The sequence below is a fragment of the Mustela erminea genome, chromosome X, assembly GCF_009829155.1.
Source record: "Mustela erminea isolate mMusErm1 chromosome X, mMusErm1.Pri, whole genome shotgun sequence".
NCBI lineage: Eukaryota > Metazoa > Chordata > Mammalia > Carnivora > Mustelidae > Mustela > Mustela erminea.
Window position 1 is genome coordinate 121,557,383 of NC_045635.1, and position 72,089 is coordinate 121,629,471.

Consider the following 72,089-nt stretch of genomic DNA (forward strand, 5'->3'; position numbering starts at 1 on the left):
AGAGCAGCAGGCAGAGAGAGAAGGAGAAGCAGGCTCCAGCAGGGTGCCCAATGTGGGGCTGGAACCCAGGACCCTGGGATCATGGTCTGAGTGAAGGCAGACGCTTCACCGACTGAGCCACCGAGACACTCTTAGTCTAGGGTTCAAGCATAATCTTTTTTTTTTTAAGATTTTATTTATTTATTTGACAGAGAAAGACACGGCAAGAGAGGGAACACAAGCAGGGAGAGCGAGAGAGGGAGAAGCAGGCTTCCCATGGAGCAGGGAGCCTGACACAGGGCTCAAGCCCAGGATGCTGAGATTATGACCTGAGCTGTTTAACGACTGAGCCACCAGGCACCCTAAACAAAATCTTTATCCTCAGACACATGTGGTTTATATCTCAGCTCTCCCATTTGTTATCTGAGTGACTAGTCAGGTTTCTTAATCTCTCTAAGCCTGGTTTCTTCATATATAAAAGGGAGATAATAATCCAACCTAATGGAGTTGTAAAATTTAAAACAGATCATTCATTTATAAGCTGCTTGACCTTGCGCAAGTGCCTTCATCTCTCTGAAGATTAGTGGGCTGATCTAGAGAATGTTGATAGCAGTATTTGTATTAATAATATATTGTTATAATGATCATATCTATGTTCCTTCAGGTGGTAAAAATGCTTAAATATGATACTTATACAATTCAACAAATACTTCCTGAACTTCACCATTGGTTCATATAAAGCATTTAGCAAAGGACTTCTCGCCCATGGTCAATGCTCAGTAAATGTTAGCTATGTGACCTTGATTATTCCTGGGATACATTGCAGCTCTGCTCCCTTCCACATATTGGCATATGGTTAAAATGCCAGAGAATCCCCTTTTACTAGCAGGCATCCTGGAGCTCACCTATATTAACAACACACTTTGGGGTTTATTATGCTTCTGGGAAGTTGTTTACAAAAGGGAAGGACTTATTTTTAGGAGCTATTTCCTGGTAGGCAGCTAATAGAAGATTGAGGAAATGCTATTTTCCCTTTCTATAATCTATTATGGATTTATACAAGTTGTTGAGTGTCCAGAAATGTGTTGTTTGCACCAAATCGGTGCCAGGGAGAAGTTGATACTTTCCTAGTGACTTGAACATTAATATACATGTCTAGCACCAGCCTCTCTTACCTTTCCAATGTTTGTTCCTATCTTTAATAAACCCTTAGATTAAAAGACAGCAGCTCTTAAGCTAAGCCTTTGAGGTACCTGAGTGGCTTAGTCAATTAAGCATCCGACTCTTGATTTCAGCTCAGTCATGATCTCAGGGTGATGAGATCTAGGCTTGCGAAGGCTCAGTGCTGAACGTGGAGCCTGCTTAAGATTCTCTCTCTCCCTCTCCCTTTGCCCCTTTCCCCCGTTCATGCTCACCCAGTCACTCTCAATAAATAAACCTTCTTCATATGGTCACCTTCCTTTAAACTACAAAGAAATTTAGAGAGAAAGGAGATGGAATGCTCTTTTTTCAATGTATGTTTAAAACGCCAAACTGAATAAAAAAGAGTTGGACCTTTCCTCAAGCCATGGCTGTCAGAATAATGCATTTTGTCACACGCCATGGAAATACTGCTGCTCTGGTTTGGTGTCTTCGGTGTGCTCTTTTGCCATTCCTACTTTTATTTTTAGAATTCTAGCAATGCAATTCCCACTGCTATTCATCAGGGTCTATGAGTATTTGCTTTCATTGAACGAAGTTTGGGGATCGGAGAGTCAGCTCGTTCCCTCTGCTACTGATTGGCCACCTATGCTGCTTGTCTCTTGTCCTAGAGAATGCAAACAAATGTAAATGTGAGCTGCAGAAAAAGAAAATTAGATAAAGGACATCTTTTAACCAGAAAAATCATTCTATGATTCATAAATAAGTAATTTCTGGATGAACTGTTCTTTAGGGTTATTCATAGCACAATTTCAGGGCAATATGCCTGTGTGCCTGTTGGTTGGCCTATGTATCTACCTATCTATCGATCAATCATCATCAACTACCTGTCTATTCATTTTCACTTAAGTGGTCTAAACAAGACATAGGCAGAGAAGAGTTCAAGACTTTGTGAAAATGAGAATTCCAGAATAAGAAGGAAAACTTAGTAAAATGCTTATATGGAAATAAATTCAGAGACAGGAAACCCTCCCCAAGTAAATGTGGCCTCTATGGATTTATGACCCCATGTATTCCCTCCTTTCTCCATAGCCATTATGTTTTGGGTGGCAATCTTTTTGCACAAATGGTAAACTTTTATCACAGATCAATTCTATGCAATAAACATGTAGTGAATACCTACTGTGTTAAGTATTGGAAAACTGAAGGTGAAAAATGCAGTTTCTCATTCTCATGGTCGAAGTGTACAGATTAATATGTTTTAAGAAAAGGGGTGAGATGGTCATAGGTTTAAAAGGATTACTAAAATAACAGTATGGAGAAAGGATTTGAGGGTGAAATAATGGAGGTAGGTTATCTATTAGGCTTCTGTGTTTTTTCCCTTAGAACAGCATTTCTTGATCTATTTTTGTCTTATGATCACTGATAATAATATACAGACTCTCAACACAAATTATTTTGTTTATCTCCCACACACAGAGTAAAAGACTTGAATAAATATTAATGCAGGATCTAAAAGCCTGAGGCCACATCCTAGGATGATACGAGCCCTCCTATAATTGCCTTCTTGAGAAAAGTCAAAGTTGCCAAAAGAATGTACTGTTTGTGGGGCGCCTGGGTGGCTCAGTGGGTTTAAGCCTCTGCCTTCAGCTCAGGTCATGATCCCAGGGTCCTAGGATGGAGCCCCACATCGGGCTCTCTGCTCTGCAGGGAGCCTGCTTTCTCCTCTCTCTCTGCCTGTCTCTCTGCCTCCTTGTCATCTCTGTCTGTCAAATAAATAAATAAAATCTTAAAAAAAAAAAAAGAATGTACTGTTTGTGCGAGCCAACACCTGAAGATAGAGCCTGTTTCCCAGCCTCAGTGGAAGGGGAGGAACCTAACTTTGATAAGCACCAGTTAACAAATCCAGATACATTTCACAAAGACCAACCCTAGTTTCCTGCTCTCTGTTATTTCCCACTTCCTTAGCTCAAGCCTCAACCGTATCTACTCTCCTCCCCTTAAGAACCCTATCATCTCTGTAAAAAAGTGAAGTTGGGGTCTGTTCATGCTGAACTTTCTAAACTACTCCTGGCACATACATTATTCATTTATCTTCTCTCAGCTACCTTTATACAGATTCCATAAAATTTAAAACTTAATATACAAAACAAAAAAAAAAAAAAACCCTTAATACACCGACAGAAAAATGAGACAAGGGCCAGTGGTTGAAGATTTTGTAAAAGATGGTGGCAAGCATGAACGTGATCACAATATCAGGAAAGTTCATCTTCACAATGTAAAATTTCAATTTATTTAATTCCATATTCTTATAATAAAAGAGACATAATACAAAACTAAAGTCCTACTTTGCCAATTCATGTCTGGATTGTTGGCAACAGCCCTCCTCACATACAATTAGAACGCACCAAAAAGACAAACTACGCAACTTCTGTCTAGGAAAGCAGATGTGAGAATTCCGGCAAGGGGAAGATAACCCCTATCGCTCAGTAACTGTACGATTGTGGCAATGTGCTATATAGTAAAATCAAGCCCATCCCTTGAAGTAAGATTCCAGTTTCTATCAATAGAAGTTCATTATACACACACACACACACACACACACACACGTATATAACTCCTCAAGTTCTACTTTTGCTGTCATCCACACATTTTGACACGTAGTGTATTTACTATCAGTCCCATTTAAGATCATATCCTGTATGAGGCCAAATCCTTAAAATTTACTTTTCTTTTGTGTCATGCTCAAACTTTATGAACATTCCATTTGTATTAAAAATTGCATATATTCTTGTACACCTAAAATTAATACAATATTATATGACAAGTTTATTTCAATAAAAAATGTTTAATCTCCTTTGCATATAAATCAATGCACATTACTGATGACAACTAATGTATATCTGATACTGTCTAAACACTTTACATATAACTCATTCATTCCTCACTAAAACCCTGTGGGGACTACATTATCATTTCCATTTTAAAAAGAAAAAAAAAAAAAAACCCGAGACAAAGAAATGTTAAACAATTTTCCAAAAGTCACATAGCTAGCAGAGTAGATGGTACGTGATCCCAGGCTTTCTGTCTTCAGAATCCACGCTTTTAGCTACTACTTTATATCACCTCTTACCTCTTATTTTAATATTCCAGTCCATTAGGGTCTTTTTGTATCCTTGTCCATCAATTCACAATAGAAGTGTGTTAAATGTTTGAAATGTCTATTCTCTGTGGTTCTATCATTTACAGCTTTATAGTTCTGTTGTCATGATCTTTACATCTTCTTGATCCGTTTTTCCTGTTAGCATTAAATAATAACCCATTTGTCTTTTATGATGTTTTCACTTCAAATTCTATTTTATCTGACATGAAGTTGTTATATCTTTCCTTTAGCGTATACGTGTCTCATATATAATTCGCCATCCCTTTATTTTCATTGTATGTACACTTCAGTTTTATGTGTTTCATATATGGGGTGACCATATAATTTACTGTTGCAAATGCCTCACCTGTGGAGTAGGGTGGAGGCAGGATGAGGAGAGAAAGTTCAGGAGAGGACCAGCTTGCCTGCTCATATTATTGGTCCCCATCTCAGTCAGGTTGCAGCACCGCTCGGGTGGTACCCCTCTGCCTCTAGCTAGCACTGCCCTGGTGTTAAGCTAGCTGCAGCTTTCTCTCCTTACAGGAGCAGTGGGGCCTGGAAGGTAATATTTCCATAACAATGTCATAGTGTGGGAATGGGCTATGGAGTAAAGCACCAAGAAGCTCTTCCCCAACTTTGCATCCATCTATGACCTCTTGGTACATTTACTTTCTAAGTGATTTCATCTTTTCTCATGATATTAAATCCATCTATAGTCTCATGAATCCCAACTACATGGTTCCAGGCCAGACCCAACATCTCCCAGAGCTCCAGAAGGAAATATCCAACTACATACTTACCACGTCCACTTGGATACCTAATCGGCATCTTAAATTGCCATGTCCATAATGTCCTTGAATACTCACCATCATCATCACCCTTAATGGTATTTCCATTCTACCAACTGCTCAGGCAAAAACTTTGGGTTTACCTTTGACTCAGTGTCATTCACACAACCAATCTAATCCATTAGCACTTCAAAAGATTTCTAGAAACAAGTTCATTCTCAACACATCCCCAAAACAACACTTAGTCTAAATATTATCTCTTGACCCGATTATTCCAACAGCCTTCAACCCGGTCTCCCTGCTTTTGTTCTTTTGATCCAGGACAATCTGATCATTAAACATTAGCCAGGGATATGTGATTAGAACATAAGTCAGACTATACAAAATCTCTGTCCAAAACTGAGATGGCTTCTTATTTTTTTCTGAATAAAATTCAAAATCCATACTCTACCACACAAGCCCCTCCACATTCAACCTTCTGGCTACTTTTCTGAAATACTCTTCTAACACTCATCCCCGTACTGATTACCCTCTTGATCAAAGGGCTTCCTGGGGGATATCCCCAATCCTAACCTAACCCTAACATGTCATGCACGTCTTACCAGGATCAGTTTATGACGTGGGACTGTTGGCTATTGTAGGGATACCCAAATAGTTACTGATTTTTTAAGATGAATGAAAATTTTAGGCCCATGTTCTAAGTAACCAAAGTATGAAACTAGCATACCTGAGAAAAGGAGTTGCTTTATTATCTACAGGTTCCAGAGGGGTTTTCTAGAGTCAAGATGACTTTCAAAGCACTTTTCCACCAGGCAGTGGTTCTGGCATTGTGGAATATTATACCCATGTGCTGAGTCAAAACTACCTTCAGTTTCAAATTTTCTGGCTGAGGTGATGGAGTACTTTCACAGCTTAAATTATACTGTCACCTTTTCACTAAAAATGTTGCAAAATTTTCTCATTTCACTCAGAGATAAATCCAAAGTCTTTACAGTCTCCTAACACCCCCCTCATGTGCTATGGCTCTGCGTTACCTGACTTCACCCCCTTTGATTTTCCATTTTGCTCACTCGGCTCCAGCTACCTTGCTATATTTAATGCCACAAAAGCTTCCACCCCAGAGCCTTTATAATCACTTTTCTTTTCCTAGAGTGTTCTTTCTTATATGTTCCGCGTGATACTGCTCATTTCCTGCAGATCTTCACTGAAAAATCACCTTATCAATAAAGCTGTACTAGTGATCACACTAATAAATTAACAAAATCACATTTCCCAGCACTCCTTAACCCCTTTCCTTCATTTATTTTTTCTCCATAGTGCTTATGATCACCATCTGAGATATAAGAGATCTAGATATCTTGATAGATATACATATCCACACAGATCTACAAAGGATATCTACCTAGATAAACATACATACTCTGTTTTTTCATTGTCTGTCTCAATCCCATTAGAAAATAATATCTGTGAGAGCAGAGAATTTTATCTATTTTTTTTCGTACTCAAATCTCTGATATTCAGGATGATGTCAGTCAGATATTCAACAAATATCTGTTGAATGGATAAAAAAATAAATGAATAAGCACTTTTTGGCATCATCCCCATTTCAAAACTCACTTTTAAAAGAAAATTTTCTGGGGCACTGGGGTGGTTCAGTGGGTTAAATGTCTGACTTCAGCTCAGGTCATGATCTCAGGGTCCTGGGACAGAGCCTATGTCAAGCCAACATCGGGCTCTGCACTCAGAGGGGAGTCTGCTTGTCCTTCTTCCTCTGCCCCTACTAGTGCTCTCTTCCTCTCTCTAAAATAAATAAATAAAATCTTTAAAAAAATAAAAATAAATCAATAACAATAAAAGGAACTTTCCTATATAGCATAGGGAATAAAGTCAACGCTGTAACAGTGTCACATTGTGACAGATGGTAACTACATTTGTGGTGAACATAGCATAAAGTACAGACTTGGGGAATCACTATGCTGTATACCAGAAAATAATGTAACTGTGTGTCAATTATACTCAAATAAAAAAAGGAATTATCCTAGTGAATATTTTAAATCATCTATAACTCCTTTATTAATTAAACATATTGGAAAAATATTCTAATCCATTTTGTTTGATAGGTGACCTAATAATATTAACAGCTAGTATTCTGGGTGTTTTCTATTAGCAGGTACAATGTTAAGCCACTTACATGCATATCATCTTACTAAAGACCATGCAAGAAAGGTATCAGTATTCTCAATTTATAGATGTGAGAAGTGAGACACGGACAAATTAATTTAATCAAAGTGATATGGCTACTATTGTAATACTGTGTGTCAACTACATTCAAATAAAAAAGTGACAATGCTACTAAAGGTTGCACAAGAACACAAACTAAGGTGTGTGTTCACCAAAACTCTTTAAAGCTCCTTATAAAGTCCACTATAAAAGTCACATCAGCTTATCCCTGCAGATAATGAAACTAAGAAAGGATCATCTAGCATCCATTCCTCTACCATTACCAGCTTTCCGTAACTCACATAATAGATTGTTTTTAATGGGCAAGAACCTTTACAGTCAGAATATTAAAAATAGAACCTGAGAATAATACACTGTAAATAATCACTTAAGTTGCCTTGGTTTATGTATTTAGTGCTAAAGCTACGATATTATAGTTATCTTTATTCATAAAGCTTTGTATGTGTGAGATAATGACATCTTTTCTTCTCTTTGGTCTCTATTAAAATGTACAATGCTTCTGAACTCAAAGGGCTTTAATCTCATGTGATATGGAAAATTTCCAGTCAGGGTTAATTACGCAGGAACTGTAATACTTATGGTAATGACTAATGGACCTTAACATCCTGTGTTATTTTTCCACTGGTTTTGCACATTTGGGACTGAGTGGCCTGCCAGACACACACTGCCACTATACTATCCTGATATTGATTTGAAATTGATCTTTTTTTATTTTACAAAGTCCTGTTTTTTAATGGGTCTTCACACAGTTGCAGCCACAAAAGTCATAATTTCACACTGAGACCTTGCTATAGTCTGGATGTTTGTGTCTTCCCATTTGAATTTTGGGAACCCCCTAGAGGTGTTTATATTAGAAGGTGGGGACTTTGGGAAGTGATTAGCTTGAAGGGGGAGAATATGTCATTTAAAAATACGCCTCTTTGGCCAAAAAAAAAAAATATGCCTCTTTGGCATATGTATTTTCTTGAGCTAGTTATTTTTAAGAAAAAGCAGACAAAGGGGAACTGAAAACCAAGTAGAAGTATCTTATTTACATTTATAAAGGAAATCTCCATTTGTAAAGGTATCTCCCTTTCAGTACCAGAAAGAGAAGGATGACTTTAATCTCTAGAAACTCTTATTAATGGAACAGGCAAAGACTTAGATCTGCGTAACAAACTTAGCCTTGTTGATGTGCTTTTTCTGCTTACCTCACATAACTGGCTCCCGCCACCTCCCAGATCTTTCTTGTGCCTTTTGCTGGAGACAGTATTTAAAGCGGTGACTTAGGCCATTTTGGAGAGTTACTCAATTTTCCTGAGTCTCTTCTATGGATACAGGAGGTACATGTTATTAAATTTCTTTTTCTCTCCTGTTAATCTATCTTTTATTACTGGGGGGGGGCAGTCTCAGCCAAGAACTAAGAATAGTAGAAGGAAAATAATTTTTCTTCCCCTACAAGGTCATGAGAGTAGAGCCCTCTGAATGGAATTAGTGCCTTATAAAGGAGGCCCCAGAAAGATCTCTAGCCCCTTCTGCCATGTGAGGACATAGCAGGAAGTCTGCAGCCCAGAAGAGAGACCTCACCTGACCATGCTCGCACTCTGATCTCTGACTTCCAGCTTCCAGAATTATGAGAAATATCTCGCTCTTGTTTACAAGCCACACAGTCTGTGGTATTTTGTTATAGGAGCCCAAATGGACTAAGACAGACATGATACTCTATATAACATGAAAGAAAAATCAACTGGCACAACTTAGCCACTTGAACTAAAAAGAATGATGAAAATATAATGGAATATGGATAATACGAAAATCATTTAAACATGCTAAAAAAGGAAAAGCCAAGGTTGAGTAATACCAAGTACACATAATTATACTATCTTTCCACACGCTTGCAAATATGTTATAGGCTTTAGTTCTTATATTTGTGTGTTATCACAATAACCATTCTAAAAAATAAAGCAACAGAAACCCAGAAATATTAAACAAATTCACCAAGTTCATGGTGCTAGTAAGTGTTAGAACCAGACTACAATTCTACAATTCTATGGTCAATTAATCTTCAACAAAGCAGGAAATAATATCCAGTGGAAAAAAGACAGTCTCTTCCACAAATGGTGTTGGAAAAACTAGACAGCAACATGCAAAAGAATGAAACTAGACCACTTTCTTATGCCATACACAAAAATAAATTCAAAGTGGATCAAAGGCCTAAATGTGAGACCTGAAATCGTAATAATCCTAGAAGAGAAGACAAAGTAACTTCTTTCACATCAGCTACAGCAACTTCCTTCTAGATCTGTCTCCTGAGGCAAAGGAAACAAAAGCAAAAATAAACTACTGGGACTACATTAAAATAAAAAGGAAACTATCAACAAAACTAAAAGGCAACCTATGGAATGGGAGAAGAAAGATATTTGCAAATGACATATCCAATAAAGGGTTAGTATTCAAAATATATAAAGAAGTTACAAAACTCAACACCCAAAAAGCGAATAATCCTATTTAAAAATGGGCAGAAGACAGGAACCTTTTTTAAGGAAGACATACAGATGGCTAACAGACTCATGAAAAGATTCTCATCATCACTTATCATGAGGGAACTACAGATCAAAACTACAATGAGATGTCACCTCACACCTGTCAGAACGGCTAAAATCAACAACACAAGAAACAACAGGAGTTGGTGAGGATGTGGAGAAAGAGGAACCTCCCACTGCTGGTGGGAATGCAGCCACTGCGGAAAATAGTACGGAGTTTCCTTAGAAAGTTAAAAATAGAACTACCATACGATCCAGCAATCACACTACTGAGTATTTACCCAAAGATTACAAACTCACTAATTCAAAGGGATACATGCACCCCTATGTTTACTGTAGCGTTATTTACGATAGCCAAGATATGAAAGGAGCACAAATGTCCACTGGAAGCTGAATGGCTAAAGAAGACATACATATATAGAAAGAGAGTCAGAAACAGAGACAGAGAGAGGGAGAGACAATTATTGAGCCATAAAAAAGAGTGAGATCTTGCTATTTGCAATGACAGGTGTGACGCTAGACAGTATAATGCTAAGTGAAATAAGTCCGTTAGAGAAAGACAAATACTGTGATTTCACTCATGTGTGGAATTTAAGAACCCAAACAAGCAAGGTGAAGGGAGAGAGAGAAACCAAGACAGACTTTTAACTCTAGAGAACAAACCGCTGCTTACCAGAGGGGAGGTGGGAGGGGCGATGGGTGAAACAGGTGATGAGGATTCAGGAGAGCACCGTCCTGATGGGCGCCAGGTTATTAAAGTAAAAACTTTTAAAGTTAGAATGAGGGGCGCCTGGCTGGCTCAGTCAGTAGAGCATATGACTCTTCATCTCAGGCTTGTGAGTTCAAGCCACATGTTGGGTATAGAGATAACTGAAAAATAAAGACATCTTTTAAAAAAACAAACTGAATCATTCGGTTGCCTGAGGTGCAGACTGAGACTCTGCACACTTTATCACCATGTGCTTCTGTTTTCCCGGCATTTCTTTCATTAATGTGGTTCAACTGACCTGACCGTCAGTGCGTGAGCCCGCACCACGTTGGGCCAATTATTCCAACTTTACAATGGAAGTGAGTGCCTGGTGTGGTAAATATCTTTCATTAGGCTTGCCGTTTCAGGTTTCATCAGAATGTATATGTACCCAAGTGTATTTCTGGATGACTTTAACACCACTTTGTCAAATTCAGGGAAGACTGTGTATGTTTTTTTAGTGCAATTATCATAAAACATGCATTGAATTTAGGGGGGCCCTCTTTACAAATATCAAATGTTCCCTTGCAGTAAAATGAACACCTCTTCATTCCAGTCTCCTTTCATATAACTTGGGAGATATTGTGGTTTCTCTTTATGGGTTTAGAACAATTCTTGATAGATTTATTCCTATAAATGCATTAGATATTTTTCCTTTCATGTGTGACCTCATACATACACACACATATACACACATATGTATGTATGTATGTATATACATAATAAAGATTCAGAATGAACTTCCCCAAAATGTGCCACTTTGGCACATGGATCATTTCAGCCGAAGACAATCAAGGCCCAGAAGATTCAGGAGAAGCTTTTACCTCCCCCTTAATTGCCTCTAAGAATTTAGAAAGAGGGCCTGGTCCGGGAAGACAGCTATCACCAGGGGTGAGTAGAGAGAGTCCAGTCTAAGTGTGGTAAGCTGCATGGAGCTCCACAGGGCCTGTGTTCCCCCACCTGCCTGGCATGACAGACATTTGTCTACCAAACATTTGCTCTTCCAATCTTCCTATGAACTGTCTTTCTTCCCTTTGAAGGCCCAGACCCCATACTTCTGTCTGCTTAGCTCAGGACAGCATATAAACCTCAACTGCCTCTGAGCCCCCAAGTCTGTATAGGGCTCCAAAACATACAATTTTTTTCTCCTGTTAATCTGTCTTATGTCAATTTAATTAATAGACCAGGGAAAAGAATCTAGAAGGGGAGAAAAAAATTTTCCTCCCCTGCAATAATTATAATAATATTACATTATAGTTTTATTAATATGTATTACATATATAATTGGTTTCAACTTACCTGATTTGACTCTCAATAGTTTTCATAGTTTTTACTTTATTATCTTAGGATTTCTAACTGTAAAGTACACTCTGAGTTTGCATTGCATCGTTAAAATCAAGTGATTTTTGTCCATTTAATAGAAAAGATGTTTTAAAAACAGCCATCACATTCTCATGCGTACTAAGTGCTACACATATCCATACAGGAAGAGTCAAGTAGCATCCCTGATTTGGGTGCTCCCTCCCCAAATGAAACCCCAAATGCTCTGGAAGACACCCTCAGCAGGCCTTAAATCACATCTATTAGGAATAGGTTGTTCTCTGTACTCACATACCTGAAGGTGAGTGGATTTTGTATAGCAAAGGAACATGTTATTCATAAATATGGGCTATAGAATTAATCATATTTTGGTAATGCAACCCCTTAGTGTGTTGGCTGATTTGCAGTTTAGCAAAGTATTTTCAGGTAGCTCCATTCTTGACCTGAAGATGGTATAATGATCACATCTGATTTTTAGGAAAGACAAATGGGTTCTTAGAAGAACAGATGGGAGGTATGATGGTTTGCGACATTTGTCTGAGTGTACTGTTGACCTATAGTCTCCTCTTCTGTGACAAAAGTCAATCTTCCCATGAAGATGAAACTCTCTGAGAAGGGATTTAGGATAACTGAGTTCTTTTTGAAGGATATGCCTTTAGGTAGATAAGGTGAGTTCAGAGAAAGTCTCTCCAAGTTTGTTATTTTTCAAAAGGCGAAACCTCAAAGAAATCAAAATACCAAAATGGCATATTTTATACTGGTATATTCTGCTACCCTTCAAAGCTTTCCTTGATCACTTTAATTTTACAACCTGGGCCCATATCAAAACTCTAGATCCCTTTTAACCTGGATGTATATTTTCCCCTTGACCTTTATTTTATTTTAATTTAAATCCACTAAACAACATAAAAAGCTACACTAGTTTCGGGTGTACAATAGAGTGATTCAAGAATTCTGTATATTACTCAGTGTTGATCACTTCCTCCCTCCCTCTACCTCACCCATGCCCCCCACCCCCATACCATCGGTTTGTTCTCTACATTTAAGAGTCTACAGGGGTTTTTTGGGGGGCTTTGTCTTTGTTCATTTGCTTTGTTTCTTAAATTCCACATGTGAGTGAAATCATGTGGTATTTGTCTTTCTCTGATTTATTTTGCTTAGCATTACAGTCTCTAGATCCATCCATGTTGTTGCAAATGGCAAGATTTCACTACTTTCTTATGGCTGAGTAGCATTCCATTGTTTATATATGCCACATCTTCTTTATCCATTCATCCATCCATGTGCACTCAAGGTGCTTCCATATCTTGGCTATTGATAATAATGCTGCAATAAACATGGGGGTGCATTTATCTTTCCAAATTAGTGTTTTCTTATTCTTTGGGTAAATACACAGTAGTGGAATTATTGGACCATATGGTAGTTCTATTTTTAAATTTTTTGAGGAACCTCTATACTGTTTTCCACAGGGGCTGTACCAGTTTGCATTCCCACCAACAGGGCACTACAGTCCCTTGACCTTTATTTTGACCACCCTCTAATGGTATATAACTTAAGTCTGCACCCCTTCCTCCCACCTAGAATGCAAGTTCCCTGAGGACAAATATTCTCAATTCTTTTGTTTAATAATAGCATGTAATTGTCACTGATAATTTGTTGAACAAATACCAAATGGCACTGTATAACTATTATAATTAAAACAACGGAAAATCTGCTTCAGGAAGTGACTGAAGGATCAGTGTAACAAATTAGAAGCTCAAAGAGACCCAATTTCACCCTGGCAGAAAAAAAAAGTAACTGAAAAACCTCACCTTCCCAGTATTTACCCAAATAAATTCCACATGGATTAAGGGGTAGAGTACAAAATATGAACCATAAAATCATAATCCAGAGAGGGACATACACTATCTATTGTTAAGGAAAGAAAGCTGAAAAGGAAAGAAGTTGCAGAAAAATAGAATGAGCTCATACGTGCACAATCAAAAACGAGGTGGAAAAAAAGTGTTATGTGTGTACATATATGAGTTAGTAGATGGTTGTGTCAGCAAAGAGTAGAATGTGGACAGATAAATACAAGGTATTTGGTAATGATTGAGGCTGGATATATGGATTGAATACTAATTTTTTTCTTTATATAGTCATGCATTGTCTCAAGTATTAAAATAAGCAAGTAGTGTTTTTAATTAAAATCACACACACATTTTTTTTTATTGAAGTAAATTTATCTCCTACTACATTAAACAAAGTCTTCAAGTCTCAATCTTCCCAATCTGTAAAAAGGGATATTCCTGGCCTTACAACTAGGAACAATTATGATAATGACTATTATTAACATTTACCCAGTTCTCACTGACATTTCAGGCACTGTGCTAAGAGCTATTATGTGGTTCTACCCATTTAATCTGCATAATAAAACTCATGACAGAAAATATTATTACTTCTATCTCAATGATCTGTCAAGAGGATTAAATAACCTAACACACATGAAAATACTGCTATAAACTAAACACAATTGAGAAATGGAAGTAATTACATCATTTTTATATGCAGTCACACATCTACTGAAACAAATTTATTTATAATTTAGTTTGTTTAGTCCTTGAGGACTTACATCCTTGGCTTTCACCTTGTGAGCGCTCTGAACAATACAACCCATTAGCTGAGCTTAATCACCACTCCAATATCACCATGTGGTTTAACATGGTAGTAATCAGCCCACTTACAGACTTCATCAAAAATAAAATATGTGGGGGCACCTGGATGGTGCAGTCAGTTAAGCATCTGACTCCTGGTTTCTGCTGAGGTCATGATCTCATGGTCATGGGACCAAGCCCTGTACCGTGTACTGTGCTCAGTGTGGAATCTGCTTGAGGTTCTTTCTCCCTCTCCCTCTACCCCTTCTGCTAGTGCTCTCTAATAAATAAAAATCTTTAAATAAAATAAACAAAATAAAATAAATATCTGGGATGATCAAGAGATACAAACTTACAGCTATAAAATAAATGTCTTGGGAATATATGTATGAACACAGTCAATAATATTGTATTAACTTTGTATGTTAACAGACAGTAGGTAATTAAGCTTACTATGATCAGTTTGCAATGTATGCAAATGTCAAATTGCTATGTTGTAACATGAAATATAATATTGTGTGTCAATTATACTTCAATTAAAAAGATAAAAATAAAAAATTGTGCTTCAAAGACACTATTAAAAATGAAAAGGCAACTCACAGAATGGGAGAAAATACAAATTATATATTTGATAAGAACTATTATCCACGATGTATCACTAACTTTTGCAACTTAACAATAAGAAGACAGTCCAATTTTTAAAAATGCGAAAATGATCGAAGAGCCTGGGTGGTTTTGTCACTTAAGTGGCTGACTCTTGGATTTGGCTCAGGTCATATTCTTGGGGTAATAGGATCAAGCCCAACTTGAGCTCCCGACTCAGCGGGGAGTCTGCCTCCTTTCTTCCTCTGCCCTTCCCCCCTACCCCCCAACCCTGCTTGCATACTCTCTCTCTGGAATAAATAAATCTTTTTAAAAAATGAGAAAAGGATCTAGATATTTATCCAAAAAAGACAAACAAAAGGCCAATAAGTACATAAAAAGATGCTCAATGTCATTAGTCATTAGGGGGATGCAAATCAAAACCAAAATGAGATACCATTTCACATCCTATAATTTGATGAAAATTAATTAGAAAAAGACAATATCAATTCTTTTTTTTTCTTTTTTTTTTTTTTTAAGATTGTAGTTATTTATTTGAGAGAGACTAAGCCAGAGGGAGAGGGAGAAAGAATCTGAAGCAGACTCCACACTGAATGCAGAGCCCAACTCAGGGCTTGATCTCACAATTGCGAGATCATGACCTGAGCCAAAACCAAGAGCTGGATGCCCAACCGACTGAGCCACCCAGGTGCCCGGACAATAGCAATTCTTTGCAAGGTTGTTGAGATAACATTGCTGGTGAGAATTGAAACAAAGTCTGGCATTTCCTCAAAATGTTCAAATATATCTACTATATGACCCAGAAATTCTACCTAGGTCAATTCCACATATGTCAACACAAAATCTTGCACACAAATATTCATAGAATTGTTATTCATAAGAGCCAAAAAATGTAAATAAAGCACATAACCATGAATAGATGAATGGACAAATTCAATATGGCATAATCATACAATGATTCAGAGTATCTAGTGATAAAAAAAAAGAATGAAGTAACAATGTATCAATAAGCCTTGAAAATATGCCAGGTGGAAGAAACAGATACAAAAGGCCATATTCTGGGACACCTGGGTGGCTCAGTTAATTAAGCGTCTACCTTTGACTAGGATCAGGATCCCAGGGTCCTGGGATTGAGCCCCATGTGGGGCTCCCTGCTCAGTGGGGAGCTTGCTTCTCCCTCTCCCTCTGCCTGCATCTCCCCTGCTTGTGCTCGCTCTCTCAGTCTATCAAATAAATAAATAGAATCTTTTAAAAAGGCCATATATTGTGCTATTTCATTTACATGAAATGTCCATTATGAGCAAATTCATAGATATACAAAGTAGAATAGTGGTTGCCAGGTGCTGGAGGAGGAAGATACCCAGTGACGGCTAATGGCGATAGAGTTCTTTTGGGGGTGATGAAAACATCCTAGAATAAGGCAGTGGTGATGACTGCCCAATTCTGTCAATAAACTGAAATCTACTGAGTTGTAAACTTTAAGGAGTAGGTTTTATGGTAGTTATATCTTAATTTTTAAGAAGTCAGTGCTGGAAGAGGCCATATGTATTCAGTACAGCACAATCTTCATTTCACAAATAGACAAGGGACTTTCATAAAGAAATAGGATGATCTAAGGATAGATTAATACTAACAACATAAATGGTGGAAACAAAAGTCACACAGAATGCTTACAGTGTGCCAAGGATTATTCCAAGTTGTTCACATCCCTGCGTATCTTGAGTTCTTACAAGAACCTATGAGGTAGAAGCTGGGATATAGATCTTTTTTTACTGATGACAAAAAAAATAAGGAAAAAATGTTTAATAATGGTCTACATCTCACAGCCAGCAAACTCATCCCTGACCAGTGTTTGTGTCTGATTGCCTCACTGAAGCACCTCGAGTCCTCTCATGATTAATCCTGCACTAGCACATACAAAATATTTGAGGGAATCACTGAAAATGTTCAGTTTCTCTTGTGGAGTTTGGCCAATCCCAGATACCTAAGGGAAGTATCCGTGAAGGGTGGCAAATCATGAGCACTGTCCGTCCATCCTCAGCTGCTTGACTGGTTTGGGCTGACCTGGGTTAAGGACGGGGGAAGGAAATGAGATTTCTGTGTCTTCTGTACTCACACGCTTGAGCCATCTCCACTTTCATAACCAGGACCGTGGTCACTGGTTTTCTGTGATGTGAACTATAGGGATTTGTGGGACACAGAGAAGGATGGTGGGGGATTGCTTTTGTCTTTTTGGAAAAGTAAACCATTTTCAAAGTTCCATTCTTAACAATGTGAACACCAGAGGTTAGAGAAGGTGAAGATACTTCTTAATTAAAGAAAACACGGGAATAAGACTGTTCTCTCTGGGTCCTCATAATCATCCAGGTAAATGGAGAGCAGGTGATTAAGATCCCCAATGAGGGAAGTTTGTAAGTTGGAGGGCAGTGCGTCGGCATTTTCCAGGGTTATGGGAAAATGCTGAGTACATTCATGATGATGATGAAAGCTATATTGAGAGTGCGAGGGAGTGGGCATTCCTCCATCTACAGCCCTGCTGTGCGTGGTACACTAACCAGAGAGCTTCTCTGGGTAGAGCGATGCTCAACAAGAATAAAGTTTGTGGTGGCTTTTAGACCAGTGATGGGGGTGGAGCTGTACATGCCCTTTCTGCTTTCCCTGAACTCAGGAGTGCCATGGCAGCCATCTGCCTCTCGGGCATTCTCAAGATGTTTAGGCTCTAAAACCAGAAGGCCAAAGAAAGTTTGTTTTTTGTTTGTTTGTTTTTAGGAATATATACATTCATTTACGTGTGTCAACATACCAATGGAAGTTAATCATAATTTATAGGATGGGGCTCTCAGGAGAAATAGAGCTTCGCCCCTGATTTAAGTACAAAATAAGGCAAGAAATCCAGCTTTGCTTGTCCTGGAAAGATATCCAGCCTTCTTTATATATGTCTAGAAAGAGTTAAGATAAACTTATGTCTAATAATTCTTTATATTTGGGGTTTTGGTATGAGTGTTTTCTCATTTTTTACATTCATTCTCTATGTTGATTATTAATTGTGAAAAGTAATCTTCTAATTTGTATAGATTTCATTTTTTTGCCCCACCACCTTATCTCTCATACAATCTAGCCATCTGGCTTTCTTGAAGTACTAATCTTTACACGAATTTGGAATGGAGAAAAGGGAAATTTCATCTTGTTTCAAGAATTCCTGAAATAACTTATTATGGCAGAAAATATTTGTAGTTCTTATATATGATAAGAAAGTCTTACACAGGGGCGCCTGGGTGGCTCAGTGGATTAAAGCCTCTGCCTTAGGCTCAGGTCATGATCCCAGGGCCCTGCACCGGGACTCTCTGCTCAGCAGGGAGCCTGCTTCCCTTCCTCTCTCTCTCTGCCTCTCTGGCTACTTGTGATCTCTGTCAAATAAATAAATAAAATCTTTTTTTAAAAATATTTTATTTATTTATTTGACAGAGAGCACAAGCAGGCAGAGAGGCAGGCGGAGAGAGAGAGGAGGAAGCAGGCTCCCTGCCAAGCAGAGAGCCCGATGCGGGGCCCGATCCCAGGACCCTGAGATCATGACCTGAGCCGAAGGCAGAGACCCACTGAGCCACCCAGGCGCCCCAATAAATAAAATCTTTTTAAAAAAGTCTTACACATATTATATAAATAATTCCTATATCCCAATAATAAGAAGGCAAGCTAATAATTTTTGTTTTTTTCTTATTTTTTTCTTTTTCTCAAGTTTTTATTTAAATTACAGTTAGTTAACACACAGTATAATATTAGTGTAGAATTTAGTGACTCATCACTTACATACAACACCCAGTGTTCATCACAAGTACCTTCCTTAATCCCCACCACCCATTTAATCCATCCTTCTGCCCAACACCCCTCTAGTAACCTTCAGTTTGTTCTCAATAGTTAAGAGTCCCTTTTCTGGTTTGCCTCTCTCTTTTTTTCTCCCCCCTAGGTTCATCTGTTTTGTTTCCTAAACTCCACATATGAGTCAAATCATACGGTATTTGTCTTTCTCTGACTGACTTATTTTGCTAGCAGTATAGCTTCTAGATTCATCCATCTAGTTACAGATCAGAAGATTTCATTCTTTTTATGAATAATAACCAATTGTGTGTGTGTGTGTGTGTGTGTGTGTGTGTGTGTAGAGAATGAGAGAGAGAGAGAGAGATACACAGATATAGACCACATCTTCTTTATCCATTCGTTAGCCAGTGGACATTTAAGCTCTTTCCATAATTTGACTACTGTTGATACTGCTGCTATAAACATTGGGGTGCATGTATCCTTTCAATCAGTATTTTTGTATCCTTTCGGTAAATACCAGGTAGTACAATTCTGGGTCGTAGGGTAGTTGTATTTATAACTTTTTGAGGAACCTCCATGGTATTTTCCAGAGTGGCTGCACCAGCCTCGCATTCCCACCAACAGTGCAGGAGGGGTCCCCTTTCTCCGCATCCTCGCCAACACCTGTTGTTTCCTGTGTTGTTAATTTTAGCCATTCTGACAGGTGTGAGGTGGTATGTCACTGTGGTTTTGATTTGTATTTCCCTGATGCCAGGGGATGTTGAGTACTTTTCATGTGTCTGTTGCCATCTGTATGTCTTCTTTGGAAAAATGTTTTTAAGCTACTTAAAAAGTAGGGGAGTGCTGCCTGGCTGGTTCAGTCAGTAGAGCATGACGCTCCTGACCTAGGGGTTGTAGGTTCAAACCCCACATTGGGTGTAGAGAATACTTAAAAATATTTTTTTTTAAGTAGGCTCCACACCCAATGTGGGGCTTAAATTCACAACCCTGAGATCAAGACTCAGATGCTCAACCAACTGAGCCCACCCAGGTGCCTCCAAAAATGACCTTTTAGAAAAGTAGAGGAAATGGATTAAAATAGATATTTCACCAAAGAATATATGCTAATGGTCAATAAGCACATAAAATGATCAGTATGATTAGTCATCAGGGAAATATAAATTAAAAATACAATGAGATACCACTTTATAGTTACTAGGTATGGTATAGAAGACTGTAACAAGTATTGGTGAGGATGGGGAGAAACTAGAAAAATCATACATTGCTGTTAAGATTATAAAATAATTCAGCCGTTTTGGAAAACATCATAGCTATTGCTCAAAACGTAAAACGTAGAGTTTACTTATGATCCAGCACTTCCACACCTAGTTACATACTCAAGGTAAATAAAAATAGGTCCAGACAAGCACTTCCACATGAAAGCTCATAGTAGCATTATTCATAATAGCTAAAAATTGGAAACAACCCAAATGTCCATCAACTGATGAACAGATATGCAAAATGTGGTCTAGTTATACAACAGAATAGTATTCAGTCATAAAAAGGAATGAAGTACTGGTACATGCTACAATATCTATGTGCCTTGAAAACTATATGATAATTGAAAAAAAGAAACAGCCATAAAACACCTCATATTATATGACTCCATTTATATGAAATACCCAGAAATTCAAATCTAAAGCAAAGGACAATGATTGCCTGGGGCTAGAAGAGGAAGCCAAATACAAATGAGCAATAAATTTCTTTTAGAGTTGAAGGCAATGCTGCAAATTTAGTTATAGCAATGGGTGCATGCATCTAGATTTACTAAAACTCATTGAATTGTATGTATAACATGAAACCAATATATTTTATGGTATGTAAATTACACCTCTGATTTTTTCCTTTTTTTAAAAAAGAAAACAGCGCGGCTATATTCAGCGTTCTACTTGGGAAGGTGGCCTTGCATAGATTATAAAATGAACTGCACCTTTCTGAGTAGATAATGCTTAACAAGGCAAAGCTTGTGGTGGGCTTGAGAACAGGGTAAGGATAAGGCACAGAGGTGCCCTCTTTTGAGGGCCTGGTTTTTAAAAATTAGCAATACAAAGCGGGGTGCAACTTTTTTTCTTTCCCTCAAGCTATGATATAACTCCATGAAAGGCTGGCTAGTCCCATTTTTTTTTTTTTTAATTTCACTACTATATATGTGTTTCCCTCTGTCTGAAACTGTATCATGATTTCTCCCCGGAAGCAATCTTGAATCCTTAAAAATAATATAGAATGTTAAGAATTCGACCCTTAAAAACCCTCAGTGAATGGATCATTTTGCTAGTTAATTCTTGTTAACATTTTATATGAGAAGGTAAAGAATAAACATGCGGGAACATTCTAGAAAAGGAAAGGTTCTATACTCACTATTTAGAAAAACGTCCGGGAAAACTGCAGCAAAGACCCGTCCTCAGCCGGTCAGGGCCGTGGGCAGGGAACTTCTTCTTCCTGAGGTCTTGGTCCAAGTTTCCCGAAGCTGCTGGAGCCACCTCGTTAGTCCTGAGGAAACTTAAGTTCGGTCACTGAAAAAGGCGCCGACATCAGCGGGCAAACTACGCATGCGCGTCACAGGAGCCAGAAACGGTGGGTTCGCGCGCCCCCTGCTGGCCCTAAGGACACAATGCAGGAAACTCAAGCCAGGTTGTTAAAGAGTGGCTGTGCCCTTTGGTGTTGGTCCTGCTAGATTGCTGAAATTCAGTATTGGGATCAATCACTGCCATGGGAAGTTGAAACGGAAGTGGAGCTCTTTCTTCTGTGCCCAGATGGGAATTTATAGTAGTAACATGAAGCTAAGTTCAAAGTCAATATACCAAATTCACTTGATTTTCTATATCCCAGTAATAAGTCATTGAACTATAAGAGGCACAATACATTTACAGTACACCAAACAACAACAGAAAAAGAAATCCTCAAGTATAACTCCAACAAAATATTTACAGACATTTATGGAAAAATATGAAACACTTTTGATATCAAATGAAAGAAAAATAAATCTGTTGGGATATAGTCCTTGTTCATGATTTTTTTTTCCCTTTGGTGAGAACATTTAAATTCTTAGCGAATTCCTATTATACAATACAGTGTTATCAACTATAGTGCTATGTTTTATATTAGATCTTCAGACCTTAATTATCTAATAGCTGGAAATGTGTAGCCTTTTATCAACCTTTCTCTATTTCCTCCACCTTCCTGCCCCTGATACCTACCCAGAAGTTCTTATCACAAGAAAAAAACTGTAAATATGCTGATGGATGTTAACTGAACTTGTTTTGATAATCATTTTGCAATATATACATATATAAAATCATTCTGTGGTACAGCTAAAACTAATACAATGCTGTATGTCAGTTGTATCTCAATTTAAAAAAATAGTATCTTCATCTTATTTGTAACTACAGCCAGATACTTTAAAATACTCAGTTGGGTGAGCTTCTGACTCTTGATTTCAACCCACATCATGATCTCAGGGTCATGAGATCAAGTCCAAGTGGGGCTCCATGCTTACCATGGAGCCCCAGTCTCTCCCTCTCCCTTTGCCCTTCCCCCATCCAGGCTTTTGCATGTGTGTGTATGTGTGTGTGTAAAATTTATGTGTTGTAGTCTGAATGCTTGTGTCCTCCCCAAATTCATACCTTGAAACCTAATCCCCAGTGTGCTGGTATTTGAAGGTGGTGCCTTGGGGACGTAATCAAATTATATCTCCCGTGCTCTCAAAAAATAAATAAATAAAAGATCTTTTCTTTATTAATGGCAGACCAAAATTAATTACATGAAACTTAATACAAGTAAGTGTGAAGATCTCCACATAAGTTCATGAACTAATGTAGACATATAAAATAGGGAAAACTGTCTTAAGAGTAGTAAAGGAAAAAAAGGTGGGAATATGGAACAGCTGAGCACAGAATAAAGAGTTGAAAAATGGGGACGTCTGGGTGGCTCAGTCGGTTAAGCATCTGCCTTCAGCTCAGGTCATGATCCCAGGGTTCTGGGATTAAGTGCCACATCAGGCTCTTTGCTCAGCGGGAGGCTGCTTCTCCCTCTGCCTGCTGTTCCCTCTGCTTGTGCTCTCTCTCTCTCTGACAAATAAATAAAATCTTTTAAAAAATTGAAAAATGTAAAATATCTGTTTCCTTTTAAATCATTTTATACTTTTATCAATTATTAATTAATTAAATTAATTTTATTTAGTTAATTTTACTTTTATTAACTTAGAATTTTCTTTTCCCCTTTGGTTTTTTTCCTCTTTAAATATTTTACCGATTCATCCCTTAATGGATGTTGGAGATCATTTAAAGGGTGTTTGCTAGAATTTCATAATCTAAGAATTATTTCTGGAAATGTCATTAATATGATCATTTTTAAATATTTCAAATCAACTAAAATGTATTGAGGATAAGTAAATATTTTCACTTCCTAAATAAAATCTATTTCTGTGACAGTTATTTATTTAGGAAATTTTAATGAATAGGGTATCTCGGTGGCTCAGTCGATTAAGGGTGGCTTAAGTAATGATTTTAGCTCAGGTCATGATTTCAGGGTTATTAGATTGAGCCAACATTGGGCTTTGTGCTGGACATCGAGCCTGCTTAAGTTTCTTTCTCTGCCCCTCACCCTTCTCTGAAAAACAAATTAATTAAGTACTTCTATGTACCAGGCACTATTTTGTTTTCTTGGATTACAACAGTGGTTGAAGACAGACCAAATTCCTGTCCTTGTAGAACCTACATTGTAGAGAAACACACTAGAAAATTAATGATTAAAGAGGTAAAATGCATCGTATGTATATCAGGTGGCGATATATGCTATGGTGAAAAAATACAACAGGTAAGAGGGAGTGCAGGGTGCCTGGGTGGCTCAGTGGGTTAAACCTCTGCCTTCAGCTCAGGTCATGATCCCAGGGTCCTGGGATCAAGCCCTGCATCAGGCTCTCTGCTTGGCAGGGAGCCAGCTTCCCCCCTTCCCTTGCCTGCCTCTCTGCCTACTTGTGATTTCTCTCTGTCTGTCAAATAAATAAATAAAATCTTAAAAAAAAAAAAGGAGAGGGAGTGCAAGGAGAACTGTGTTTGTTAGTTTTACAAAACTAGAATTAGTTTTACAAATAGGATTAGCAGTATGTGTAGAGTCTCTAAGCAGCTGCAACGAAGATTGGAATTGGGCGGCACAGTTTGTTTGGTCTCAAAGGAATGGATTTATAACGAGAGTTACGAGGCATGAGAAAGAATGGTATGGAAGCGGCAATGCGGAGCGTGAGTATCATGAGATCCAGGAGTGAGGAAAAGCAAACCATCTCCCCTTGAGAGGGATTCAAGGGAAATCGTATCCTCAGAGGAGAGTCAGGTTTTAATTAGAGCAAGAAGATAAACTCCAGGGAATAACATAGGGACGTTCACTTTGTTCTGGGACATCTTATTATTTTACAATGCAGTGATTTTCTCAGGTTTGCTGAATTTCTAGAGTTGGGTCATATTTTTAAGCGAATTTTCCTTGGTTGATGTAGAGAAATAGATCATAAGAGCTTTTGAGTTTCCTTTTGTAGCATTGTGTGTATATGGCAAATACCATTGTGCACATTTGAAACTACTAAAATTTGAAATAAGGAGAAATTAGTAGGCAGAAATCCTTTCATCATCTTGATAGAAATATAATTATATGTAAATTAAACAGTAGCCAATATGCACTTTTAATATAATAGTAATCACTAAGACCATAGAGTATAATAGGAAAATGCAGAATAGGGAAATCTGACCCTGTAGTATATATTTTTAATTTTGTCAGAAATCATATTTCCTATCATCCATTTATATATGAAACAAGGCAGAGTTTTTAACTTTTGTCTTTTCATTTTGCTTTTGCTAAGTAGCTTTTTAAAATATTTACAGAAAGTGCTCTATGATAATATATGATATATAGACACACATGAAACGTGTACATCATCCCCCAAAATTTCTTCAAGCAGTTTTGTAACATCTCTCTCCTGTTAATCCCTGCTGCCTTTCTCCAACCTCAAAGCAAAACAAATACTAATATACTTTCTGTGGCAACAGATCAGTTTGAATTTTCTGGAAATTTACACATACAGAATCACAGAATATGTACTCTGTATTGTGTTCTGACTTTCACTCTGCATCATTATTTTGTGATTAATCTCTGCAATTGCATGTATCCATAGTTTATTCATCTCTGTGGCTGAATAGTGGTCCATTTTATGAATATACCAAAATTTGATTTCCATACACTTGTTGGTATACATTTGGGTTGTTTATAGTTTTTTGTTATTATGAATAAAACTATTGTGAACATGTATGTATAATTCTTTACATCACATTTTCATATTTCCTGAATAAACATCTAGGATTAGAGTGGATCGATCATAGATCATACGGTAGGTGTGTGTTTAACTTTTTTTTTAAAGAATTTATTTATTTATTTTTCTTTTCTTTTTTTTTTAATTTTTTATTTTTTGTGTTTAACTTTTTAATAATCTGCCAAAATTTTTTCAAAGGGATTGTGCTATTTACATTCTAAGCATCAGTATAGTAGACTTGCAGTGTTCCACAGCCTCGCAAACACTTGGTATCATCAATATTTCCAATTTCAGAGTACCTTATAATAGGTACACAGTAGTGTCTTATTGTGATATTGAATTTCCCTAATGACTAATGAAAACCATGTTTCCATATGCTTATTGTATCTGTTCAAATATTTTGCCTGTTTTTATTGGGTCATTTAATTTCTTATTATTGAGTTTTGAGAATTCTTTGTGTATTCTCTATACAAGTTCTTTATCACATATGTGGTTAACAAATATTTTCTTTTTTTTTTTTCTTTTTTTTTTTTAAAGATTTTATTTATTTATTTGACAGAGAGAAATCACAAGTACACTGAGAGGCAGGCAGAGAGAGAGAGAGAGAAGGAAGCAGGCTCCCTGCTGAGCAGAGAGCCCGATGCGGGACTCGATCCCAGGACCCTGAGATCATGACCTGAGCCGAAGGCAGCGGCTTAACCCAATGAGCCACCCAGGCGCCCCAACAAATATTTTCTAACAATCTAAGGTTTTCATTCTCTTTACAGTGTCTTTCAATGATCAGAATTTGAATGAGGTCCAATTTATCTCTTTTTCTCATCAATAGAGTGTTCTTTTTTAATCTTAGAAATAGTTTCAAAGTAGCAAATATTTCCTTCTATGTTTTCTTATTGAAGGATTATTGCTTTGGGTTTTTTGCTTAGGTCTATGATCAATTTTCAATTAGTTTTTATATGGTAAGATGCATAGATCAGTAGTTATTTTTTGCATGTGAATATGCAATTGCTGCAGACCAAATTTTGAAAAGACTATGCTTTCTCTTCTAATCATCCTTTGAATCTTTGTTAATAATCAATTTTCTATATATGCATATATGTGGTTTCATTTCTGGACTTTCAGTTACATTTCATTTATATATTTTTATCATTATACCAATTCCGGGGCGCCTGGGTGGCTCAGTGGGTTAAAGCCTCTGCCTTCGGCTCAGGTCATGATCCTAGAGTCCTAAGATCAAGCCCCGCATCGGGCTCTCTGCTCCATGGGAGCCTGCTTCTCCCCCTCCCCGCCTGTCTCTCTGCCTACTTGTGATCTCTGTCTGTCAAATGAATAAATAAAATAAAATAAAAAAATTCTCATCACATGAAAAAATAGAAAAAAGTTCTGTAACTATGAATGGTGACTTATAAGTAAACTTATTCTGGTGATCAGTTTATGATGTATATAAATATCAAATTATGTTGTATATCTGAAACTAATATAATGTTATATGTCAATTATATCTCAATTTTAAAATTATTTTAAATTTTATTTATTAATAAATTACACTTAAAATTAATAATTTAAAAGAATTTACTCTCTTAGCAACTTTCACATATATAATACAGTATGACTATAGTATACAATATACAGCACACATGCAGTATAATACAATACAACACAGTATAAAATACACAGTACAGTAACTATAGTCAGATTCTATAGGTAAGATCTTAAGTATTTGTTTTTCTCTGCATGCCTTATTTCACTTTCCATAATGCCCTCAAGGTCCATCCATATTGTTGCAAATGGGCAAGATTCTATTCTTCTTTATGGCTTAATATTCCATTGTATATTTACCACATTTTCTTTATCCATTCATTCATTGATGGACACTAGGTTGTTTCCGTATCTTGACTACTATAAATTATGCTACAATAAACATGGGGAGTGCATATATCTTTTTGAATTAGTGGTTTTGTTTTCTTCAGGTGAATACTCAGAAGTGGAATCTCTGAATCATATGGTAGTCCCATTTTTAACAACAAATGTGCTGTTACCTCAACATAATTATAAAGCCTGGACAAATATATGAAAATGTCATTTGTTCTATACCTCTTTATCAATCACTTTTAACTTGCAGTTAAAATTTTGGTTAGACAAACAAATTTATATTGTGACTAATAAAAGAAGTTCAGTAATTTTGACCTTATGTATGATAAATATTTTCCTAACAATTTTTAACATTTTATTTTAAATAATTATCAATTCACAGGAAGTAACAAATATAGTGCAGAAGGGTGTCATGTACCCATCACCCAATTTCCCTCAGCGGTTGCATCATGGAAACCACTAATATGTTTTCTATCTCTATGGTTTTATCCTTTCAAGAATGGTATATAATAATGTGAAGCATAGGGAATATAACCAATAATACTATAACAACTTTGTATGGTGACAGATCGTAAGTTAACTTATTGTGGGGATTATTCTGTAATGTGTATAATAGTGAGGGGCACCTGGGTGATTCAGTGGGTTGAGCGGCCAACTCTTGAATTCGGCTCAGGTCATGATGTCAGGGTCCTGGGATGGAGCCCTACGCTCAGTGGGGAGTCTGCTTAAGGATTCTCTCTCTCCTTTTATCTCTGCCCCTTCCCCTGCACACACACACAAGTCTCTCTCTCTCTCAAATAAACAAATAAATCTTAAAATAATATTGAATCACTGTGATGTTTACCTGAAACAAATAGGATATTGTATGTCAATTATACTTCAATATTTAAAAATCTCTGTATACTTGTAAGAAGTAGAATCATGCAATATGTGACCTTTTGAGATTGGCTTTGTTTCACCCCACGTAATACTCTTGAGAGCCATCCGAGTTGGTGTGTAATTGCTGAGTATAATGCCACAGCTTATCTAGCTTTTTACCTACTGAGGGATGTATTGTTTGTTTCCCAGTTTGGACTATTACCATGAGAACTGCTACAGGAAATCATATACAAAATTTTGTGTAAATATATGTTTCCATTTTTCTGGAATAAGTACCCAGGAGTGCAAGTGCAAAGTGAGATATGTTTAATTTTTAAGAAATCATCAAACTTGTCCAGCGCAGCTATACCAATTTATGTTTACACCAGGAATGTATGAAAGATCATTTCACTGCATACTTGTCAGCATTCAGTGTTGTCACTATTTCATATTTTACCTTTTTTAATAGGTGTATGATGATATCTAATTGTGGCCTTAATTTCTATTTTCCTAATGTCTTTTGATGTTGCTTTACACCTGTATCTTCTCTTCATTGAAATGTCTCGTGTCTTTTCCCATTTTCTCAATGGATTTTCTTTTTCTGTTGAGTTCTTGGAGTTCTTTATAAACTCTCGAGATGAGTCTTTTGTCACATACATGGCTTGCAAGTCCCTTCTCTAAGTCTGTAGCTTGTTATGTTACCACTTAAAAAGGTCATACACACAACAAAAGTTGTTAATTTTGACAAAGTCTAATTTTTCATTTTTTTATTTTATGGATTATATTTTTGGTGGCATACTTAAGAACTCTTCACCAAGCCCTAGGCCCTGAAGTTTTTCTCCTGCGTTATTTATTTTTTTTTAAGCAGACTCCTACCCAACCTGGGGCTTGACTCAAGACCCTGAGATCAAGACCAAGCCAGCCAGGCACACTGCCTGTGTTCTGTTTGTATTATACCCATACATTTTGTTTCTAAATCTTTGATCCATATTGAATATTTTTTGTATGTTTTAACACAGTTTTTATTTGGAAATGATTTTAGATTTACTGAAAAGTTACAAATACAGTACATTTTTACCGTTTCTACTAATGTGAATATCTTACATTGCCGTGATACATAGTTCAAAACTAAGAAATTAACATAAGTGCATTACTATAACCAAACTCCAGTTTTAATTGGATTTCAGCATTTCTTCCACATTGTTTTTTAATTTTCCAAGATTCAGTCCATCCCTGTCCTCTTTTTGAATTAACTATTGATATCTTGTTAATATAGCTACACAGTTTTCTTTTATCTATTTTTTGCCTAATATGTCTTTTTCCATGTTTTTACTTTCAACTCTTACGTGTTCTTGTGTTTTAAGATGTGTTTTTTGTAAACCGCATATATCTCAATTCTGGGATATACTCTATTTCAACCTGTTGCACTATCATATCATTCATATTCCCCATTTACTCCATTCCATCATGTTGATGTTTAAAGATTTATTTGACAGAGAGATCACAAGTAGGCAGAGAGGCAGGCAGAGAGAGAGAGGAGGAGGAGGCAGGCTTCCCGCTGAGCAGAGAGCCCGATGCGGGGTTTGATCCCAGGATCCTGAGATCATGACCTGAGCCGAAGGCAGAGGCTTTAATCCACTGAGCCACTCAGGTGCCACAATCATGTTGATGTTTAATAGACTTTTATTTTAGTGTAATTACGGTTATTTTCACTGTCTCTCTCATTCTCTCCTTGCTTTCTCTCATCCATTTTGCCACAACAAACTTTACCCTGAGAATTTATCAGTTTTCTTCTATATGTCCTTAAACACTGCTGGAATTTTTTTTCTCTCAGTTTACTGATTTATTTTTCTTAATTTTATTTAATCTTTTTTCAGTGCTCCAGAATTCATTGTTTTTGCACCACACCCAGTGCTCCATGCAATAGGTGCCCCCCACGATACCCACCACTAGGATCTCCCCATCCTCCATCCCCCCTTCAAAACCCTCAGTTTGTCTCTCAGAGTCCACAGCCTCTCATGGTTCGTCTCCCCCTCCACTTTCCCCCAACTCCCTTCTCCTCTCCATCTCCCCATGTCCTCCGTGTTATTCCTTATGCTCCACCAGTAAGTGAAACCATATGATAATGACTCTCTCTACTTGACTGATTTCACTCAGCATAATCTCCTCCAGTCCCGTCCATGTTGATACAAAAGTTGGGTATTCGTCCTTTCTGATGGAGGCACAATACTCCATAGTGTATACGGACCACATCTTCCTTATCCATTCGTCCGTTGAAGGGTATCTTGGTTCTTCCCACAGTTTGGTGACCGTGGCCATTGCTGCTACGAACATTGGGGTCCAGATGGTCCTTCTTTTCACGACATCTGTATCTTTGGGGTAAATATCCAGTAGTGCAATTGCAGGGTCATAGGGTAGAGGGAGAACAAGCAGGGGAGGGGGAGAGAGAATATTAAGCAGGCTCCATGCCCAGCGCAGACCCGACACAAGGCTCAGTTTCACAATCCTGACATCATGACCTGAGCCAAAATCAAAAGTGGGACACTTACCCCACTGAGCCAGCCTAGAAGCCCCTGGAATTTTTTCTTCTCTTATTTAAGTACTTCATCTATAACTGTTTTGACTGTAAATGTCTTGTAGCAAAACTTCTAGGGTTTGCCTGAGAATTTCATTTTGCACTTCTATTTCAATGACAGTTTGGATAAATATATGCTTCATTTTATACTCTTTTTCTTCAATTCCTTGCATCACGTGACACTATTCAAAAATGTTATTAGTATGACTTGGTTTTGCTTTATATCTCTCTGTAAGCCTCTAGAATTTCCTCCTTTTCTTGGACATTTAAAGAAATGTGCACTGGTGTGTATGTTAATTTATTCCTCCTTTTTTGGTATACTCTGAATCTCTTCTATTTTGTTTACATTTATGTTTCATTCAATCTAAGAAATTTATCTTTATTGGCTTTACAACTATTACTTTTTCTGTGTTTTCTTTTTTTTTTTTTTTCTCTGTTTTCGTTTCTCTATCTTTCTGGGACTCTTATGTCCAGGTAGCAACATATCAAAGCATCTATCTTTGCTTCTTTATTCTTTCTCCACTGTTTCTCGCTTCTTCTAAAAGAGTTCCTCGAGCTAAAATTTCTTATCTATGTGATTGCTTTATGCCTCTCAGGACAAAACAGCATCTTCAGCATCTGCATACAATTCCTCTTACTGCACACAGGGATTTACTCATTTCCTAACTCAGGCGCCTGTCTTCAAATTCAAGAATTGTTCATTGTCATATACCTCATATACCTCTGGCATCTGCCTGTGTGGTGTATCCTCTCTGCTTAGTACAGGTTATACTACCGTCCTATCTCCACTGCATTTGGCAGCCCTAACATCTTCTCATTATTTGGGGTTTCAGCTGCTCGTGTGCATTTCCACTGCTTTATTCCCCTTGTGGATTCCAAGAGGAGAAGGAAGATAAGTGACTTTAAACTATTACAGTATTTCGTTTCAAGTCCCAAAATGATGAAAGCAAATTTATAATCCTCTTAACTGAACAAGACACAAGGGGAAAGTATGGATTGCCTACTTCTCTAATTCCCTAAGACAAATTGTTTTTCTGCACATAAGACCCTATGAGCAATGAGTCTTTCTATTTGCACTAGTTATGGTCTTTTATTTGTTCTTTTATCTCCACGTAGTTCTTGAGACATCTGACTAATTTTAAAATATTATTTCCTGAGGAATCAAATTGTATTTTTCTGCTTCATACAATCCCCCCAGAACTTTTACTTATCTACCTTCTACCTAAGTTGACTAGATATTTATGATGTTTCTATTTTCTCCATTCCCAATACCTGGTAGTTAATAGCTCTAAATGTTAGCCAGTATGGTGCTGGCAAAGAGGCACAAGTAGAAAACAGTTTCTTTATCTAAGTGCAAGGGAGTTTTAGGAATATCAGGCTCATTGTAACATTTCTGTAGCTGATAGCTCACAAAAAAAAAAAAATGTATGTTTTCCTAAATCTGTATTATTCAGTGGTAGCTTTCCCAAAATAAGCAAAAAAGAAGATACCCAGTTATAGTTGAACTTTAGATAAAAACAGATACTATTTTGGTACAGCTATCTTATGAAATATGTAACTATGCTATTTAATGGTAATCATTCTCACCATTTCCACATACTTTTTTTTTCAAAAGTAGGCATACTTTGCCTGACTAAATAAGTGTGGTGTCTTTACTAATTCAATGCAGGCTTTTATTTATTTTTATTTGTTTTATTAACATATAATGTATTATTTGCTTCAGGGATACAGGCCTGTGATTCATCAGTCTCAGTGCAGGCTTTCAGTATAAATGAAAACATTAGGAATTTGGAGCTTAATTAAAACTTTACTAATCCAATTGAATCCCTGTTTGTGGTAATAATGATTAATTTATATAGTGACTGAAGCATTTTGTTATATTTTACAGATTTAAAATGACCCCAAATTAAGTAAATAAACATATTTGTAGGCATATATAATTTTAAACACCAATACCTGCCTTTAACATCTTATCAAAACGTTTATATACAATGGCGCCCTTATTTTTCTCCAAATTTTATAGCAGTGAAACCAGATGCTGAAAGAATTCAAGAGGATTGAACATTGCCCAATTCTTACATGATTATGTTCACATGGACATAACTCCCAATAACCCCATTAATAGATATAATATATTCTTTTTGGTAATATGGGGAAGATCTATAAGAATATTGGAGAAAACCTATTAACATTTAATACTCTATTCAGTACTGTTATGTCAGTGAATGATTATCTATAAACTCAAAAACATTTGAGTCTATTAGTGTCCATGAAATCTTTTATAAATATATAAATTTTCTTGGAGAATGTTACTGATAATTTCCCTTTTCTAAACAAAACTGACTCCAGTAATTTTGAATTTACATTTCCTTAAATTCATTATTCTCATAAATTACTTCATATTATTGTGACTGTAATTCTAATGGAAACTCTCAAAAATTCTTAATAAGAATTTCCTCCTCAATAGATTGATTTAAAAATCTTATTGTTCATATTTACTTTGTACACTTAATGACCACAAACAATTAAGTAAGCTAGCTGAAACCTATGTGAGTTATGAATTATGTTATTTTGGTTGAAATGAGTTAATTTGGGTATAAACCGTGAAGTTTAAGTCGAGGTCCTTTTTCTTTCTTTCTTTCTTTCTTTTGCCTATGTATAATCAATTTGTCTAACACCATTCACTGAAAGACTACACTTCTTCCATTGAATTGTTTTTTAACCTATATCAAAAATCAGTCGTCCATACTTGTCTGGGGTCATTTCTAGGTTCCCTTTTGTTTGCTATTTATCATTGTGTCTATTCCTCCACCAACGCCACATACTCTTGTTTAGTTTAACTATACAATATGCCTTGTATTTAGGTAGACTGTTTCTTCCTATTTTCTTCTTTTCCAGAATGTTTTTTTAGCTATTCTAGTTCCTTTGTCTTTTCATGAACATTTTAGAATAATCTTGTCTGTATCTACAAAAAAAAATCCTGCCGGTATTTTAATAAGAATTGCCTAAAACAGGTAGGCTCAGTGAGTTAAGTGCCCAGCTCTTGATCTGGGCCTAGGTCTTGATCTCAGGGTTGTGAGTTCAAGCCCTGCATTAAGCTCCATGCTGTGTGTGGAAACTAGTTTTTAAAAAAGTATATATCTAAAACTTGTATAGCAGAATTACCTAAAACCTGTAGAGCAAGTTGGGGGGAATAAACACTTTTGTCATGGTAACTTCCAATTCACGGATATGATGTGTTTCTTCATTTACTTAGATTTTATTTGATCTTTTTTAACAGCATTTTGTAGTTTCCTGCATACAAGTCCTATACATGTTTTTTTAGATTTACACCTAAGTATTTCATATTAAGTGATTATAATGGTATTGTATTTTAAATGCTAATTCCTGCATGTTCACTGCTAGAAAATCAAAATAAAATTGATTTTTGTATGTTGACATTGTATCCTGTGGCTTAATTAAATTCATGTATTACTTTCAGATTATTTTAGGATATTCTCTTCAGATATTCTATGTGGAAAACCATGCTTTCTGCAAATAAAGGCAATTTTATTGCTTCTTTTTTGATTTGTATGACATTTGTTTTTTCTTATTTTATTGTGCTGGATAGAATTTCCTGTACTATACTGATAAGCAGATGAGAAATATTCAGCTAGATATTTTTAACAAGTTATTTTAAATGAAGGGTCAAGAATTGACACTGAGAGTACTTGAGAGTATAGAAACCCTGGGAGACAGCTCTTAAACATGTGCAAGGTGATCTCCATGAAAGGCATGAAAAAGAGTGCGGTAAGGGTTGAAGGAGGTGAGCAGCCATTGTTGAGTGAAAGTCAGGAAGCTCTGCCCCAAATCTTCTCCACTATGGAACAAATGCCTCAAGCTTCTGGAGGAATGGCAGGAAATCTTATTTTACCTAGGGTACAGAATAAGACCCACCAAAGCTGGGTGAGAGAAAAAGTAAAATATTCTCTACGTCTGGGCAAAGGAGTGAACTATGATCTGGGCTCAGACCATTCGGGGTTTCCTATGACTGCAGGAAAGGCAACATTATTGAGAAAGGCTCACCCATGAGAACCCAATATTGGGCTAATTTAAGATAGGTTGTACCAGGAAAACAGAGAAAACCCCCATCATTAGGCTAGAACGCGGTGAATAACAAGCTACAGAAGTCTACTGATAGAGGATGGGCAAGATCATGTATAGTGAGGATTAGCAATCACAAACAAAACAAAAACAAAAACAAAAACAAAAAAAACCCAGCAACAACATTGTATAGATAATGGTGAAAGACTAAATGCCTTCCACCTAAGACTGGGAAGAAACCAATACTGCTGTTACTACTTTTATTCAACATTGTATTAGTGGTTCTAACCAGTGCAGTTAGGTAGTTAAAGGAAATCAGAGACACCCAGATTGGAAAGAAAGAATTAAAACTATTTTTATTTGCAGAAAACATGATCCTGTATGTAGAAAATCCTGAAGAATCCACACACACAGAAATACTGTAACTAATAAGTAAGCTTAGCAAGGTCTCAGCACCAAGACCAGCATAAAAATATTAATAGTATGTATAAATACTAGCAATGAACAATCCAGGAAGGAAATGGAGAAATAAATTCCATTCACTTAAAAAGAATATCATTTTTTAAAAGTATCATTAAAAAGAATAAAATACTGAGAAATATGTTCAACAAAAACATCTGTCTTGTACACTGAAAACTAAAACTGCTGACATTGACGGAGATGTAAGTGGAGGAACATCTCATGAATCAGAAGAATCAATAATGTTAAGACGACAATACCCTTTAATTGATCTGAAAATGCAACACAATCCCTGTCAAAGTCCCAACTGTCTTTCTTCACAGATATTGACAAGGTTATTCTAAAATTCATATGGCATTGGGGTGCCTGGCTTGATCTCAGGGTTGTGAGTGGGAGCCCCATGCTGGATGTACAGATTACTTAAAAAAAAAAAACGTTAAAAATAAAATAAAATTCATATGGCAAAGTTAAAGACCTATAAGACCGAAAACAATATTTAAAAAGAAGAACAAGGGATGTGTGGATGGTTCAGTTTGTTAAGGGTCCTACTCTTTGTTTCAGCTCAGGTCATGATCTCAGGGTCATGAGATCGAGGCCCACATAAGGCTCTGTGCTCAGCATGGAGTCTGCTTGAGACTCTCTCTCCCTCTCACTCTCTCCCTCCCCCTGGCACATGCTCTCCTTCTCTCCCTCCTTCTCAAATAAATAAATGAATGAATACATGAAAAATAAAAGAAGGAACAATATCCAAAGACACTGACCAATTTAAAAACTTACTACAAAGTTACAGTCATCGAGACAGAGTGGTACTGGCAGAAGGATTGACATATATAGATCAATAGAATTACATAAAATGTCCAGATGACAAATCTATAAAGGAAAAAAAAGTATGTCACCAATTTATTTTTGGACATTACCATTGTCTCACTTTATTAAATTCACCAAAATCACATTAGCTTATAGTAGAACTTTTAATTCTAAAATGACTATAAGTTAATTCATGAAATATTAACAACTTTATAACAGTAAGCCTTTTCTCTCCATATGTGTTTATTACTATTTTCCAAACTTCTTTTTTTTATCTTTCTGTGAAAGTTTTTTGGTTTCATCCTAAATGCCCTTGAAAAATACCTGATAAATTATCTCTCACAATTTTAGATTGTATCTCTCCACTTTTGGTTTTTGTGGGGTTTTTTTTCTGCTTTTCCATTTTCATTACTGACATTAATTTTGGTAATTGGAAAAGCTATTGGTTATTATACAATTTCTGTCTGCCTGTTTCCTTCCTGAACAAGCTCTAAGTTCTCAGTTTTTTCACCATGAATTTCTCTCTTTCACGGATCACAATTTTATAAAGTTCATTATACCCATCATCACAAAACAAGTATGTGCCTTCTGTTCTTTCAACCAAGTCAGGTGGTATTTATTTGGGGGATTATGCTTGATATATGCGTCTTAGACCATTGATACTCTTCTGTATTTTGACATCCAGGGCCTCACAAAACAAGTTTGTAGTGACTTTGATGCCAACTCATCCAGGGTTGCTTTTGCAGTTGCCTGAAAGACAAAAATTGCAAGAAAGGAGTTTAGTAGTGGAACTTAAAGTTAGCTAGTGACTAGGGGCGCCTGGGTGGCTCAGTGGGTTAAGCCTCTACCTTCAGCTCAGGTCATGATCCCGGAGTCCTGGGATGGAGCCCCACATCAGGTTGCCTGCTCAGCAGAGCATCTGCTTCTCCCTCTTTCATCTGTCTCCCTCTCTCTCTCTAAAATGAATAAATAAAATCTTTAAAAAAATGTTAACTAGTGAATAGACTTATTCCAGTTACTTACTTAGTAGTAAGTTTTAGGTACAAACTCTGCATTTCTTAAATGTATAGTGTTGATGAATTGGATGACGATATAGTTGCTTATGTGCATATGTTGTTTCAAAGCTCACAAAACTATCCTTCAAGTGTTCTTACTCATGCTCTTAACAAACCTGTGGCATAAAATTATAGTGTCCACATCTCCAATTGCTTGTGAGGGGTTAATTATTTATTTGAAAGCACCAAGAACTCTAACAGTTAAGTAAACATTAAGTAACATTTAATGAAAAATGTATATAAAGTTATTAATAATATGAGGTGGTGTTATATTCTTTCAACACTAGAAAGACATGGGGTTGCTAGAGATCAGGTGGTTTACATTTATCCTTCGTTTTGAATGTATTATCTCTGTTTATTTCGGTCTCAGTAGGGTAAATTTATATAATAAAAAAACTCTAATAATCTCTTTCCAGAAATCCATTTTGCAGTTTTAACTGCATGTTAGCAACAAAACAAATGTTCAAATGTATTGCTACTTTGTTATTGCTGTTTTGATGTTAAAGTTACAGGATTACTGGGGCACCTGGGTGGCTCAGTCAGTTAAATGTCTGACTTTGGTTCAGGTCTTGATCCCAGGGGTCCTGGGATGGAGCTCAGGGTCTGGATCCCTGTTCAGTGGGGAGTCTGCTTCTCCCTCTCTCCCTCCCCATGCTCGTAACTGGTCTATGGCACCAATTTTTTTTGTTATTTCCTATAATAATTTTCTTAATAGCATTGTAAAGGCTTTTGCACTGTTACTAGTAATACCTGGCAACATGACATAATAGAGAAAAGTAATACCTTCTCCACTGACCATTTCATATTTCTTCTTTAATCAACGTTGTCTTGTTCATTCTATTCAAAATTTGTCACATTTAGAACGATATCTGATACTTCAAAATTGCATGTATTCAGGCATGTCTTTGGATAGAATCATTGTAATGATGACATTTATATTTCTCTTTCTCTTTAAAGCCAGTGCACGGAGTTTGGCCTTGGCAGCTATTGGAAACATGGGATCATACTGTACACATTCTGCAATGTGTTTTTTTTCCCCGACTTCAACACTTGTCCTTTAGCTGGTCTGTTCAGCACTGAGCTTTCAGGTAATCAATTTGGAGTGATTTTCCAAGAGAGTTTATAGAGTTTGACCATATCTACACCCTGATTCTGAGACTCAAGGGAGACCTTGAAACAAAATGACATTTGTCAAGTGGAATTAATCTCACATAATACATCTTTTTCATTAACTAACTCACCATGAACTCCATCTAGGTGAAAATAATTGATTTTTTTAATTCAAATTTTAACATAGGTGGACTGAGTTTGAGTATGTTATAAATCAACAATATATCTGTGGGTGCTGACTTCTGTTAAATACCTACCTTATGTGAGAGCTGTTGAACTCAGTTCAGTTTATTGAATTTTCTCAATAATTAAGCCACTAGCTCAAGGTTTCGTTACTGTAGCCTTTTATTTTACTTATTTATTTTTTTTAAGTGATCTCCTCATCCACTATGAGCACCGAACTCACTTCCCCAGAGATCAAGAGTCGCAGGCTCTACCAGCTGAGCCAGCCAGGCCCCCCAAGGTTTCATTACAATAGCGTTATAATACCATTGAGGATCTGGTGTTTTATATGCCTGCTACAACCTCTTTCTTTAACGATTTCATTAAATATTTCACCCGTTTACTTTTAGATGTTAACATAAACATCTTCCATTTTTATGAATATGTCACTTTGGGCTTCTGTCTAGAGTTGAGCTTGGCATCGTGGCCTCAGCAGCCATTTTGTTTGGCCAAGAGGCTTGCAGTGGTCTGAAACCAACATACCTGAATACCATGCATACCGCATACATGCTAGCCCCTCATGCAAGCATCAGCAGTCTCCCCTGTCTCCTAGAGCTTTTCCCTTGTGTGCCCCTTAGACAGGACAACTGTGGGGCTTGCCAAAACTCCATTCTTTTAGTTTGAATTGACCAGCCTTAGCCTGGAAATCCCCAAAGCACTCCACCCATGGACCCTAATAAAGACATGTGCCCCAGGTCCTGTCTCTCATTCTGGTTACTCTCTACCTTTATCTCCCTGTGTGGTCCCTTGAGGTGTGCTGATAACTTCCCCCAGGACCTGTGAATAATAAACTTATCTATTTCAATTTCTTTTGTGATCTGGCCCCCTGTGCTTCACTTAACAAGTGTTAATTTGGTAAATTCCTAACAGTGTTTTATTCTGGGATGACTATATTAATTAAAGAAAATGCAAGATCTTTCTAACACAGAGCTCTCTCCCTTTCTGATATGTGCAATTAGCCATTATTATTAAACTTCTTTTCTACTCTTCAGTGAGATTTTCTTCCTCTTAAATATTTTAACAATATCTAAGTCTAATCCTAGGAATTTGGGACTTTTTTTGTTATGATAATCTTTTTTTTATTTTATTGCCTTTTCAAAAAGGTGTTTTGTTTGCTCAGAGATCGAGACACTAATTTTAATACAATTATATTCACAGGTTTAGCAGTTTGAATCATTCTTGGTATGTACTTTTTAGATATTGGGCGTTGACCTCTACTTGAGGATCAATTTGGAGTGATTTGATTGCCAACATATCCAAGTTTACTCTGGCAATCACCTTGAAAACAAGTCACAAGCTTTTCTACTAAAATAATAATATAATGGTGGAGTTTTTTTTATTAACATATAATGTATTATTTGTCCCAGGAGTACAGGTCTGTGAATGATAATAGTGGGTTTTAGTAATAGCTAATTAACTGTATTACTTAAATTAATTGAGCATCAAAATATATCCTCCAGGTAGATAATTCTGTTGTGAATAGAAAAAAAATATGTATTAAGAAAACTTTTTGTTAGGGAATCAAATGTTGGAATAATATAATTGCTTCTGTTTTAATATTGCTTGGCAGTTTACAAAAATATTTTCTCATATTATCTCATTCAATGGTCACAACAAATTAGTGAGGTAGAATTAATAATACTTTCAGTACCTCAGTGCCTGGGTGGCTCAGTCAGTTAAGTGTCTGATTCTTGATTTTAGCTCAGATCTTTATCTCAGGGTTGTGAGTTCGAGCCCCATGCTGGGCATGGAGCCTACTTTAAAAAAATAATAATAATTTCAATGCTATTTTTGTGGGTTTTTTGTGCCAATATTTTTGAAAGCTCCATGAAATAATCTACATAAAGTTTTGAAGTACTCTACCTGTCAAGGATGTAAAAACTAAATAAAGATTTTTTTGTACTATTTAGTAATATAAGAACATAAATCATTGTTTTATTTTAATTGTAGAAGAAGTTGTATCTTCTGGAGATTAAGTAGATTAAGTTTATTTTCATTTTTAATGTATACTGTATTGATTTTGATTAACATATTAATACATTTCAGTCTAAACAGTGAAGTAAGGCAAAGATACACAATGAAAAATTAATAATATTTTAAACTTTTAAACTAAATTTACTGTACTGTTTTTTTCATTCAACAGTTTGCCTTTTAAAAATAAAGCATCTGGGGCACCTGGGTGACTCGTCGGCTAAGTGTCTGCCTTTGGCTTAGATCATGATCCCAGGGTCCTGTAATCGAGTCCTGCATCTGGCTCCCTGCTAAGCAGCATGTCTGCTTCTCCCTCTTCTCACAGCCTATGTTCTCTCTTGTTATCTCTCTTGCTATCTCTATCACTGTCTCTGTCTCTCTTTTTCAAATAAATAAATAAATCTAAAAAAATAAAAATAAATATAAATAAAGCATCTACTAATGTTATTAAAATGTATAGCTCCTTTTTTCTTTTCACTTTTATGGATTTTAAAACTTTTTAAATTTTAATTTATTTATTTGAGAAAGAAAGAGAGAGAATGAGCAGGGGTGGGCAGAAAGAGAAGGAGAAGCAGACTCCCCACTGAGCAGGGAGTCCGACATGGGGCTCTATCCCAGGACCCCAAGATCATGACCTGAGCCTAAGGCAGATGCTTATCCAACTGAGCCACCCAGATGCCCTAGATTTTAAAACTTTTAAAACCTTTTTATTTTGAAATAAATACACAGACAAGAAGTTGCAAAATATATACATTGGAAGGTCTCATTCACTCTTTCTTCAAACTCTACCAATCTTTCATAAGTACAATATTATATCAAAACTATGTAAGTAATGATGTATCTATGCAGTCAACATAGATACAGTATTACAGGTTATTTTTAATTGATAAGATACAAAACAATATTATACACATGTTTCTACAAATCACTTTCTATCTTAAACAAGAAGTGTGGACATTTTTCTAGATTAATGACTTTCAAAAAATAGGTTGTGAGCTATTTATGACTTGTGACATCAATAGACTCAATTGACCTTATTTTTTAAAAGAATAAAAGAGGATTAAAAGGAATAAAAGAGATTTCATTGCATATAGCATTTCTATATATTGGGCTTCAATTTCTGTATGTGTATGTATAGTGTGTACATGTATGTGCACACTTTTATAGGGGATGTGTACCAAAATTTGAGCTATATTGTGATATTACAATGGCTTATCTTACCATGTTGCTTTTAGTCTTGCAAAAGAATGTTCTTAATGACACCTCATGGTAATCCTATGATGTAGAATTAATATTTTCTAAGTCATAGGATTGTTGTGAGGATCATGTGAAATTATCCATTTATTAATACTAACAAATAATAATCATTATTCTAGTTATTTTTATCATTATTTAATTTTATGACTTTATATTTTGAAATAACTTTCTATTCACAAGAAGTTGTAAGAATAGTACAAGAAATAACCACATATTCTTCATTTAGCTTTTCCTTGTGATAACATCCTACATACCACAGTGCACTATCAAAAACAGGAAATTGACATTGGTAGAATACTATTAGTTATACCACAGATTTTATTCAGACTTCAATAGTTATTACATGTACTCATTTCTCTCTCTTTCTGTGTATGTAAGTTCTATGGAATAGTATCATATGTATGGATTTGTGTGTCCACTGCCACAATAAAGATACATAACCATTCCATCACCACAAAAGAACTCCATCTTACTCTCCTTTATAGACACATTCTTCACACTCTTTTTACCCACCTCCATCTGTCGCTCTCGCCAGCAAGAACGACCAGGAGACCTCAGCGAAGCAAGCTTTATTTCTGGGTAGCTGTTGGGATCTCTTTCTCCCCGGCCTGTGCATGTCTATATATACCAAGGTTGCACAACCAATCACTCGCAGCCACATAGATACAAAATCTTAAGTTCCGCCTACTGGCTCGCATCCAGCCGCCATCTTAATGGCGTGTTTACTTTCGGGCACCGAAAAAGTCATGCTGCGCCCGAGGCCCCCACGGGCCCAGCCGGAGCAGCTCCGCATCGGGCGGCGGCGAGGGCTTGAGGCAGCAGCGGCCGAGGCAACGAGCGGGCACGGCGGAGCCCAAAAGCATCACTGCGCATGCGCTACAAGCCGCTGGGGCACCGACATCCATCCTTCAAACCTGGGAATCTGTTTTCTATCTCAACTCTTTTTTCATTTATATCTAAATGATAATCCATTTTATACAAATGGAGTCATAAATATGTAATCTTTCGAAGTTCTATTTTATCACTCAGTGTTATAATCTTAAGCTCATCTAACGTGTATATCAGTTCATTTTTTAAAAAATTTTTTTAAAGATTTTATTTATTTATTTGAGAAAGAGAGAGTGCATGACCAGGGGGGAGGAGCAAAGGGAGTGGGAGAAGGCAAGAGGCAGACACCTGACTGAGCATGGAGCCCAGTAATTCAGGACTCAATCTCAGGACCCCAGGATCATGACCTGAACTGAAGTCAGACACTTAACTGACTGAGCTACCCAAGAACCCCAGTTCATTTATTTTTAATGCTGAGTAGCACTCCATAGTAAGAATGTACCAGTTTCTTTAACCATTCACACATTATGGACATCTGTGTTATTTCCACCTTTTAATTATTACAAATACAGTTGCTATGAACATTCATGTATAACCCCTTTGCCAACAAATTTTTAGTGCTCTAGGATAAACACTGAGGAGTACAATTGAGGAGCCACATGGTAAGTGTATTTTTAGTTTTAAAATTATCTACCAAACTATTTTCCCAAGCAGCTGAATCATTTTACATTCCCTCCAGCAATATATGAGAGATCTAGGTTATCTGCATCCTCACCAGCATTTGATATCATCACGGGTTTTTTTTTAAGATTTATTTATTTATTTATTTGTCTTTATGTATTCTCCACACTCAGTGTGGGGCTCAAACTCATGACCCCAAGATCAAGAGTCACATGCTCTTCTGACTGAACCAGCCAGGCACCCCTCATCATTGTTTTTAAATTTAGCTATTCTAATAGTGCATAACGGTCTCTCATTGTAGTCGTAATTTGCATTTTCCTTGTGGCTAATGATATTGAACATCTTTTCATCTGTTCATTTGCCATCCATTAATTTTCTTTAATGAAGTGTCTGCATGTTTCTGTCTGGACATTTTCTTCCAGTTTATTAGTTTCCCTTTCTTCTGTTTCTGATCTGTTGTTAAAACCATCTATTAAGTTTGTGGTTTTTGTTCTAAGATTTCCATTTGACACTGTTTTATGTTTTTAATTCTTTTTTGAATTTTTTTCTCTTGTAATATTAAACATAGCAATAATTTTTTTTACTATTCATGTCTGCTAATTCCAATATTTTGATACTTTGTTTGTGATTATATATGTGCATATATATATATGTACTTATTTATATAAAATTCAGCTGAGAAAGAAGAAAATGCTGCCATTTGTGGCAACATGAATCAATCTTTAGGACTTTATGCCAAATGAAATAAGACTGACACAGAAGGACAAATACTACATGATCTCTCTTACATATGGAACCTAAATAAGTTGAATTCATAAAAGCAGAGAATAGAATGGTGGTTGCCAGGGATTGGAGAGTTGAGGAAATGAGGAGATGTTCATCAAAAGTAAAAAGTTTCAGTTAGGGGCACCTGGGTGGCTCAGCTGGTTAAGCAACTGCCTTCAGCTCAGGTCATGATCCTGGAGTCCTGGGATAAAGTCCCACATCAGGCTCCCTCGGCTTCTCCTGCTGACCTCTCTCCTCTCATTCTCTGTCTCAAATAAATAAATAAAATCTTTTTTAAAAAGTTTCAGTTATAAGATGATTCAATTCTGGAGATCTAATGTACAGCACAGTGACTATAGGTTAATAATATGGTATTGCATACTTGAACTTTACTGAGAATAAATCTTAACTGTTCTCACAGATTTAAAAAATGGTAACTGTGATTAATTAGCTTGATTATGATAATCATTTCACAATGTAAAACATTACATTGTATACTTTAAATATATACAATTTTTATTTTTCAGTTATATCTCAATGAAGCTGGAAAAAAGACAAATAAGATATTTATTAAACACACTTTTTTCTCCTACATTTATTTATTTTAAAAATATCTGGTTACTGTTGCTAGATACATAGTACAAAATTAGGTTCAAAGAAATTATTAATGTCTTTCATTGCCTTTCTGATTGTAATTAGCTCCCCAATGTACTTATGGCAAGCATCCTGATAAATACCTTTCCACACAGTACTCCATGCTTTAAAAAACTCCTCACTTATGTTTATTTATATATACACATTATACTTCTCTGTACAGTCAAAAGAACTTTTTTATTTGTTGATTTACTTCACAATGAAATCAATAATTGTTCATTTTGTGCTGTATTTAGTCATAATAAAATACTTAATAGGGAATTACAGATTTTAATTTATAGATTTTACATTTGTTGTGAAAATGAAGTGAGCATACTTCATCTGAAACTATATACAAATTTTCTTTAGAGTAATCACAGACTAGGTAATTTAGGTCAACTTTCTCAATGAGAACAACAGATTTGCCGAACAAAACCAAAGCTAAATTTGGAGGAGCTCATCAGGAGGACATGACTTCTAATTGACCTAGGATCTGGCTTAGTACAGTGGGAGGCTTCCCCCTCCTCTCTCCTGGAAATGTTCACTCCATAGTGGGACTCACATTCGAGGATGCCACACTGAGAGAGCATGTGTTGTTGGGGTGCCTGGATGGTAGACACAGTTAAGGCTTTTATATAAACTTTTAGGATTCTGGTGGGTGGTCCAGAGATCTGTCTTGCTGTTGCCCAGATAAAACTTGCAGATAAGTTCCCTTGCTGCTTAAACCTGCCACCTGCCAATCTGGAGTGGCCTGCCTCTTTTCACTTTTTCCTGCCCTTCGTGTATAGGGCCCAGTCTGAGAACCAACAGAAACCCAGAGGTAAGCCTGGCATCTGGGGCTGAATTTTTATTAAAAACATCATCATTCTCTATCTCTCCTTAGTTTCCTCTCTCCTTCGCAGAAATGCATACTGGTGCCTTTGGGGTGCCATTAATTTTTTCTGCTCTCGGCTGTTCTTTTATTATTATTATTATTATGTTCAGTTAGCCAGCATATAGTACATCACAAGTTTTTGTTGTAGTGTTCAATGACTCATTAGTTGCATATAATACCCAGTGCTCTCTGCCTTTCTTCCTGAAGTGTTTTACTGGTAGACCTCAATTTTTAGGGGTTTGCTTGGATTTTTTGAGTGATATATATTTATAACATCTATATATAGTTGTTAAGCACATTGTTTGATATGTACTGATTAAGTAAAACTTAATTTTCCTCTTCTCACCATTTAATTTCAGAGCAATTATTGTCTTGTTAGAGAATACACAAATGATTGTTTTAAAGCTCTACATTTGGCTCTAAGGTTAACACACACAAACTTGCAAGCAATACACATATACATTGTGTACACAAATACATTGTATATACTTATATATGTGTGTGTTTGTCACATTGATATTCTAAATAGCAAGGGTAACTTACCCTTTCTCACATTATTTAACAGAAAATGCAAAGTTACATAATAAAAAATAAATAATAATCCTCAGCCCTCACAAACACATACCTTTCATGCTATACTTCTTCCTTAATCAGTGCTAACTTTCCTGTGAATTTCATTCAGTATTATTTTACATGTTGGTCTTCTCCCAGTGAGGTCTCTCTCTCTCTGTTTGAGTTTTGAACCAGATCCACCCCTTTTCATCCATTACAATTTTGCTACATGATTTCCTACCTAATATATCAAGAGATTTTTATTCTTGTTTTTTTATTATTGTTATTCTTGTTTTTTCTTTGTTTTTTATTCTTGTTTTTTCTTTGTTTTTTATTCTTGTTTTTTCCCCTCTGTGGTTTATCTTGACTAACTCCAAACATATACATATAGGTAATAGTTCATCAAATTACTTTTTTGAAATGAGCGCTAAAGGCACATTGGAATTTTAACTTAGGAAACAAAAGATAAATTAGTTATACAGAAATCAACCCAGTTTCACCAAAATTCCTCCTTTGCAGGAAAATAATTATTTCCATCTAAATTTTTATAGGTTTTAACAATTCATGATTCACCTATTTCTGAGTGTTTTGCTTTTTCTTTCTGGTAAGGTTTTTTTTTTGTTTTGTTTTTTAGTATTAAATATTTTATAGCTCTTCTCTGTCTATACACTTTTCTGAGTTACCTTGTAATTTATTGTTTTTCTTTTTCTGATGATTCTCTGGCTTTTTTTAAAAAAGATTTTATTTATTTATTTGACAGAGAGGGAGAAAGAGAGAAAGCACAAGTAGGCAGAGAGAGAGGGGGAAGCAGGGTCCCTGCTGAGCAGAGAGTCCAACGTGGAGCTCAATCCCAGGACCCCAAGATCATGACCGCAGCAGAAGGCAGAGGTTCAACCCACGGAGCCACCCATGTGCCCCGATTCTTTGGCTTTTTGTAGGTAAATAATTCTACTAACACTTAAGGGTTTGAAACTTTGTATTTGGGGGAACATTCCTATTTCAATAAATCATAATCAGCTGATGCTATATTTTGTCACACAGAACAAATTAGACAGATATACTTCTAGCACTGATTCCCTCTTCTTGACCCAGACAATCCCTTTCTCATACAATTGGGTTTTATATCTAAACTATGATATAGGTTCTCAGATAACCTACTTGGTGTGCACTGTAGTACCTATACATAAAACCTGAATTTACTAGTGAGTCTTCTTTGTGGGAGAATAAAAAGCAGAGAGAATTAAAGGTAAAATGTTAGTGGGATGATTTTATTATCTTATTCAGTGGTAAATACGTAGGTCCCCACAGAAGCATACAGTATATGCTCATGTATTTTTATTTATTTATTTATTTATTGAGAGAGAGAGAGAGATCACAAGTAGGCAGAGAGGCAGGCAGAGAGAGAGAGAGAGAGAGAGAGAGAGAGAGAGAGAAGCAGGCTCGCTGCTGAGCAGAGAGCCCCATGCGGGACTTGATGCCAGGATCCTGAGATCACGACCTGAGCCAAAGGCAGAGGCTTAACCCTCTGAGCCACCCAGGCGCCCGATCATGTATATTTAAATGGTAAAACATTTTCAGGATACTATGCCCCTTTAATTTATATAATGATTATCAGTTTACATGATTCAATTATGTATATGAGCATTTATCTTTTCAACAACTCTATAATATAGTAATAATAGTTTCTATTACATATAAAGTTTGACAATCCGTGTAACTGCATGAAATGGTACCTGAGCTCTTGCAAGTGATGAATAAATGGAGGCTGCTATTGTTCTTTTTATTTGTGGATTTTTAAAATCTAAACATATTTTTAATATTAAAATTAAAATTAAACTAAAAACAGGGGTGCCTGGGTGGCTCCGTGGGTTAAGCCTCTGCCTTCGGCTCAGGTCATGATCCCAGGGTCCTGGGATCGAGCCCCATATTGGGCTCTCTGCCTAGCAGGGAGCCTGCTTCCTCCTCTCTCTCTCTGCCTGCCTCTCTGCCTACTTGTGATCTCTCTCTGTCAAATAAATAAATAAAATCTTTTTAAAAATTAAATTTATTATTATTATTATTTATTATTAGTGATTTTTTTCAGTATTAGAGATTTTTTTTGTTTCATAAGGACACTTGAAGTAGAAGAGATTACCTTATGTAAGATCACAAAAAGTGACAACCCAATATTTTACTCCCCTTAAAATATATTTTTTTCATTTAATATTGTTATTTCAACAGGATTACATGGTCATTGTTGCTAGAGGACGGCAAAAATTAATGCCGGGGCATCTGGGTGGCTCAGTCGCTCAGGTGTCAAACTCTTGATTTCAGTTCAGGTCATAATCTTGGGGTCCTGAGATCGAGTCCCATGTCGGGGCTTCCTGCTCAAGCTCAAGCGAGGAGTCTGCTCTCCCTCTGCTCCCCCAACCCCCCGTCGCTCACATACTCTCTCGTTCTCTAAAATAAATTTTAAAAATCTTTTTAAAAAAACAAATAAATAAATGCAGATAAGTAATGATGTTTCACTATTCTGCTTCTGTTCATAACTTTCCCATTATCACAACCCACTATACTCACCCCAATGTACCCAAAGTTAATAACCAGCTACATACCCTTGAACATCTTTCTCCAAGCTCAGACAAATAAATTAGTGCACAGTTGGGCAAATTCATGCACAAAGGAATGTACATTTATTCCCATTTAAGTACACAGAATTGTTATTGTTGACTCTCTTCTTATAATAAGAGCACTGCATGTGTATTATTCTGCAAATTATTTTTTTAAAGTAATCTCTACACCCAATGTTGGGCTCAGACCTACAACCCCGTGATCAAGAGCCGCATGCTGTACCCACTGAGCCAGCCAGGCACCCCATATTCTGCAAATTATTTTAATCTTAAAAATCTTATGTATATTTCCCTACATTAATTTTTTTTAAAGACTATTTATTTATTTGACAGAGAGAGATCACAAGCAGGCAGAGAGGCGGGTAGAGAGAGAGAGGAGGAAGCAGGCTCCCTGCAGAGCAGAGAGCCCGACTCGGGGCTCGATCCCAGGACCCTGGGATCATGACCTGAGTCGAAGACAGAGGCTTTAACCCACTGAGCCACCCGGGCGCCCCTCTACATTAATTTTTTATGTGTTTGTGGTGTAAGTTGCATTTCTATATTAATTTTTCCCTCAAGTGTCAACTTCTTTCCAAAGAGCCCAAGCCACGTATTTTGTTTTTTGTTATATCTAATAAGTATTTCATCTCATGTAAATAAAAGTTTGATCTTCTGGTGACTGTTCTTGAAAATGCCCTCATTTTTTGTTTTGGAATTTATCTCAGTTTAAAGTGGTGGCCCTTTATTCTTTTGTGTGAGCTCTAACAATGCACGTTCATATGCTCATTATAGTCTACTGACTTCAAAAAGAATAATTATGGTAATGGTTATAACATATGGATCAAAAGAAAACTTGAGTCCATCATGATACCTTAGAACAATGTGAATCTCCAACTAAGAAACGTATACGAAATGACACTAGAATTTTAAAATCACCAGTGTGCAATTTCCAATGTAATGATTCATTCAGTCAAGTATCTCAAAAGATTCCAAGGGGGTGAAAGGTTACTGAGCAACACAATATTCACGTAGTCTTGAATATCACCCCAAAGATTACATGCTAATTACAAAGAAACAGAAGTACCACTAAAATGGAGAGAATTCACAGTCATTATTTTAAACCAATATTCAAAACTATTACCACTAATATGGGACATTTGATATTATGTGTCCCTCTGATATGATATAGGAAACACAGAAAATCACTCATAGAAAGTCTTTGTCAGAATGTTTAACCCGAGTCTATTAATGTGGAAACAGACAAATCCAGAATATGGAACATTCAGAGGACCATAGACACGGGTTTGTCAAAATTTTCAGTATCATAAAAAAAAAAATAAAGTCAGGGATACTGGTCTAGATTAAGAGACGAAAGAGATGTAACAATCAAATGCAAAATATGACCCTTGCTTCAATCCCGGATTGGAAAATTAAATAGCTATAGATGAAAATTCTGGAGACAATTGAAAAAATATGAATATAAACTGTATTTAGATGACATTGAATTTATGGTGACTTTCTTCGGTATGCAAGGAAATAGCTTTATTATTAGGAAGTACAGGCTGAAGTATTTAAGAGCAAAGTGTCAAAATGTATGTAATTTATTTTCAAACAGGTCAGCAAAAAGATGCAAAATCACGTATGCCATTAAAAATTGGTGAGTCTAAGTAAAGTTATACAGGTATTCACTGGAGTATTTTTTGCAACTTTCCCCAAAATAAAAAGTTTTGGGAAAAATACATTGGAATTTTTAGTCTCTCCCGATTTCTTTGCCTTAAAACTATAATGCAGTTGGGGAAAAAAATGAAAAATGAAACATTTTTAAAACATTTTACAATGCTGGGTCTTCCCAGGAGTGTTAAATGTGCTCTTCGATTCAATCCTTGGGCGTTCCATTCCACTCCCTTGGTTTTCCTCCTACCTTACTGGTTTTTCCTTCTAAGTCTCTTCTGTCAGTTCTTTCTCTTCTCTTTGACTTCTAAATTCTGAGTATACTAAGGCTTTGGTCTTCTCTCTCTTCTTTGATTATCTTATCTAGATGTAAGACTTTAAAATGCCATCTATAGGTTGACAACTCCCAGACATGTATATTTTGGCTGGACCACTTTCTCCATCTCTAAATTAGTATATCAACTGCCTACTCTATATCTCCACTTGGATGTCTAATAGGCTTCTTAAGTTCAGTATGTCGCAGATTGAATTCCTGATATAACCCTCATGACTGTCCTTCACCTAAATCTTACTCCATCTCAATTGTTAGCAACTGCATCCCTTTATTTTTTTAAAGATTTTTTTTAAAAAAGTAATCTCTACACCCAACATGGGGCTCAAACTCACAACCCTGAGATCAAGAATTGCATGCTCTACTGACTGAGCCAGCCAGGCACCCCAGCAACTCCCATTCTTTAAGTTGCTCAACCCAAAATCTTGGAAATTGCCTCCTAACAGGACTCTCCCTATATCTTACCTTTGACTCTGTACAGTCTATAATCAACACAATAGCCAGCATAATCCCTTTAAAACTATTTTATATTAATGTTCTTTCCAAAAACTCTTTGATGACTTTTCTTTTCATTTGATGTAAAATCAAATCCCACAAGGTCCAGGAAGACCTATTTGATCTGATCCTCTGTTACTTGTCTGACCTAATCTCTATTTCAGTTTACCGACCTTGAGCTACATTGAACTTGATTGTCCTAGAAGGCACTCATTGTAAGGGCCTGTGCCATATTTCCTCTGCTGTGAAACATCATCCCCCAGATATGTGTATTACTTTATCCCTAATGCCTAGTTTTTGCTGAATACCCAACCTCACAATGGGCCAAGCTGACTACATTATATACCACCTGATCTACTATGCCATATCTCTATTATTTTATCTCCTTCAATATTTTCATTTTCCACAAGTCATCAAATTCATTTTTTAAAGATTTTACTTATTTGTCAGAGAGAGAGAGAGAGAGAGAGCACAAGCAGGGGAAGTGGCAAGCAGAGGGAGAAGCAGTCTCCCCACCAATAAAGGAGCCTGAGTGGGGACTCAGTCCCAGGACCTTGGGGTCGTGACCTGAACCAAAGGCAGACCCTTAACAAACTGAGCCACCAGGCGTCCCAACGGTCATCAAATTCTAATATATTATGTAATTTTCTTACTATTTATGTTTGTAGTTTATTACCCTTCTTCTTCAATATAATATAAAGTCCATGGAGATAGAGATGACTGAATGCTTTATTCTCTGCTATAACCCAAACAATTCTAATGGCGTAAGACATATACTATGTATGCAATACATGTTTGTTAAATACATTAATTAATGTCAATGTGAATTTTTGTATTTTATACAGTACTTACCCTGAGCTTTTCTTTTTTTTTTTTTTAAAGATTTTATTTATTTGACAGACAGAGATCACAAGTAGGCAGAGAGCCAGGCAGAGAGAAAGGAGGAAGCAGTCTCCCCGCTGAGCAGAGACCCCCCCCCCCATACAGGACTTGATCCCAGGACCCTGAGACCAGAACCTGAGCTGAAGGCAGAAGCTTAACCCACTGAGCAACCCAGGTGTCCCTTCCTAAACTTTTCTTGATAAATATTCTTTGTTGCTTGTTCTGTGTTCAATGGGTTCTTTTACCATTTTTTCCCAGTTGATTAGTAGTACTACTATAAAACGTTAATGTTACCTTCATCTGTCTTTGTTCTCCCCATCTTTTTATGTATCCAAACCATTGTAAAATCAAAACCCAGGCAGACTCCCCACCATCATAATTAAAAGTTCTATGTATGTTAATTGAGGTCAAGAGTAATAACCCCTCTTTCATTTCTGGTGTTAGTATTTTGTATCCTGTCTTTTTCTTCTTGATTAGCATGGAATATATTTATCAATTTTTTTAAAAGATTTTATTTATTTATTTGACAAACAGTGAGAGAGGGCACACAATCGGGGGAGGGGAGCCCCTGTGTTTATCAATTTTATTGAACTTTTCAAAAAACCAGCTCTTGGTGTCTTTGATTTTTCTCTATTATATGACTGTCTTTGATTTATTGATTTTTATTCTGTTTTTCATTATTTCCTTTCTTATGCTTGTTTCAAATTTTAATCGCTTTTCTTTCTCTGGCTTCCTATAGTGCAAGCCTAGTTACAGATTATAGATCTTTCTGGGGGTCCTGGGGAGCTCAGTCTGTTAAGCATCAGACTTCAGCTCAGGTCATGATCTCAGGATCTTGGGATTGAGCCCCATGTCAGGCTCTCTTCTCAGTGGGGAGACTGCTTCTCCCTCTCTCTCTGCCCTTTTTACCACTGGTGCTCTCACTCTCTTCCAAATAAATAGATAAAATCTTTTTTAAAAGATTATAGAACTTTCTTTTCTAATATATGCACTCAATGTTATAAACACTTTTCTAAGCATTGTTTTCACTGTATCTCACAAATTGTGATAGGTTGTATTTTCATATTCATTTGGTTCAAAATACTTTAAAATTTCTCTTGAGACTTTTTCTTTGGCCTATATTTTATTTAACAATGTGTTGTTCAACTTCCAAATATTTGGAACTTTTCTAAGTGCCATTCTGTTATTCTAGTTTAATTCTACTATCTGAGAACATAATTAGTGTAATTTCTATTAATTTTTTTAAGGTGTGTTTTATGATCCAGGATGTGATCTGCCTTGGTGAATGTTCTGTGTGAGCTTGGGAAGAATATGTATTTTGCAGATGCTGGGTAGAGCATTGTATAAATGCCAATTAGATCAGTTTAATTGATAGTCCTGTTCATGTCAACTATGTTCTCACTGAAAGATGAGTGCTGAAGTATAATAGCTGATTTGTCTATTTTTCATTTCAGTTCTATCAGCTTTTGATTCCTATATTTTGATGTTCTCTTGGTAAGATACATACACATGAAGTATTTCTATGTCTCCCTGGAAAATTGACCTTTTATGATTATGTATTGACTCTCTTTATTCCTGATAATTTTTCTTGTTTCAAAGTCAGCTTTGTCTAATCTAAAATTAATATAGCTACTGCAGCTTCCTTTTTCTTAATGCCAGCATGCTATATCTTTCTTCATATACTTCTTTTTTTAACTTTTATTTGCATTTACTTTATGCAGAATTTATTCCCAGGCTGTAAGTTTTTGCTTCTTCATTTTCTTCTGGAATATTTTTTCCTTCTGTGCAACTTCCTCTTCTGGTTTAGGTACAATCTGCTCTTTTTCTGTAAGGATCACGTCAGCGTGGCAGGGAGTCGTCATGTGTGGGTGGATCTAACGATGAGCCGTGTAAATTCTGCGTGGCATCTTGGGGACTTTGTCCATCTAGGTGTGCTCAATGATCAATCTACATCTAAACCCTGAAGTTCAGCATGACTCTGCATTTTTAAGCATGTGAAGTCCAAAGTCTGCACTCTTTTTGGGCCACTGACCCTGTGTCCAGCCCCACTGTTTGGCCTGGGGACATCTACCAACTCCACCATTGTAGTGACAGAATGGTGCACATTGTTTCTGCGAAGTGACATCCTTCAATACTTGGTGGCTTTTTGGATCTGCATACCCCTGATGGCCTGGGTAGTTTCACATGTGTTCTTAAAGTGAACACGAAGATTTGAACCTCTTGATTTGTATGATTTTACAGGGTTCTCTGGGTCAAGTGAATCGCGAACCATTTTCAGGGATCACCTCAAGCCACTTATGGGAAGAGCTCCATATATTTGCTTTTAACCTGCGTCTTTAGAGTAAATACCTTACAGACAACATAGAGCTGGGTTTTGGTAAATTCCCTCACTGTCTACCAGAGACAGGAGGGGTTTTTTTTTTTTTTTTGACTCTTTTACATGAAGACCTGATGGGATTCCTGGAGGTCAAATTCACAAAAGTGTAGAGGTCTCCTTATGACCACAGCCTGCAAGAGTTTCTCGCTCTGACATTCATCTACACACTGATTCCAATAATTTCTCAAAGTTACTATTTAAGTTTTCTTTTTTTAAATAAAATTAATTTATTTGACAGACAGAGATCACAAGTAGACAGAGAGGCAGGCAGAGAGTGGGGGCGGGAGCAGGCTCCCCGATGAGCAGACAGCCTGATGTGGGGTTTGATCCCAGGACCCAGAGATCATGACCCGAGCGGAAGGCAGAGGCTTTAACCCGCTGAGCCACCCAGGTGCCCCCTATTTAATTTTTCTTATCAGTTTATGCCTCCATTGGCTTCTAATCCCAGGAAAATTATCTCTGTTGCTCTACGTATTTACCTTTCTGTCCAGACTTTGAGATAGAGTTTGACCCCCAACTTCCTATTCTCTGATGGTTCCAAGAAAAGTCATGGGCTTTTAATTTCTCCAGTGCTTTTCTTGTAGGTAGGGGAGTGATGATTTCCAAGCTCTTTACACAATGGAGCTGAAATAGGAATTTGCTTTGTTTTTTAGCACTTTAAATATGATATACCAATGTTTGTTTAGGTTTTTGTATATGCTTATTCTCTGAGTTTCTTGCATCCCTTGCTTGCTATAACTAATTTGGGAAACTTCTTGACCATTTTTTCTTCAAATATTTTTTTTCTGTCATTTTCTGCCTTTCTTCTGGGGTCCAGTTGTACATATGTAAGACTTATTTAATATTGTACTACATCTGTTGGTACAGTCTAGATGTCTTAGCTCCTAAATAATTAATGATTAAAACCAAATGTCACTTTTAGAAGAGAGCAAAATTTTGCAGAGTAATTTGACAGATTAAAGCTTGAAAAAGAAATGATATTGTAATTGGTGTAAAACTGGAGGAAGAGCACTCTTTAATAAGGGATATTGACTTGAGAAAAGTTATTAGCCTATAATTGTAAGGTATTTTTAGCATTGAATAGAGCAATCTATATATAGGGTTCATTTTAGAAACTAAGAAGGCATATGTCTCATTTTTGCTGAGTTAATGCTTACTTACCCTTCGAACTTGTTTTAAATATCAGATCTTTTAGGAAGCATTTTCTGACTCCTCTGAAATTGATTTAGTCCTCCAGCTTTATGCTTGCATAGAACTTTGCATTTAGTTTTTTTTAGTTTTTTAACTCTCTGTATCTATTTATTTTTGTATCAGTAATAGTAGTAGTAGCTGACATTTGTTGAAAAATTGCTATATGCCAGGTATTATGTTAAGCACCTAAGAATTATCTTATTTAAGTATGCATTTAAAAGTTGTCTTTTAGGGACATCTGGGTGGCTTAATCAGCTAAGCATCTGCCTTTGTCTCAGGTCATGATCTATGAGTCCTGGGATCAAGCCCTGAGTCAGGGTCTGTGCTCAGTGGGCAGTCTGCTTGAGGATTCTCTCTCTCCCTCTCCCTCTGCCACTTCCCCTCCTCATGTGCTCTCTCTCTTTAAAAATAAATAAATGTATCTTTGGGTAAATACCCCAAAGATACAGGTGTAGTGAAAAGAAGGGCCATCTGTACCCCAATGTTTATAGCAGCAATGGCCACGGTCGCCAAACTATGGAAAGAACCAAGATGCCCTTCAACGGACGAATGGATAAGGAAGATGTGGTCCATATACACTATGGAGTATTATGCCTCCATCAGAAAGGATGAATACCCAACTTTTGTAGCAACATGGACGGGACTGGAAGAGATTATGCTGAGTGAAATAAGTCAAGCAGAGAGAGTCAAGTATCATATGGTTTCACTTATTTGTGGAGCATAACAAAAAGCATGGAGGACATGGGGAGTTAGAGAGAAGGGGTTTGGGGTAAATTAGAAGGGGAGGTGAACCATGGGAGACTATGGACTCTGAAAAACAATCTGAGGGTTTTGAAGGGGTGGGGGGTGGGAGGTTGGGGGAACCAGGTGGTGGGTATAGGAGAGGGCACGGATTGCATGGAGCACTGGGTGTGGTGCAAAAACAATGAATACTGTTACGCTAAAAAAAAATTAAAAATCAAAATAAATAAATAAATAAATGTTGTCTTTTACTTTTGACTCTATGTACCATAAAAAGGCATGGCAAATATCATATCTTTTTGCTCATCATTGTGTTCCCAGCCCCAGCATAGAGCCTGGCACATAATAGGTGCTTAATACAACTTTATTGACCGATCAAGTAGTTAAAGGTGTTATTGCTACTTTTATTGTTTAATATTAATTAATTAAGATATTTTCCTTTCTAGCTCATTGGAGTCATATGTTGAGATTGCTAAATTATGACTTTGGTCAAAATTAAGGCTAGTAACTTTTATAGCTCCTTGAATGCCCCTGCCATGGTGAATGATTTCAGGTTCAAATAGAGAAATAACTGCTGACTAATTCACTGTGCTCTGCTGGGGCCACATAATCATCTGTGAGGTAGCTGCCACTTTTAAATGATTTGAATTTTTGATAAGTGATTTCATTTGGGATTTTAAAGTTAATTTAACTACAAGTTTCTTACGGGAAACTGAACTAAATGCATAATGTTGTCAAATTTATTCTTCTGCATTCTGTTCATACATGTATAGAGCTTCTACTTGGTTGAAATAATCTTGGTATAAAATAAAAAGGTTCTAAATCCACTTAATAACCATGTGTAAAAAATACCTATGTTTCTCCTATCTGTCAGCAAAACATTAGTCTTTTTTTTTCCCAGTGACCTAGATACACCCAAAGCCTGTGAGAGTTACTCTGAATTTATTTTGCAAAAATCAATACCAGTTTTCACTTGCTTATTTCTATAGGGAATATTTTCTTTTTGCCTTCCATCTATCCACAGTAGAAACTTTAGTCAGAGATAAATAATATGACAAGCTTTCCAGATTCATCTCCTAGAAGAGAAAGGGATTTTTCACATTGGTTCATTAAGTTGAGATATTCTATCTTGAACAAAGTCCCAAGCTAGCAGTTGCTAGCTGGTGTTCAAAATAGATAAAAAACAGATAGGTAAATTTATATCATCTAGTGTAGTATTTGCGTAGACCTTTTTCTCAGTAATTGAATCATAATTTGAGTTCAGTTAGTTTCAAAAGAAGAGCATAATAATCTCTGATATTTGTTTAGCATTTGGTAGATTTTAGAGATGTTCAAATCTAGCCTCACAGTTGATCCTCATATGAAAATAAAGGAAATCTCGTTTAAGATGGAGTCGGGAAGCCACAAAGGGGCAGCTCTCATGTACACACCACTTCTTGCAGTCTGCGGAACCTGCAGGAGGAAGGAAGATAAGAATTATCTTGACAAGGAAGGACATTTTTCACTTGGGAATTTTATCTCTTGCTTTTAGGAAGGAAGATTACTCCGTGCCCTAGCAATGATGCACTAACTATGGCTTGCAGCCAATGAGAAGCTGCCACAACTTCAAACTCTTGTTCTTCTCCAATGAACTTTCGTTCACAACAAATCTCCTCGATTTCCACCTGAAACCTAATAAAAGCTGACCCTCCCTTTGTCTCCTGGACTTTCTTATGTTTTGTCACAATTTCTATGTCTCAACTTACAACTCCTTTGCTATTCCTGAATACACTCATTTTGCTGGTAAAATAACTGGCCATTTCATGTTTAAGGTTGACATTCATAACAACCCTGTGGGGTAGGTAAGGTGAATGTACCCAGCGTTTTATGGACTGATGCAATCGTCGTTACTTAACCCTTTGTCTTTTGTATCCTTCTGCTCCAGAGATTGCAGTGATAAATTCTTGGTTTTCTCATCTCCCCCGCAAGTGAGGCTGACCTTGCGACATACTTCTAGCCAGAAAGATGAAAGAAAGGGAAAGCTGAGTAGTGTTCTGAGAAATAATTTTGATTGCTGATGAAAGGACAAATTCAGCCTCTTTCCTTATCCTCTTCTCTTTTTTAAGATTTATTTATTTATTTTAGGGAGAGAAAGCACAAGCAGGCGTGAGTGTTGGTGGGGGGAGGGCCAGCAGGAGAGAACCTCAAGCAGAATCCCTGCTGAGTGGGGGGCCCAGTACAGGGCTGGATCTCAGGACCCATGAGGTCATGACTTGAGCTGGAATCACAAGTCTGACCCTTAACTGGCTGAGCCACCCAGGGGCCCCTCCTTATCCTTTTCGGCCTGTAATACACAGGTGTGATGCCTGGGAGGCTAGGAGCCATCTTACAATCACAGGTAATGCTGGTGAAAGCCTGAATTTCTTCATTCATGGTTGAGCACCTGAAGCAATGTCTGCAACTGCTCATTTTGGGGATTTTTGTTGTCAAGATGAGATAACTTCTATGTGAGCCATTGCTATTCAGGTGTTCTGCTATGTGCTAATGTATGCCTCATTAATAGAGTTAATTCATCACCACTAACTAGGTGACAAAAATGTTCCTTAAATGGCATGCTCATTAACATAACAGTAGGGGATTGCTGCCTTAGTTTTGTGTGGCTTTTGATATGAGAATCATTTAAAATACTTTAAATGGACTCTTAAGCTAAGAAAATGAAAATTTTTATGCTTTTAAAAATATATCATGGGTGGGGTACCTGGGTGGCTCAAGTGGTTGAATGTCTGACTATTGATTTCAGCTTAGGTTATGATCTTAGGGTTATGGGATCAGGCCCTGCATTGGGCTCTACAGTGGGTATGGAGCCTGCTTGTGATTCTCTCTCTCTCTCTTCCTCTGCTCCACACCATCCCCACCACCTTGTGTGCTCTCTCTCTTTATCTCTCTCTAAAAAATCAAAAATAGAGCAGGGGTGGAATGCCTGGGCAGCTCACTCAGTAAAACATCAGACTCTTGATCTCAGCTCAGGTCTTGATCTCAGAGTTGTGAATGGAGCCTACTTTAAAAAAAATTATAGCGTGCCTGGGTGGCTCAGTCAGTTAAGCATCTACCTTCAGCTCAGGTCATAATCTCAGGGTCCTGGGATCAAGTCCCACATCAGGCTCCCTGCTTAGCAGAAAGTCTGCTTCTCCTTCTGACCCTACTCTCTCTCATGTGGTCTCTCATCCTCTCTCTCTCAAATAAATAAATAAAATCTTTAAAAAATATTATAAAAAAATAGAGCATGGACACCTGGCTGGTTGGCTCAGTCAGAAGAGCATGTGACTGGATCACAGGCTTGTAGTTTTGAGCCCCCACTGGGTATAGAGAGTACTTAAAAAATAATTTAAAAAAAAGTAGAGCAAATCTGGGAAAATATCTTAGTTACTACCAGACTAGATTACATTAACGTTCTCTGGCACCTTCTCTGAGCTCCAAGATTTTATACACACACACACACACACACACACACACACACACACACACACATACATAACTATATATATGATATATGGGTATACTCCCACATATTTAGAGTTCTTATAGTCACCAGGAGAAGAAATACTACATTATTATTCCTAGCTTCACCAATAATGTGCCTATGGATTATTTCTGGTTTGGGTCATTAGAAATTCTTTTCAATGTCTTCTGGTGCATATGTACATATGTTTGTCCATGGTATTTACCCAAGACTAAAATTTCTGGGCTAGAGATTATCTATGTCTTCCGTTTTACTACATAATTCTCAACTGTTTTCCAAAGTGGCTATATTAATTTTGTAATCCCACCAACAGAGTATTAGAATTATAACCTCCTCACCACAGTATATTATCAGATTGTACAAATATACCAATCTGGAATGTGGATAATGGTCTTATATTATGCTTTGATTTATATTTTCCCGATTGCTAATAAGGTTGTGCTCCATTCCATAGTGGTTGGATATGTAGAATTCCTGTTTTGAAGGAACTGCAAATTGTTCTATTTTCCTGTAAAGGTGTTGTCTTTTTCTTACTGATTTGTTTCTCATTATTTTGATTCTCATTATTCATGGTGTTTATGTTCTATAACTACCATCATGAACAGTGCATTAGCCAATGTTGAGCTATGCTCTTAGGAAAAATACAGGATTAAGTTCCTGTGAGTTGCTGGTCACGTTTCCATTAACTGAAGCACCATTTGTGTTATATAGGTTCATTTGCCAATGTCCTTGTAAACCAGCCAGACTCATCAGCGTTGGAAAGCTGCTCTTCTCATTACCCTTTTCCTGTATAACTCTTAAAATACTTTTAAAATTCTTCCATAACTTCCCCCATCTGCCTCACCTACAAGTCTAGCATTTTTCACACCATATTGTCTTTTGAAACATGCAAGCCAGCCAGCTAGCATTAGCCAAGAAGAGTTTCATAATTTCCTGACCCTGAGCAATGTGAGTATATTTCTTTGGTGTTCAGTCTCACAACTGTCCTTTATGCTTTCATTAATTCGTCATCATGTCACCAATCCACAAGTTTAACCACTTTTCCATCTCTTCGTCACACACTGTAGCTGTTACTTTAGCACTTTCCAGAGCTGCCTCATGGAAAGATTGACGAATTTCCTCTTCCTGTTTCTGAATATACCTGCGGAACTGTATAAAACTTCTGGACACGAGAGATGCCATTTTGAGAAAAGCTCCATTTTCTTTTCTAGGAACAAATGGCTAATGAAGTCTTGAACTAAGCTAAAAGACTCTTGGCTGCGCCAGAAGCAGCATTTGTTTCTGAAGTCTGTTTATGGACTTTTTGACAACAGAATGGTTGATCAGGGGGTCACTGATAAGGGAAAAACTGTACTCTAAGATGGCCAACCAAACCAGCAAGGGAATTCCAGTCCCTGCCTCAAAGCTCTTCTGGGTTCATCTTCCCTACCTGGTTCCTGCGCAGCAAAAGTGCAGAAGTAGAAGGGTATAAATTACCCTCCCTGCTTGTGCTCGGGGCTCAGACCTTTGGAGAACAATCTCATCTGAGCCCACCAGTGTTAAATAAACCTCCAATCCTCCAAGGTCTCTGAGTGCTGCTTGGTTCTTCCTCCAGGATCCAGTCCAGGTTCCATAACATCACCAGCAGCTTAGCCTGTTAGTGCCAATGACAATATAGTTTTTGTCTTCTATCCAAGTCATGTAATTGCCTCCTTCCTTTCTCTTCTTCATAAAATCCTCTTGCTTCTACACCACAGGTAGGATACTTTTCTGGCTGCTTCTGGAATCTGTGCTCCCCAAATTGTAATTCTTTGATCCCAAGTAAACACTAGTTTGCTTCTCATTGTTGCTCTTACTTTTAGACATACCATATTGTCTCATTAACCTTGAACTCATGGCCAACAGTGTTCATGCCTGAACAAAGCTTATTAAGACTTGTATTTTCTCTAGGATGGACATCACAACCTTCTCAGGAACACTAGACATCACTTCAACACAGCTGGAAGCTGCATTAAACAGCAAAAGCACCATCCACAAGCAAAAAATTTAAAAAATGTGGCATTCAACAGACCTTGAAAAGAACACTTGTTTATAGTGTGAGAGTTGAGTCAAGAAGGCAGGGCGCTGCCTTGTTCAGTGTCACCTGGCAATGTATGTATCAAGGGACTCGAATACACTGCCCTTCCCATGATCATGAATGTCTGCAAAGTACTGCAACTATTGATTTTGGAATTGTAAATACATTTTTTTTTTTTTTTGTCAGAGAGAGTGAGCACAGGCAGACAGAGTGGCAGGCAGAGGCAGAGGGAGAAGCAGGCTTCCTGCTGAGCAAGGATCCCGATGCGGGACTCGATCCCAGGACGCTGGGATCATGACCTGAGCCGAAGGCAGCCGCTTAACCAACTGAGCCACCCAGGCGTCCCTGTAAATACATTTTAGTCAGCAGATGAATTCGCAAATACAGAACTTGTAAATAATGAGGAGGGAAAAAAGTAATGAGGAGGGGCTACGTATGTTGATATGCAAGTATACATTGTTTTATTGTGTCTTGCTTTATTGCACTTTAAGATAATTGCATTTTTTAGGATTTATTTATTTATTTGAGAGACAGAGTGCTGGAGAGAGACAGAGAGAAAACTCATGCACAAGTGCAGGAGTAGGGAGTAGCGGCAAAGGGAGAGAGAGAAGCCACTTGCAGCTGAGCAGGGAGCCCATGTCCATCCCAGGACCCTGGGATTATGACCTGTGCTAAAATCAAGGGTTGGACTTCTAAATAACTGAGCCACCCAGGCGCCCCTTAAGTTTTGTTTTTGTTTTTGTTTTTTAATATATATTTACATCATCTCTACATCCAAGGTAGGGCTTGAACTCATGAACCTGAGATCAAGAGTAGACTGCTCTTCCTACTGAAGAGGCTGGTGTCCCCAAACATAAACTCTATATGCACTGGGAAACCAAAAAATTCGCTTGGCCCCATTGATTGTGATACTTGCTTTATCGTGGTAGTCTGGAACTGAATCCGCAGTACCTCCAAGGTATGCGTGGATGTGTGTGTAGAGAAGTCAGGGTTAATTTTTTTTTCCATTTTTTTCCCTGTGGATACTAACCGTCTGAGCACCATTAGAAAAAAATTAACCTTCGCCTCTCCCTGCAGTGCTACTTTTGTCATATAGCAAATATCCATTGATGCAAGGCTCTATGTGATATTGGGATTTACAATAAATATATTTTATTTCCCTTGCATCTCTGGTAAAGAGCTCCTAACACCCTGGGAATTCCCTAAGTGCCGAGAACCATACGGGTGTCTTGTTGTGTTAATGAGGTCACTTTTGGAAAGCCCCAGGGTAACCTAAAGGTGGGGGCTGGTTGCCAGAGGAACCGACCGAGATTGGAGGGTCGGAACTTTTAGCCAACCCCCTGACTCCGGGAAGGGGGGCGGTGGGGATGAACCTGCCAAAGACTTAATCTTGCCTCTGTTTCCACGCCTCCATCAAACCCCAAAGGAGGCGTTGGGGAGAGCTTCCGGTCGCTGAACACGTGGATGTTTGGAGAGAGTGGCGGCCTGGGGAGGTCGGGGAAGCTGCTCGCTCTTTCTCCAGACCTGGCGCTACCTAACTCTTGCGTTGGGCTGTTCCTGAGTTACATCCTTTTGTAATCAGCCACCGGTCAGGTAAGGAAAATGTTTCTGTAAGTTCTGTGAGCTGCTCCAGCGAATGAACTGAACCTGAGGAAGGGTTGGTGGGAACCTCTGGTTTAGGGCTGCTTAGTCCCGAGCACCTGGGCCTGCGCCTGGGGTCTGAAGTGGGGGTGCGGGTGGGACAGTCTTGTAGGACCGAGCCCTTAACCCGTGACGGTCTGACGCTCTCTGTGGGTTGCTAGTGTCAGAATTGGGTTGAATTGCGGGACTCCCAGCTGGAGTTCTAAGAATTGCTTGCTGGTGTGGGAAGTCCCTCTCTGCGCACATTGGAAATGGGTGATCTGAACCTTTATACTCGATTTCTACATTCTCTTTGCTGTTCTGTCCATTTTACTATCCCTACGCCAATATCGCATTGCCTTAATTACTATAATTTTGATGCAGTTCTAGAACCTAGGTGAGGTTCGGTGGGCTGAGGTCCAGAGCCGATGACCCAGAAAGAATTCTTGAGGCATCTTTGGTGCAAAATGGTGGTTTATGAAAGCACGGGGACAGGACCCGTGGGCAGGAAGAGCTGCTGCCCCGGGTTGTGAGGGATGGCAGGGTATATACCTTGCTGTTGGGGGAAGGTGACGGGAAGGGAGGTTTCAATGGAGTTTTCATATGTTAAAGAGGGCCTACAAGGTGCCAGGAGGAGGCCTTGCCCTTGTGGCTTGATCAATGTCGTCTTTAGGTCAGCCATTAACATCAAGATAGTTGGGAGATTCTTGGTGGGGTGTTATGATCCTGCTATCATTTACATTCCCTTCTACCTCAGCCTCCTCCAGTTTCGTTTATGATGGGGAGGGAGACATTAGGGCTTGAGGAACCGAGAGTTATTTGCCTCTGGAAATTTGTGCTATTGATAAGGTAACCTCCCTGTTTAGATCTCTAGGACATCTGTAGAGCAAGGGAGATTCCTGTTCTGCAGGATTGTGATCTCTGCAAGTTAACTATTTATTGTTTTATGGCATTCAGGGGTGTCTGAGGAATGCCACACATATTACGGAGGGGAGCAGGTGGAGAGGGGGTGCAAGGCGCCAGCTTTTGCTCTGTCCTCAGCCAGCCTCCTGCTCCCTCATCAATTTTATAATTATTTTTGATATCTGGTAGTTCAAGTGCTTACACTTCAGTCTTTTTCAAAAGTGCCTCAATCATTTTTGCTACTTTGTGTTTCTCTCTCTCTATATATATTTTTAGAATCATTTTGTCAATTGCCGCTGTAAGACCCACTGATGAGGTTTTCACTGAATTTATAGACCAACTTAGGGGTAATTGCTGTTTTACAAAAACAAGTTTTTTGGGTGCGTGGGTGGCTTAGTTGGTTAAGTGACTGCCTTCGGCTCAGGTCATGCCCAGAGTCCAGGGATCGAGTCCCATGTCGGGTTCCCTGCTGGGCGGGGAGTCTGCTTTTCCCTTTGACCTTACCCCTCTTGTGCTCTCTCTCTCTCCCTCTCAAATAAATAAATAAAATCTTTAAAAAAATGTTTTCCAAACCATAAATATATCAAATATTGATTTAGGTCTTCCTTAGATTTTCTCAGTGATTTTTTCTGCATAGAGGTCTTCACATGTATCGCTATGTTTAATTTTAGCTAGTTGATATATATATAAAATATATATACCAATTTTGTTATATATAATATATAATATATAAATATACATATTTATATATTTTGTTACATATAAATTTTGTTATATATATTTTATGGATATACTATATGTATAAAAATATATATTTTCTATATATATTTTTTCTTGGGGCTTGAACTCATGACCCCAAGAACAAGAGTCACATGCACCACCAACTGAGCCAGCCAGGCACCCTGATAATTGATATTTTTTGGCCCCGTATATGTTATCTTTTTAAATATCATATTTTATTTGCTGATGGTACATAAAAATTCCATTCTCTTATGGTTTTATTATGGAGAACTTGCAGAACTTATTATTCTGATAATTTGTTTCTATATTTTATATTTTATCTACATAATCCTATAATATATGTATAATGCCATCTTTCCCCTTCTTTCTAATGAGTAAAGCTTTACCCTGTACTTCAGTATAAATGTGAGTGTGAAGTGGTGGTAGTGGACATCTTCGGGTTTTTCAGATTTCAGTGGAAATTGCTCAGTGTGTCATGATAAAGTATGTTTTGTAGCTGTCAGTTTTCAATTAAAGGAAGTTCTCCTGTAGGTAAGTAGCTAAGTGTTTTTATTATGAATGAGTTATTAATATATCAAATAATTTTATTCCACTTATTTTAAGAATCGTGTGATTTTTTTAAAAATATGGTGATCTGGTACATTACATTAAGTAAAATTTTAAAGTGAAACAAAACAGGCATTTGTGAAATACCTCCACAATCTAATGATGTATCATCCTTTTGTGTGTGGCTGATACTTTGTGAGGACTTCTACTTGTATACTTTTGGATGAGATGCACACATAATTTTCCTCCCTTATACAACTCTTGTTAAGAGTCTGTTAACATGGGCGCCTGGGTGGCTCATTGGGTTAACCTGCTGCCTTCAGCTCAGGTCATGATCTCAGAGTCCTGGAATCAAGCCCCGCATCCGGGCTCTCTGCTCAGCAGAGAGCCTGCTTCCTCCTCTCTCCCTGCCTGCCTCTCTGACTGCAAAAAAAAGTCTGTTAACAGGGGTGCCTGGGTGGCTCAGTGGGTTAAGCCTCTGCCTTCCTCTCAGGTCATGATCTCAAGTCCTGAGATGGAGCCCCGCATCGGGCTCTCTGCTCGGTGGGTGGGGGGGTGCTTCTCCCTTTCTCTCAGCCTGCCTCTCTGCCTACTTGTGATTTGTCTGTCTAATAAATAAATAAAAGTATTTTAAAAAGAGTCTGTTAGCAAAAGAAAAAATCTGTTAACAAGGTGCTAGACTCATTGAATGAGTTGCAGTTTATACCTTCTTATTCCATTATTGGGAATAATCGTTTGTGTAATGTGGAATTACTGGTTTTTTGAATAGTTGGTAGAACTACCAATGAAGTTCTTTGCACCTGTAGCTTTCAGTGTAGGAACATTACTATTATTCCTAATGCAAGTTATTTAATAATTATAGAACTATTCCGTTTTAAAGATTTTATTGTTTTATTTATTTGAGAGAGATAGAGAGAGAGAGAGCGCACAGGAGAGGGAGAAGGAGAAACAGACTCCCCGCTAAGCAGGGAGCCCAATGCAGGACACAATCCCAGGACCCTGAAATCACAACCCAACTCGAAGGCAGACCCTTAACTGACTGAGCCAACCAGGTACCCCGGAACTATTTAGTTTCAAATTGCTTCTGAGTCGTTTTGGAAAATTATATTTTTGTAGGAGTTTTTAAGTTGTACCTAAATATTCAGTGTATTGGCATAAGGTTCATAGAATTTTCTTATTTTATTAATATCTGAAGGATCTGTGAAGATGTTCTGTTCCTTCTCACTGTTCTGTCATGGAAAGACAGAATAAAGTTTTTGAACTTTTAGAATAAACCTGAATTGTAGAGCAGTTTTAGTTACAGAAAAATGGCAAAGATAGTACAGAGAGTTCTCATATACTCTGCATGCAGTTTCCCTTTTTATTAACATATTACATAAGTATCATACCTTTGGTAAAAATAAGGCACAAATATTGATACACTATTATTTTTATCTTTTTTTTAAAAAATATCTTATTTATTTGTTTGACAGAGAGAGACAGAGTGAGAGAGGGAACCCAAGCAGGGCAAGCGGGAGTGGGAGGGAGAGAAGCAGGCTTCCCGCTGAGCAGGGAGCCTGATGCAGGGCTCGATCCCAGGACCCCGGGATCATGACCTGAGCTGAAGGGAGATGCTTAACTACTGAGCCAGGAGCCCCAATTTTTTATCCCTTTTAAAAAAGATTTTATCTATTTATTTGATAGATTTTCTCTATCTATTTATTTATTATTGATCTTAACAGTGTGTGGCTGCAGGCACCAGGAAGGAGGGTACAGGCAGAGGGAGAGGGAGAAGCAGACTCCGTGCTGAGCAGGGAATCCTGACTTAGGGGCTCAGTCCCATGACCCTGGGATCATGACCTGACCCAAAGATAGACACTTCACCTACTGAGCCACCCAGGCGGCACTATCCTTTTTTTTTTTTTTTTTTAAGTCAGCACCATGCCCAACGTGGGGCTCTTAAATGATAATTAAAGAGTCGCTGGGGTGCTGCATCAGACAGGCTGCTGGGTGGGAAGCCTGCTTCTCCCTCTCCCATTCCCCCTGCTTGTGTTCCCTCTCTCACAGCCTCTCTCTCTCTCTCTCTGTCTAATAAACAAAATCTTTTAAAAACAAAACAAGGGCTCCTGGGTGGCTCAGTGGCTTAAAGCCTCTGCCTTCGTCTTGGGTCATGGTCCTGGGTCCTGGGATTGAGCCCCGCATCGGGCTCCCTGCTCAGCAGGGAGCCTGCTTCCCCTCTTTCTCTCTCTGCCAGCCTCTCTGCCTGCTTCTGATCTCTGTCTGTCAAATAAATAAATAAAAATCTTTAAAAAATAAAACAAAAAAAACATAAAATAAAACAAGAGTCTCTACAGAGTGAGCCAGCCAGGTGCCCCACTGAGATACTATTATTAACAAAAGTCTGTACTTGACTTAGAGTTTCTTACTTTTCACATAATGTCCTTTTTTTGTTCCAGGGTCCCATCTTGGATCCCATATTACATTTAGATGCCTGAGGGTCATCTAGGCAGTGATAATTTTTCAGACATTCTTTGCCGTTTTTGTGCCAACATTTTTTAGGCTTATTGGTCAGGTTTGGTTTTGTTGTTGTTGTTGGTGGTGGTGGTCAGGTATTTTATAGAACATCCTTAAATTGGGATTTGTCAGAGCTTACCTTATAATTAGACTGCAGTTAGTGAATTGCTATCAATATGATGCATGACTTTTGATGACTTGATCCCTTGGCCGTGGTAGGGTTTTTGAGCGTTCTGTGTGGCAGAGCTACTCTTCCTCTTTCTATAACTGTGCTCTTTGTAAGGAAGTCACTATGTGCAGACCACACCAAGGAACAGGAAGTTATGCTCACCCTTAGGTAGGATGTAAATCTGCATAAGTTATTTAGAATTCTTCCACAGAGGTCTGTCTCCTCTACATTTAGGCATTTATTCAATCATTTTTTAAAATATCAGGACTCATGGATATTTATATTATAATTTGGATTATAACCCAATACTACTTTATTTTGTTGCTCAAATTGTTCCAGTTTTGACCACTGGAAACTTTTTCAGTTGACTCCTCTCTCCCTTTGACATCCCTCAACATTGTGTGTGCAGGTGTGAGTATGTGTGAATGTGCTTTGGTGATGAGTTCTTTCTTTTCTTTTCTTCTTTCTTTCTTTCTCCCTTTCTTGCTTTCTTTCTTACACTGAGCTTTATCCCTAAGGTGGGGTTTGAATTCAGGACTCCAAGATCAAGAGTTGCATGTTCTACTGAATGAGCCAGCCAGATGCCCCTATTTGTGGAGGCCAAGAAAAACAAGGCTGTACCCACCTCAAGACTAGCCTTGACATAAGTGCAGCCATCTTGGCCCCGGCAGCCATCTTAGGTCTCTGTGACTGGTAAATGACCCCTGGAAGACTGACCATAGGTTTCGTCTCCACGACCAGTAAATGACCCCTGGTTCCAGGAAGACTGACCAAAGGTTTCAAAAACAACATGCCATACCAAAGATCAATCAGGAATAGGATAGCTTAATGTTGTAATAAATCATGTCAGAGAAAAAAAAAATGAAACAGGAACATAGGGCTAGCAGTCATAGCCCAACCACCTACTGCTGAGCCAGCAGTCATGGCCCAATCACCTACTGCTGAGTCCACCCCTACTCTACCTTTAAAAACTCTGACTGTAATCTGGTTCGGGGTCCAAGTCCCCATTCCACTGTGTCGGGTATACTTGGGCCCAAGCTTAAGCTTGTCAAATAAAGCCTTGTGTGATTGCATCGGTGTTGGCTCCTTGGTGGTCTCTTGGACACGAAAACTTGGGCACAACACTATTTTTATCTTTTTAAAGAAACCGATTTAGGTTTCTTTGATTTTTAATAAAGATTTTATTTATTTATTTGAGAGAAAGAGAGCAAACACAAACAGGAGAAGTGGCAGAGAGGGAGAAGCAGGCTCCCCACTGAGCAGGGAACCCAATGATGTAAGGCTTGATCTCAGGACCCTGAGATCAATACCAAGATCATGACCAGAGCAGAAGGCAGATGCCTAACAGACTGAGCCACCCAGGTGCCCCTAGATTCCTTTGGTTTTTTTTCTATTTTCCCTGTTTTCAATTTCATTGATTTCTGCTCTAATATTTGTTATTTCTATTTTCATGCTAGTTTTAGACTTATATGTTCTTTTCTCCCACTCTCTCCCCCACGCCCTACCCCCTGCTTTCTTTCTCAAATAAATAAAATCTTAAAAAAAAAAAAAAGAATTGCAGGATATGTTAGAACTGTAGGACTAGCAAGACCAACCAGTCCTCTCTAGGGAGCCACCTTGAAAATGGCTGGGTAGCTGGTTGTGTGAACCAACTCCTTCCCTACCCTGGCTGAAGCTGGGAGCTAAGGGATCTGTTCATGCTGGTACATTGCTGGGACTGAGTCAGGACTCAGCGAGAGAGTGTTCCAAACCTTCCTACTGGCTTCAGGGAGTCTTATTCTGCCTTCTCCTGAGTTCAGGAGACTTTCAGTTAGTTTCCAGATTTCTCACAAAGGGAATTTGTCTGTGACTTATTGCTGAATTGGTATGTGTGGGTTTTCCTACTTCAATATCTAGCTGATGTCACTCCATATGATTTTTTAGAAAGGGGATACAGTGTGTATTATGGCCCCGAATGTTGTTTATCTTGGAGAATTGTGCGGGTAACTTGAGAAGAAGGTGGATGCTGTTATTGTTGACTGGATTATTTTATAAATCTCAGTTAGCTCAAGTTGGCTGATGGTGCTGTTTAGGTCATTTACTGAATTTCTGCCTTGTTGATCTATCAGTTGCCAAAATGGAGTTTTGAAGAAACCGAGGATTCACAGTTGCCTATTTCTTATTCTTTGCTTTATCTTGACCAAAATTTAGTCAGGCTTCTCTCCTCCCTAGGGCCCCTGAACTTTGCTTATCCCCAAGCTTGAGCAGGGACTAAAATGCAGAGCATCTCTTATCAGTTTATTTTGCGAATTGGCTGACCACAGTGAGATACTTCTCTTGTCAAACTTGCTAGACTTTCCTTCTCATTTGCTCAACGTATGTTTGATTTTGAGATACTTGCAGGTTTCTGAAATAGGGGTAGATGTCCCTATTGCAATAGTTTTTCTTCTGAATAAAGTCTCTCCTTATCTAAGTCCAGATTTGTTTTTATTTGACAGGCATATCCAACTCCAATACATGATTTGTCTATTTTTTCCTATATTTTGATCAATTTTTCCCATGTATTTTGGCAATCTTGTTAGCTATATACACATTTAGGATCATTATGTCTTTTTAGAGAATTTAATTCTTGACCACTAGGTAATTGTACCTTTGTGGTGATTAATTTTAAGTGACAACTTGGCTAGGCTGTAGTGCTCCAGTATTTGGTCAAACACCAGTCTGTGGAGGTATTTTTTAGATGTGATTAGCCTTTAAAACAGCAGACTTATGGAGCCTGGGTATCTCAGTTGGTTAAGTGTCTGCCTTTGGCTCAGGTCATGATCCCAGGGTCCTGGGATCGAGTCCCACTTCAGGCTCCCTGCTCAGCGGGGGGCCTGCTTCTCTCTCTCCTGCTCCCCCTGCTTGTGCTCTCTCTCTCTCTCTGTCAAATAAATAAAATAAAAATATAAAAAATAATAAAACAGCAGACTTTGAGTAAAGCAGGTTATGTCCCATAACATCGGTGGGCCTTATTCAACCAGTTGAAGACATTAGGAAAAAATAAGAGAGGTCTCCTGTGATGGTGAATTTTTATATGTCAACGTGACTGGGCTGAGGTATAGCTGGTAAAATGTTATTTCTGGGTATATCTGGGAGGGTGTTTCTGGAAAAGATTACCATTTTATAGACTGAGCTAAGACTGTAGGTGAGCATCGTTCAATATGTTGAGAGTTTGAATAGAACAAAAATGTAGAGAAATGGTAAATATTTCTCTTTGTTTAATCTCAGGATTTTGGACGTGGACTTAGACCATTGGCTACTCTGGTTCTCAAGCATTAGGACTTGGATTGAATTATACTAACATTCCTGGTTGTCCCACTTGGCAGATTGAGGGGCTACTGGGCCTCCATATCTACCTGAATATATTCCTATAAAAAATTCCTTCTGTCGATCAATCCATCCATCCATCCATCTATCCATCCTATTCTATTGGTCCTATTTTTACTAAGGTGGTTCTAGAGGAACAGAATTTTAGGGATGGCTTTTCTGAATTGGTTCTGTTGTTTCTGGGCTTGATTCTCTAATCTTACTGATTTAAAGACACTAATAACTCTATTTCTAGTAATAAAGAGAGCACTGATAGTCACAGCATGAATTGTTTATAGAGTTAAGCAAAATATCTGTGTTGAATATTCCCGATTAACCACTAACAAAAGGCATCAAATCTGTTACCATTCAGTTTTTCTCATCAGTTTATGGTTCCAGTGGCTTCTGCTACAGGTTAGCAGATTTGGGGGTGGAAGTTTGCCCTGATATCTCAGTTCTCTGAAGGACCCAAGCAAAGTTGTTGATTTTCAATTTGTTCAGCTTTTTTCTTTTTCTAAGAATGGAAATGGTGGAGCGCCAGGCTGACTCAGTCAGTGGAGCATGTGACCCTTGATCGCAGGGTTGTAGATTTGA